The sequence below is a fragment of the Chiloscyllium plagiosum genome, unplaced genomic scaffold, assembly GCF_037043375.1.
Source record: "Chiloscyllium plagiosum isolate Xiang-an unplaced genomic scaffold, Cpla_swu_hap1 HiC_scaffold_46, whole genome shotgun sequence".
NCBI classification, from domain to species: domain Eukaryota; kingdom Metazoa; phylum Chordata; class Chondrichthyes; order Orectolobiformes; family Hemiscylliidae; genus Chiloscyllium; species Chiloscyllium plagiosum.
The window spans coordinates 19,168,719-19,240,807 of record NW_028270184.1 but is presented as its reverse complement, the minus strand read 5'-3'; the positions used below and the strand labels follow the sequence as shown (position 1 = coordinate 19,240,807).

The following is a 72,089-nucleotide window of genomic DNA, read 5'->3' as shown; positions in this document are numbered from 1 at the left end:
AAATGGGATTGAAATAGGAACAGAATCGTGTCTTTCAGCTCGTTGAGACCTTTCCAAAATTTAATGACCGTCATGGTTGGCCAACTGGGTCAACACCATTCTCTGCAACAGCTCGAAGCCATTTCATATTGTTAAGGTGTAGAAATTTGACAATCCTAGTGTCAACTAATTGAGGGCTGAAATTAACAACAGGAGTCAGACGTGCCAGAGACAAGTCAGAAATACTAACCTTCCGGTGGCCAAATGTAAAGTGGGGATAAGGCGAGTCATTACACCTGCTGCAGCATAGGAGGTGAAAAAGGATCGGCAGTCACTCCTCCACTTTCACTGACTCGACTTTAAGTCTCCTCAGATGTGCTCAGAGTGGTGGGGTGAGTGGGATAGGGACATAGTTTCGCATAAACAAATCTTCTTGTGTTAGCTTTCATATGAATTCTACCGCCATTCACATTGACAAACGCGTTTCTGACCCTGAATTAACTCCATTCTTGCTGTTGTACGATTGTTAGTTCTTTTCTTCTACTCGAATTCTGCTTCGTCAGGCTCATCTCTGAAAACTTTATTTATTCGATTTCTTCCTCGAGAATCGACTTATCCAATACATTGCCTCACACATCGCTAACATTCATAAACTAGAGTTAACAAACTCGCTGCTACCTGTTTACCCAACTCACAATAGGGCCCAATCAATGACTCTCAACCTGTGCTCATTGATCACTCTCCTGATCCCTATCTCTCCTCATATTATATTCAGTATTCAAACCTTCATATATTCAACATGTCGTTAGATATTGGGATACTGAAACCATACTTTCATTTTCAGCTAAACATTTCTTTCTAAGCAATCAATATTGCCCGTCAATGTTGTTTACAGTGTTAGTTTGAAACAGTGTATTCAACAACTTTTTCAGTTTCCCAGTGTTAGCCAGTGATCAATAGTGAACCGTACAGATGACTGTTTGGTGCCCAACTATTCCCAGTAGACATTAATGACTTAGATGAGTGAAAAAAAAATAATGTCGTCAAGTTTGCAGACCACACAAAGCAGACATAATTGTAAGCAGGACACAGATATGATTCAGTGGGACTGGGACAATTTGTAGAAGTGGGCAAATATACACCAGATGCAGTATCATGTGCATCAGCGTGAGATTATCCAGTTTGGCAACAAACGAAGAAAGATATGTTACCTAAACGATGCAACGAGAGTTATCCTTTGGCTATTTTCAGAACGGCATAACAAGAATTCGATTGAAAAATCCTGATAAGCAAATGAGCTAAAGTGAAAGGTCCAATATACATGGTAAAAAAGACTTGATATAGAGTTTATGAGGAGAGAAGAGAGGTGCTGGGCAGTGAGTTAGGGGAAAGCTGGGATCGATTCGAAACGTGTGGTGCAGGAAAACCACAGCTCGTCAGGAAGCAGCCGAGGAGCATGACAGTCGACATTTCGAATATAAGTTCTTCATCAGGAATGAAAAGCTTACGCTAGAAACGTCAACTCGCATGCGCCTCGGATGCAGCCTGATCGGTTGTGCTTTTCTAACACCACTTCTTTCGAATCTGATCTCCAGAATTTTTAGTCCTCACTTTCTCTGGAAAGGCGGGATGGAGCCAGCTTATAAGAAAGTAACACAAAAAACAAATACAGAGAGAATGACAAAGCTTAAAGTCGGTATCCAACACTACCATATTAAAAGTGTCAAATTGATATAGTAACCTGATCCTGTAACAAATATGGATTAGTCCATGGATCCTAATTTGTCACCTGATGATTTCCGTTTCCCTTAGTAAAGGCTGCTTTTAATGTGAAGTCCCACGGTATCAGGCTGGGGCGTACAGTTGGGATTAACCACAAGTGTTTTTGTTTGATTAATTTGTTTAATTTGGACGTCGCTCACTGACCATAATTTATTGCCCTTTCCAATTGTCCTTGAGAATGTCGTGGTGATGTGCCTTCTTGAACTGCTGAAGTCCACCTGTAGGTTGACTCATGATGGTATTCCGAGTGAATTTCAGGATGTTGACCAAGTGACAGTGAAGGAGCAGGAATATATTTCCAAGTCAGGACGATGGGTGAATTGGCTCGAAACTTGAAGTTGATGGTGGTCCCATGTATTTAATGACCTTGTCCTTCTAGATAGAAGTGGTAATGAGTTTGGAAGGTACTGTGTCAAAACCCTTTCTGAATGTCTGTAGTGCATCTTGTCTGTAGTACGCTCTGCTCTTACTGAGCGTCAGTGGTAGATGGTTGTGAATGTTGAACCAAACAAGTGGGCAGATATTTCGTCGATTGTGTAAAGCTTCTTGGCAAGTTGGAAGTACTCCATCACACTACTGACTTGTGTCTTGTAGATGATGGGCAGGCTTTTGGAAATCAGGAGGTGAGATACTCGCTGCAGCCTTCTTAGCCTCTGAGTTGGTCTTGTAGCCAACTGCATTTACGTGGTGAATCCAGTCCAGTTTCTGATGAATGATAACTTCCAGGATGTTTTTGTTGGGAAATTCAGTAATGGCAACATCATTGAATGTCAAGGGGCGGTGGTTAGATTGTCTCTTATAAGTGACGTTCACAGCCTGGCATTTGTGTGGCGCGAATGTTACTTGCTAATTGTCAGCATAAACCAGATCTTATTGCATTTGCTCAACAACTGCTTCCGTGTCTGAGGAATTGCGAATGATGCTGAAAATAGCGCAATCATCAGCAAACATCCACAGTTCTGATCTTATGGTGGAGGGAAAATCATTGAGAAGAAGCTGATGTTGGGCCGAGGTTATTACCCTGAAGCACTCCTGCAGTGATGTCCTATATCTGAGATGGATCGCTCTCCAACATGCACCACCAAATTGATATGTGTCAGATATATCTGTACCCACCTGTTACCCATTAATTTTGCTTCGGCTCCTTGATACCAGTCTGTCGCATGCACCATTGATGCCAAGCCTGTCAGTCTTGCGTTTTCTCTAGAATTCAGATCTTTTGTCCATGTTTGAACCAAGGCTGGAATGATTTCAGGAGATGAGTGCACCTGGCGGAATCCAAACTGGGCATCAATGAGCAGATTATTGCTGAGGACGTACTGCTTGAAAACATGCTTGATGGCACTTCTCATGACTTAATTGATGACCCACAGTCGACTGACTGGAGGTGATTGGTCCTGTTTTTTATGTGCATGTCATAATTAGGCAATTTCACACGCCATCGGTTAAAGCCAGTACCGGAAGAGCTTGGCGAGGGGTTCTGGAGTACAATTCTGCAGCACAATTGCCGGATTGTTGTCAGGGTCCATAGCGGTTCCAGCATTCAGTGCCTCCAACATTGTCTTAATATCACGTGGAGCTATTCGATTTGCTTGAATAATGTTATATGTTATGCTGGGACTACTGGAGGAGGCCGAAATGGATCATCCACTCGGCACCTCTAGCTGAAGATTGCTGCGAATGATTCGGCCTTACCGTTTGTACTGATGTTCTGGGCTCCCAAATCGTTGAAGATGGGGACACTTGTGATCTCTCTGCCTCCAATGAGTTGGTTAATTGTCCCCTACAATTCACGACTAGACATGACAGGAATGCAAGGCTTACATCTGATCTGTTAATTGTGGGATTGCTCAGCTCTGTCTACCACATTCTGTTTATGTAGTTCAGCATGGAAGTAGTCCTGTCTGGTGGCTTCACCAGCTTGAACCTCATTTTCAAGTCTACCTGGTGCTGCTTTTGGCAGTAATCATTGCATGAGAATGATTTCCTGGCTGATAGCAATAGGTGATATGCCAAGCCAAGAGGTTACAGATTGTGCTGGACAACAATTCTGCTGCTGTTGGTGGTTCAGAGTACTATCTGGAAGACTGTGACCTCACCCGCGGCTGGCATAATTCAAAAATATCAGCCAAAACCTCCGTAATTTCTTCAATAGACTCCTTCAGTGTTCTTGATTATATCTGGTCTGAACGAGGAGATTAATCCACTTTCATACATTGCAATATGCCCAATAACTCCTTTACAGTGATGTGGACTATCCCCAATATATCCCCATTATCTTTCTTAAGTTCCCAAGTCTTAATGTCTTTCACCTTGGTAAACACAGAGGAGAAATATTCATTGAGGGCATTGACAATCTCCAGTTTTCCCTCACATTGATTTCCACTTTGATCCTTGAGCGGTCCTATTCTTTCTCTAGTTATTATTTTTCCTTTAAAATTCTTAATTAATTTATTTGGATCTAATCTTCTCAGCCAAGCTATCTTATGACTTCTTTTTATTCCTCCCAGTTTCCTTCACCAGTAAATTCCTGTCATCCCTAAATACCACGAGGGATTTCCTTGATCCAAGCTGCCTGTCCCTGAACTATTTTCCTGGTCAACGGCTCAATATTTCTTGTCCTTCAGGTTTTCCTATTACTGCCATTCTTTTCCTTCACGCTCACTGGAGCATGCAGATCTTGAACTCTAGCTTTTGAATATGGCTGCCACATTTTTCACTCCAAAAGGCATGAAGTTAAATTGCTCCAAGCCAATCGGCGTCACAAAAACCAAAATTTATTTCTCTCGTTTAGATAAACGTTTTGCAAGAGCCGATTTTGTCAGTAATGTCTAGGAAGCATTTCTAACTCAATGTGAAGAACTCTGAATAGAGCAGAGGCTATTAGATTTGGTGATTGGCAATGAAACAGATCAAGTGTCAGATCTCTCGGTGTGACACCGTTTCGGTGATAGTGCTCCCAGCTCCCAGACCTTTCCTATAGTCATAGATAGGAGTAGACAGTATAGGAAGTGTTTACTTGGGAGAGAAGGAATTCCAATGTTTTTAACTAGGAACTATGCAGCAAAAATTTGGAACACATTCTGAGGGGAATTCAAGACAAATGTGTGGAGGTTGTTGAGAGAGCACTTGCTGCGAGCGCTGGATAAGTTTGTACCACTGAGGTAAGGAAGGGATGGGAGGGTGAAAGAAATTTGGATGAGAAAAGATGTGTAACATTTAGTGAAGTGGAATAAGGATGATTACTTGAGGTTGAGGAAGCAAGGACTAGACAGGGCTCTAGAGGGTTACAAGGTAGATGGGAAGGAAATGAAGAATAAACTTTGGACAGGGAGAAGGGGGCATGAGAAAATCTTGTTGGATAGGATTAAGGAAAACACTAAGGAGTTCTACATATATGTAAGGATCAAGGGGATAAGCAGAATGATAGTCGGATGATCTGGTAGAGTGGAGTGAACTTCTGGATGGAGTTGAAGAAGGTCCTTAATGAATAAATTGTTTCAGGATTCACTAGTAATATTGTCGTCTGTGGGGACCGCGTGAAACAGTCTGATATACTCGAACAGGTTGATGTCAAGAAATAAATTTTGAAAAATATGAAGATAGGTAAGGATTTTAGGCCCGACGGGATATAGCCAAGTTTACTACAGAAAACAAAGGACAATATTGTTCCACCTTTGGCGTTGATCTTTGTAATATGACTGTCCATTGGAGTACTGCCAGATAATTGGAGGTGGGAAATGTTATTTAACAGTTGAAATTGCAAGATGAGCTAAGAAGAAACAAGAAGTCTACAGAAGGTCACGGCGACTGAAAACAGACGAAGCTTTGGAAGAATACATAGAACACAGAACATAGAAAAATACAGCGCAGTACAGGCCCTTTGGCCCTCGATGTTGCGCCGATCCAAGCACACAGACACTAGCCCACTGACCTCCATATGCCTATCCAATGCCCGTTTAAATGCCCATAAAGAGGGAGAATCCACCACTGCTACTGGCAGGGCATTCCATGAACTCACGACTCGCTGAGTAAAGAATCTACCCATAACATCTGTCCTATACCTACCACCCCTTAATTTAAAGCTATGTCCCCTCGTAATAGCTGACTCCATACGTGGAAAAAAGGCTCTCATGGTCAACCCTATCTAAACCCATAATCATCTTGTACACCTCTATCAAGTCACCCTTAAACTTTCTTTTCTCCAATGAAAACAACCCCAAGTGCCTCAGCCTTTCCTCATACGATTTTCCTACCATACCAGGCAACATCCTGATGAACCTCCTCTGCACCCGTTCCAGTGCCTCCACATCCTTCCTATAGCGACCAAAACTGCACACAATATTGGGAAAGTAGGTCCAATCTTAAATGAACGATTAAGAGTGCTTAAAGAATGCATGGAATATTATTAACAAACAGAATTAAGGAAATCCCAAAGACTTTTATTCATATATACGTAGCAACTGGGAAAGTAGAAAAAGGGCTAGCCCAATCATGGAAAAAGGAGGAAAAGTTTGCATGCAGTCAGAGAAAATGGGTGACGTGCTGAATGGAGGCACAAGTTACAACGTTTAGAAGACATATTGGATAAGTGCATGAAAAGGAAAGGTTTACAGGGATATGGGCCAAGTACTCTCAGGTGGAGCTACTTTAGGTTCAGAACACGCTCAGCAGGAACTGGTTGGAACAAGCGGTCTGTTTCTGTATTGTCTGACTCAATGACTCTGAGTGATTGAAATTTACAGAATACTGAGTGGCTTGGATAGAATCATAATAGTGAAGATGTTTCAACTAGTATGAGATAGAAGAATCCGAGGGCATGGTCTCAGACTGAAGCGATGACCCTCCAAGAATGAATTGAGAAGGAATCTCTTCAGCCAGAGGGTGGTGATTCTGTGGAATGCATTTCTGAGAGGGTTGTTGCCACAAAGTCAGTGAATATATTTCAGACAGAGACATAGAGGTTTTTGTCTGGGGAGGGCATCAATGGTTATGGGAGAAGGTAGAAGGCAGAAGAGAGGGGATGAGAAACATATTAGTCACGATGAAATGGTGGAGCAGACTCAATGGGTCAAATAGGAGAAAGTGAGGCCGGAGATGCTGGAGATCAGAGTGGATGGATTGGTGTTAGAAAAGCACAACATGTAAGGCAGCATCCAAGGGGCAGGACAATCGACGTTTCGGTCATAAACCCTTAATCAGGTATGAGGCTTGTGGGCCAGCGAGCTGAGAGATAAATGGGATGGGGGTTGGGGCTGGGGGAGAAGGTATCTAGAAATGTGATAGGTAGATAAAAGTTGGATGGAAGGGATAGGTCGGAGAGGAGGGTGGAAAGGATAGGTGGGAAGAAAGATGGAAAGGTAGGATCAGCCAAGCAGGTGATGCTGAGTTCGAAAATTGGATCAAGGATAAGGTTAGGGGGAGAGGAAATGAGGAAACTGGTAAAATCCACATTGATCCAATGTGATTGAAGAATCCGAAGTGGAAGATGAGGCGTTCGATGCTTGGGGGTTGGCGATGGAGGAGGCCAAGGACCTGCACGTACTTGGTGGAGTGGGGGGGGGGGGGGGGGGGGGGGGGGGGGGTTAGTTAAAGTGTTCAGCCACGTGGTGGTGGGGTTGTTTTATTCAGGTGTCCCAGAGATGTTCTCTGCAGCATTCTACAAGATTGTGTCATGTCTCCCCGACGTAGAGGAAAACACATCAGGTGCAATGGATACAGTAGATGATATGTGTGGAAGTACATGTAACTTTCTGTCGGATGTGGAAAGATCCTTTGGGGCCTTGGATGGCGGTATGTGGAGAGGTGTGATGCAGGTATTGCTTTTCTTGCGGTGGCAGGGGAATGGGTCAAAAGTGGAATTTTGGCTCGTGGAGGAGGGGTAGGGGGCGTGGATCTGACAAAGGAGTCACAGAGAGAATGTTGATAGGTGTGGGGTGGGATATATATCCCGAGTGGTTGGGTCTGTTTGCAGGTGGCGGATGTGGCGGAGGGTTAAACAATGCATGCAAAGATTGGTGAGTGGGAAGGTGAGGATCAGCCCCTCTCAGACCCCCTGACCGTCCAGCCTCATATCTGACGAAGGGTTAATGCTTAAAATGTTGATTCACCTGTTCGTTAGATGCTGCCTGACTTACTGTGCTTTTTCAGCACCACGCTCTCGATTTGATAGGCCAAATACCCTAATTCTGCTCCTATATCTTTTAGTCGTGCAGTTATTATGGGTGATGTTAATCTGCTCATACAGTAGCTCTCACCCGTACCTGTGGGAGTTACGATCCAGAACCTACTGCTGAAGCCTGAAACCGCAGATAGGTGCAAACCCATTCATTTACATGGGAAACATACTTTTTGGCAGCCTCCTGGTCCTTGGTTCTGGTACGTTCCTTTTCATATGTTCGGGCCACGTTACACTGCAAGTAAGTCAAACTGTAATAACCGGAACGAGGGATATAGGGGTCATCATGTAGATTGATCAGTACCAATACCAGAGAGGAGAGATTCCTGGAGTGTTGATGAGGTGGTGTTTGGATCGATACATTAAGGATCCAGACAGAGGACAAGCAATTCTCGCCTGCATACATTGTAACGGCTGGGACTGGGTTAGCTCAGTTGGGTGGACGGCTGGTTCGTCATGCAGAGTGTCATCAATAGCACGTGCTCAATCTCTATACTGGCTGAGGTCACCATCAAGGCCCCACATTCTTAACCTTGCCCCTTGCCTGAGGCACGGTGACCCTCAGTTTACAACACCATCAGCCGTCTCTCTGTCACTTTCCAACTATAGTTCTCGTGAGGGAGCAGTTCTATGATCTCTTGGGACTACGACGACTTTAATTTCAAACTTTAAATGTGTAATAAAAAGGGAATAACTGGCAATCTGATTGTTTGTGGCCCCTTGTGGGAAAGTGAACAAATATGAATTATGGAAAGTGACAGAGTTGATTCTGACACGTGTGGGAGTTACGTTCCAGAACCTACTGCTGAAGCCTGAAACCGCACATAGGTGCGAACCCATTCATTTACATGGGAAACGTACTTATTGGCAGCCTCCTGGTCCTTGGTTCTGGTACGTTCCCTTTCGTATGTTCGGGCCACGTTACACTGCAAGTAAGTGAAACTGTAGTGACTAGACCGAAGGATATGGGGTCATCATGTAGATTGATCAGTACCAATACCAGATAGAAAACAACCCCAAAGTTATGAGATCACAAGAAGGCGACAATAATTTGTGAAATGTTACTTACAGGGATGGCAAATATTTAAAGAGCGCTTGAAGGAACTGCAGCTGTTGTCCATTCCCGTCTAGCAATAAATAAAACATAAAAGGTGGCCCTTTCATTGTAATAAGGGATATGAGGGATAGTACTGGATCCAATAAAAAGGCGTACAGATTGGTAAAAAGAGCTGCAGACTTGAAGACGAGGAGCCGTTCCAATTTCAGCAAAACTGGACTAAGGCATTATTTATGAGAGAAAAGTAAAGTCTAAGACTAAACTTAGGGGACCAGACAAAGTAATTGCAAAAGCTCCAAAAGGTATGAGAAGGGAAAAGAAAATGGAAACAATTCCCTTACAATTAACAGGTGAAGTTAGAGTGCAGAGTAAAAATCTGGCATACCAATTGAATGATAGATTTTGCTTCGATCATCACAAAGGATGACAAGTAATATCCGTGAAATGCAGTGAAGCAGATTGAAGGGAGGAACTGTAGGAAATCAGATCAGCAGTGAAATGGTGCTGATATTAAAGGCCACTAAATCCCACCACCTGTTAATCTACACCCCAGAGTATTAAAGACCCCTGACATATTGTGGATGCATTCTGAAACTAGAGTCTTGAATTCAAGCAGTGTAAATTGATTGTCATCTTTCAAGATTCTATGAACTCAGGAAAAATTTCTGTGGATTGAAAGTTAGTGTGACCACACCATTTAAAAAAAGCAGAGAAGACATGGAATGATAGACCAATTATCCTAATACTGGAAAACAGTGACAGAATTGAACGGAATCAGTCAGCATGGATTTGAAAAAGGAAAATGAGAAAGCAGACCTGGTGTCCTTGTACACAAATTGCTGAAAGTATGCATGCAGGTGCTGCAGGAGGTGAGGAAGGCAAATGATATGTTGGTCTTTGTGGAGAGTGGATCTGAGTAAAGGAGCGTGAATGTCTTCCTAAAATTGTACAGGATATTGGTGAGACCACATCTGGAGTATTGTATGCAGTTTTGGAATCCTTATCTGATACAGGTTAGTCTGCCCATAGAGACTGCGCAACAAAAGGTTTATCCGACTGATTCCTGGGCTGTCAGGATTGGCATATGAGGACAGAGTTGATTGTTTAGGACGAAATCCAGTGGAGTTTAGAAGGATATTTAGGATGTCACAGAACCTAATAAAAACCTTAACAGACTAACAAGGTAAATCCAGGAATGCGCTCAATTACTGGCAGTCCAGAACCACAGGAGTGTGCGATGGGCGGGTATGGGGGTAGTCACCGTTTCAGGATAGGCTCTAGGCAATTGAGAACTGAGATGATTTTTGTTTAAACTTGAGACCGGTGATCTTGCAGAATTTAATGCTATCGAAAGCAACTGAGACCAAAAATGTGGAAAGTTTCCAAGATGAAGATAGATGTAGTTCTGCGGGCTAAAGGGATTAATGGATATGGGTCTAAAGTGGTAGCAGGCCACTGAGCAAAATAACCAGCCATAATCATGTTAAATAATGGAGCATGATCGAACACCAAAACAACCTACTCTTGTTCCTATTTTCTATGTTTCGACTCTGGTTATGGTGGGATACAAAAACGAAGTGATTGTAACGAATAGATGAAAATCTTGTAACTCCTTACCGAACAGGAATTGGGAAGTAGCTTCAACACACGAATTGCAGCGGTTCAAGAAGGTTAAGAAGGTGCAGAGTGATTTTGCAAGTTTCTATCCTCGCTGCTCTGTCTCTCACTTTTCGTTGAGTTCTCAAATTGTTGTATGTTCTGAGAAAAGGAACAAAGTACATAGGAAATAAGAAAAGAAGCTTGGAGATGTGTTGATATTAGAAGGAGGTAGGGTGCAACAGTTTGCGGAAGATGGTATGGGTGGGGAAGGGGATCAATGAGGGAAACAGTGGGCCACGTTCGTATGGAGTGATGGGCAACGAACGGCCCCAATTTCGAAACAGCCCCATTCTGATAATTTCCATCCCTACACTCTCTGCTCCATTCTCTGCGCCTCTTTCACAATGACAGATAGCTCAGTGACAAATACTTTCACGGGGATTCTTTTCCATTAAACTTCTTCAGCCTCATTCCTATGAAGGGTTTATGCCAGAAGGAATAATTTTCCTGCTCCTCGGATGCTGCCTGACCAGCTGTGCTTTTCCAGCACCTCACTCTCCCATCCTCAACATCTGTGGGTGAGTGAGGGGCGAGGCTAGTGGGAGTGTTGCTGGAGTCAGAGCGTTGTGTTAGATGGAGGGTTTATTGTCATGTTTTCTCAGGTGCAGGCAACAAGAGACAGGTAGAAGTGGCTAACTCCCCACACGCTGTGACATCTTAGGGACAAAGTACCCAGGTACAAAATCGTAATTACATAACGTGAAAAATAAGAAAATACGTTTTAAAACATTAGCACCGTCGTTTCTTCAGTATAAAAGTGAATAAATTTAAAAATAATGTTAAAACGTCAAACATTATTGTCCTTTCTTAAAACATGAGCCTGCAGACACTCAAAGCTGGGTATTCCCCAACAAAGACACAGTTTCCTTCACACTCAACAATATTAACTATCACTAATCAATCCTTTCCTCTCAAACTGCATATAAATCCTTTCAGCATGCTTTCCAACAAATTATCCACCATCAAAGCCAAACTCACAAGTCTCTAGTTTCCTCGTTCCTTCTTCTATCCTTTCTTAAACATCCACCACTTCCTCAGCAAATTCATTCCACACAAGAGCTACTCTCTGTGTAAAAATGTCGACCCTCATGACTTCTTTAAGACTTACTCTTCTCACCTTAAAAAATATCTCATTGCCTCGAAATCAATTACCCAAGCGAAAAGCACCTGCCATTCACCATATGTGTACTCTTCATGATTTTATAAATCGCTCTAAAATCACCTCTCATCGATGCTCCAATGAAAAGATCCCAGCCTATCCTGCCTCTCCTTCTCACTCAAAACTTCCATTCCCCAACAACATCCCGACAAATCTTTTCTGAGTCATCGCCAGCTTAATAATATCCTTCCGACGACAGGACTAGACACAGTACTCCAGAAGATGCCTCACCAACATTACGCAGAACTTCAATGTAATGTCCCAACTCCTGTGCTCAAAGGTCTGAGCACTGAATGCAAGCATGCTAAATACCTTCTTAGCCACCCTATCTATATGTGACGCGAACTTCAATGAATTGTGTACCTGAACTCATCGGTCACTCTGTTCTCCAACATGACCAAAAGGCCTACTTTGGATTGTGTAAGTAGTCATTCTCGCATTTATCTCAATTAAATACATCTACTACTCCTCAGCCTACTGACACATGGATCAAAATTTCTTTGTAATCAAAGATACACTCTTCACTCCCAGCATGCCACCAATTTTGGTCTCATCCACATATGTACTTACCAGGCATTCCATATTTTCATCCACATTATTTATATTAAATGCGTGGCTACAGGGATGGTGCAGGAGGGAGGGATTCCGGTTTTTGGATAACTGGGGTTCTTTCTGGGGACGGTGGGACCTCTATAAACAGGATGGTCTACACCTGAACCTGAGGGGCACCAGTATCCTTGGGGGGAGGTTTGCTAGTGCTCTTGGGGGGGGGGGGGGGGGGGGGGGGTTTAAACTAACTCTGCAGGGGCATGGGAACCCAGATTGTAGCTTCAGGGTGCAGGGCCTGGAGTGTAGGGAGGTTAGGAACATGGCATTAATTTCAAAGGAGGGTGCCTGTAAACAGGAAAGTGGCTTGAAGTGTGTATTCTTCAATGCAAGAAGTATACGAAATAAGGTAGGTGAACTTGCAGCGTGGGTTGGTACCTGGGACTTCGATGTTGTGGCTATTACGGAGACATGGCTAGAACAGGAACAGGGCAGGTTCCAGTATTTAAATGTTTTAGTAGGGTCAGAGGTGGGGGTAAAAGAGGGGGAGGTGTGGCATTGCTTGTCAAAGATAGTATTACAGTGGTGGAAAGGACGATGGATGAGGACTTGCCATCTGAGGTAGTTTGGGCTGAGGTTAGGAATAGGAAAGGTGAGGTCACCCTGTTAGGAGTCTTTTACAGGCCTCCTAATAGTCCTAGAAGCATTGAAGAAAGGATAGGGAAGGTGATTCAGGAGATGAGTGACAGTAATTAGGGACGGCACGGTGGCATCTGGGACGGCACGGTGGCACAGTGGTTAGCACTGCTGCCTCACAGCGCCAGAGACCCGGGTTCAATTCCCGCCTCAGGCGACTGACTGTGTGGAGTTTGCACATTCTCCCCGTGTCTGCGTGGGTTTCCTCCGGGTGCTCCGGTTTCCTCCCACCATCCAAAGATGTGCAGGGTCAGGTGAATTGGCCATACTAAATTGCCTATAGTGTTAGGTAAGGGGTATGGGTGGGTTTCGCTTCGGCGGGTCGGTGTGGACTTGTTGGGCCGAAGGGCCTGTTTCCACACTGTAATCTAATCTGAATCTGAATCTAATAGGGTGGTTGTTATGGGGGACTTTAACTTTCCTGATATTGATTGGGAAAGCTATAGCTCAAGTTCGTTAGATGGGTCAGTGTTTGTTCAATGTGTGCAGGAGAGTTTCCTGACACAATATGTAGACAGGCCAACAAGAGGTGAGGCCATACTGGATTTGGTTCTGGGTAACGAACCAGGCCAGGTGTTAGAATTAGAGGTAGGTGAGCACTTTGGGGATAGTGACCATAATTCGGTGATTTTTACTCTCGTGATGGAGAGGGATAAGTGTGTACTACAGGGCAAGAGTTATAGCTGGGGTCAGGGAAATTATGATGCGGTGAGGCATGACTTAGGATGTGTGGCTTGGAAAAGTAGACTCCAAGGCAAGAGTGTAAATGATATGTGGAGCTTGTTCAAGGAGCAACTATTGAGTGTCCTTGATAATTATGTACCTGTCAGGCAGGGAGGAAAGGGTCGTGCGAGGGAGCCGTGGTTTAATAAGGAATTGGAATCCCTTGTTAAATGGAAGAGGGCGGCCTATCTCAAGATGAGACGTGAAGGTTCAATTGGGGCGATTGAGAGTTATAGGGTAGCCAGGAAGGACCTGAAGAGAGAGCTAAGAGCAGCAAGGAGGGGACATGAAAGGCCCTTAGTCGGTAGGATTAGGGAAAACCCTAAGGTTTTCTATAGGTATGTTAGGAATAAAAGAATGACGAGGGTAGGAATAGGTCCAGTCAAGGATAGTAGTGGGAAGTTGCGTGTGGAGGCGGAAGAGATTGGGGAGACACTGAATGAATACTTTTCTTCAGTATTTACTCAGGAACAGGGCATTGTCGTCGATGTGAATACTGAGTCACTATTAAGTAGAATGGATGGCTTTGAGGTATGTAGAGAAGAGGTGTTGGAAATCCTGGTAAAGGTGAAAATAGATAAGTCCCCTGGGCCTGATGGCATTTATCCTAGGATTGTCTGGGAAGCAAGGGAGGAGATTGCAGAGCCATTGGCCTTGATTTTTATGTCCTCTTTGTCTACAGGAGTAGTGCCAGAAGACTGGAGGATAGCAAATGTGGTTCCCTTGTTCAAAAAGGGGAGTAGGGATAACCCTAGCAACTATAGGCCGGTGAGTCTCACTTCTGTTGTGGGCAAAGTCTTAGAGAGAATTGTAAGGGATAGGATTTATGCACATCTGGATAGGAATAATGTGATCAAGGATAGTCAGCATGGTTTTGTGAAGGGCAGGTCGTGCCTCACAAACCTTATTGAATTCTTTGAAAATGTGACGAAGGAGGTTGATGAGGGGAAAGCGGTAGATGTGGTATATATGGATTTTAGTAAGGCGTTTGATAAGGTTCCCCATGGTAGGCTACTGCAGAAAATACGGAGATATGGCATTGAGGGTGAGTTGGAGGTTTGGATTAGGAATTGGCTGAATGGAAGAAGACAGAGGGTAGTAGTTGATGGCAAAGTTTCTTCATGGAGTGCCGTCACTAGCGGTGTTCCGCAAGGATCAGTTTTGGGACCATTGCTGTTTGTCATTTTTATAAATGACCTGGAAGAGGGGTTAGAAGGTTGGGTGAGCAAGTTTGCGGATGATACGAAAGTCGGAGGAGTTGTTGACAGTGAGGAAGGATGTGGCAGGTTACAGCAGGATGTAGAGAAGCTGCAGAGCTGGGCAGAAAGGTGGCAAATGGAATTCAATGTAGCTAAGTGTGAGGTGATTCACTTTGGGAAGAATAACAAAAAGATGGGGTACTGGGCTAATGGTCGGATACTTGGTAGTGTGGATGAGCAGAGGGATCTTGGTGTCCATGTACACAGATCTCTGAAAGTTGCCACCCAGGTAAATAGTGCGGTGAGGAAGGCATATGGCGTACTGGCTTTTATTGGTAGAGGAATTGAGTTCCGGAGTCCTGAGGTCATGATGCAGTTGTATAAGACTCTGGTGCGGCCGCATCTGGAATATTGTGTGCAGTTTTGGTCGCCAGACTATAGGAAGGATGTGGAGGCACTGGAACGGGTGCAGAGGAGGTTTACCAGGATGTTGCCTGGTATGGAAGGAAGATCGTATGAGGAAAGACTGAGACACTTGGGGCTGTTTTCATTAGAGAAAAGAAGGTTTAGGGGTGACTTGATTGAGGTGTACAAGATGATTAGGGGGTTAGATAGGGTTGACAGTGTGAACCTTTTCCCGCGTATGGAGTCGGGTATTACAAGGGGGCATAGCTTTAAATTAAGGGGGGGTAGATATAGGACTGAAGTTAGGGGTAGGTTCTTCACTCAGCGAGTCGTAAGTTCATGGAATGCCCTGCCAGTAACAGTGGTGGACTCTCCCTCTTTATGGCCATTTAAGCGGGCATTGGATAGGTATATGGAGGATAGTGGGTTAGTATAGGTTAGGTGGGCTTGGATCGGCGCAACATCGAGGGCCAAAGGGCCTGTACTGCGCTGTATTCTTCTATGTTCTATCTATGTTCTATATTAATGACAAACAGAAGTGGACCAAGCACAGATCCCTTTGGAACACTGCTGGTAACAGTCCTCCAGTCTGAAAAATGATTTTGCATAACCAGTCTCTGCCTCTTCCCAATAAACCAATTTTATATCCAACTGGAAAGTTCACCATGAATCTTATGCGATCGAACTTTAACGATTAGTCGACCATGTGGAACCTTGTCGAAGGTTTTACTGAAGTCCAAGTAAACAATGTCTACTTCTCAGCCCTGATCAATCTCCTTGGTCTGTTTCTCAAAGAAAAACTCAGGCATGTCTGTGAGACCCAATTGCCATCGCACAGAGCCATGGATACTAACTCTAAGCATTCGTTGCCTCTTAAAATGATTATAAATACTAATTTTCAGAATCGTTTCCAACAACCTACCCACCACCCAAGCCAAATTTAAACGGCTATAATGAGGGGCACTGACGGGGCGGGAGGGGGGGGGGGAGGTAGTCATCCTGCATGAGCTTTCTTAATCACATGGTTGATGTTGGCCCTCTTGAAACAGGCAGGGACAGTGACCTGCTACAGGGGGAGGTTGAAGATGTCCAAGAAGACATCTGCCAGTTGAGCTGCGCATGCTTTGAGTGCATGCTGGTACTCTGTCTGGCCCCATTGCTTTCCTTGGACTCTCACGAAGGAAAACTAATCTGACCTCTGATGTGGTGACTGTTGGGATAGGTTCGTCAGGACTTGTCGGAATAGGTGTTAATTCTCCTCCGAAATTCCGCTCAAAGTGAGCATAGAAGGCGTTGAGGCGATCTGGGAGGGACGTGCAATCGTCTGCTATCTTGCACTGTCTATTTTAAAAACCTGTGATGTCATTCTGCCCTTGCCATAGTCGCCGGCTGTCTGTCCGGGTGTCTAGTTTGGATTGGTAATGGTTCTTGGCTGTCTTAATAGCTCTGCGGAGGTCATACTTAGATTCATTATATTTGAGTGGGTCTCCTGAGCTAATGGCCTCAAACCTGTTTTTATTTGTTGGTTCTGTATGTCGTAATTCATGCAGGGTTTCCTGTTGAGGAACACCCTTATTGACTTCATCGGTATGCTGTCCTCCACACACTTGCTGATAAAGTCTGTGGCGGTGGTGGCATACTCTTCCAAGGTACCTGCGGACTGTTTGAACACGGCCCAAGCAGCCGAATCCAGACAGCACCGGAGTTGATCATCTGCCTCCTCCAACCAGCACTGGACCCGTATTAGGGGTTCTCCTGCTTGAGCTTTTGCTTGTAAGCCAGGAGACGAAACATAGTATTGTGATCGGACTTCCAGAAATGAGGGCGGGGGATGGAGCGGGAGGCATCTTTCACAGTGTGTAGCAGTGGTCTAAAATGCTCGGGCCCCGCGTGGGGCAGGTAATGTTCTGGTGGTACTTAGGCAATGCCTTCCTTTGATTGGCTTGATTGAAATTGCCAGTTACAATAAACAGGGCCTAGGGATGTTCTATCTCCAAGGTGTCAGTGGTGGAGTACAGCAGGCCCAGAGCTTCCTCAACCCTTGCTTGTGGTGGTATGTACACAGCAGTTACTATAGCAGTGGTAAATTCCCGTGGTAGATATAAGGGGCGGCATTTGATGGTGAGGAATTCAAGGTTTAGGAAGCAATGGCTGCCAGGGTTTCAATGCCCGTGCACCACAAGTTATTGATTAAAAAGCAAACCCATCCACCCTTTGTCTTACCTGAGGATGCTGTACTGTCCACACGATGCATAGAAAAACCATTAGCCTGAAGTGTGCAGCCGGGAATGGATGGGTTAAGGCAGGTTTCTGTGAAGCAGAGTGCGCAGCAGTCCCACGGTTCGCTCTGGAAGTTGAGCTATGATATAAGTTCGTCCATCTTGTTCTTTAGAGATTGTACGTTTGCTAGGAGTAAGCTATGAAAGGCGGGGGCGGGGGGTCTTGAAATCACGTAGTCACAGTCTTACGAGCAGGCCAACACCCTAAACCCGATTCCTCACATTTTTCTTATATTTGAATGCTTTGGTGGTCTTGTGGAGTGGGTTGTGCTTCCAGTTAAGTTATCCTTCCTCGGACCCTGTATGGTTTGCAGGTTCGTGTGGTTATTTTTTGCAGAGGGTCTGCTTAGGACCCAGTGTACCAGGTAAGTTGATGCTTGGTATTTTACCAGAGGGAGTTTGCTTCGGACCCAGTGGAGACGTTCCTGGTTTCAGTCACTGCCAATTTGCTGCTCCAGGTCCAGCCACGTTTTTTGCAGAAGTGTTTGGGCTGTCTCCAGGTACGTTTTGATAGATGTCATGTCAGGCAGGGCGTCTTATGGGACAAGAACCGTTTTGTGTCCATTCTCCTTCCTGCGGCAGTTCTCTCGGGCCCCTCCATTTTTGGGCAGGCCGCAAGCCTGGCGCTCGTGTAGACAGCTATAGCTCACCTGGTTATCTTCTGAGGCAGACAGATGGGTCGTGGGCATGACGTGTTCTGCTGCCTGCATCCAATGAGCTGGCTTTGAGAGTCTGTGAGTTTCAATAAAACACAGTTATTTGTATTTTTTGAAAGTATGGTATTCAGTTCAAAGATTGTAGAACGATTATAGGAAATAGGGAATTGAGATCTGCACGCAGGGAGTCGACCATATCAAGCGCTATCTTGCATCCCTTGTGTTAGGGGACTCTAATCAGATGCTCAGACAGGCGTTTCTGCGGCCAGTAGCGAAAAAAGTAGAATGGTGTGTTGGCTCCCTGCTGCCAGGATCAAGGATGTCTCAGAGAGGGTGCAGAATATTCTCAAAAGGGAGAGGGAGCAGCAGGAGGTGTTTGTACAGATGGAAACGAACGACATAGGAAGGCAAAAGGATGAGATTCTGAAGGGAGAATATAGATAGTTAGGCAGGAATTTTAAAAGGACGTCTCGAGGGTAGTTGGATTACTCTCAGTGCTACTAGCTAGTGAGGGTAGGAATAGGAGGATAGTGCAGATGAATATGTGGCTAAGGAGCTGATGTGTGGGAGAAGGATTCACAGTTTTGGATCGTTGGAATCTCTTCTGGGGTAGAAGCGACCTGTTCAAGAAAGATGGATTACACCAGAATTGCAAGGGGACGAGTATACTGGCAGGGAGATTTACACGATCTGCTCGGGATGATTGAAACTGGTAAGGTGGGACCCAGGGAACTAGTGGGGAAAGAGATTAATCTGAAACTGGTACAGTTGAGAAAAGAATGGAGTCAAACAGTTAAGGGCAGGCACGGACAAAGCAGAGTACAACGTAGGACTGAAAAAATTAACTGCATTTATTTCAATGTAAGAGGCCTAACAGGAAAGGCAGATGATCTCAGGGCATGGTTAAGAACATGGGATTCGGGTGTCAAAGCAATTACAGAAACATGGATCAGGGATGGACAGGACTGGCAGCTTAATGTTCCGGGATGAAAATGCTACAGGAAAGACAGAAAGGGAGGCAAGAGAGGTGGGAGAGTGGCGTTTTTGATAAAGGATAGCGTGACAGTTGTGCTGAGAGAGGATATTCACAGAAATACACGCAGGGAACATATTTGGGTGGAACTGAGAAATTAGAAAAGAATGATGAGGGTAGAGTAGTTGATGTAATGTACATGGATTTTAGCAAGGCATTTGATAAGGTTCCCCATGGTAGGCTTATGTGGAAAGTCAGGAGGCATTGGATAGTGGGAAATTTGGCCAGTTGGATAGAGAACTGGCTAACCGGTCAAAGTCAGAGAGTGATGGTAGATGGTAAATATTCAGCCTGGAGACCAGTTACAAGTGAAGTTCCGCAGGAATCAGTTCTGGGTCCTCTGCTGTTTGTAATATTTATTAATGACTTGGAAGAGGGAATCGAAGGGTGGGTCAGTAAATTTGCAGACGATATGAAGATTGGTGGAATTGTGGATAGTGAGGAGGGCTGTTGTCGGCTGCAAAGAGACTCAGATATGATGCAGAGCTGGGCTGAGGAGTGGCGGATGGAGTTCAACCCCGTCAAGTGTGAGGTTGTCCATTTTGGAAGGACAAATAAGAATGCGGAATACAGGGTTAACACTAGGGTTCTTAGTAAGGTGGAGGAGCAGAGGGATCTTGGGGTATATGTTCATAGCTCTTTGAATGTTGTCACTCAGGTGAACAGAGCTTGTAAGAAGGCCTATGGTGTATTAGCGTTCATTAGCAGAGGAATTGAATTCAAGAGTCGTGAGGTGATGTTGCAGCTGTACAGGACCATGGTAAGGCCACATTTGGTGTACTGTGTGCAGTTTTGGTCGCCTCACTTTAGGAAAGATGTGAAAGTTTTGGAGAGGGTGCAGAGGAGATTTACCAGGATGTTGCCTGGAATGGAGAATAGGTCGTATGAGGATAGGTTGAAAGTGCTCGGCCTTTTCTCATTGGAACGGCGAAGGATGAGGGGTGACTTGATAGAGGTTTATAAGATGATCAGAGGAATAGATAGAGTAGACAGTCAGAGACTTTTCCCCCGGGTACAACAGAGTGTTACAAGGGGACATAAATTTAAGGTGAAGGGTGGAAGGTATAGGGGAGATGTCAGGGGTAGGGTCTTTACCCAGAGAGTGGTGGGGGCATGGAATGCGCTGCCTGTGGGAGTGGCAGAGTCAGAATCATTGGTGACCTTTAAGCGGCAATTGGATAGGTACATGGATAGGTGCTTAAGCTAGGACAAATGCTCGGCACAACATCGTGGGCCGAATGGCCTGTTCTGTGCTGTATTGTTCTATGTTCTATGTAATGATCATATTATTGGGATTGTATCGTTGACCCCCTAATAGTCAGCGGGAAATTGAGAAACGAGTTTGTAAGCAGATTTCAGTCACCTGTAAGAATAATAGGGTTTTAACAGTAGGTGATTTTATCTTTCCAAGCATAGACTGGGACTGCCTTAGTGTTAACGGTTTAGATGGAGAGCAATTTGTTAAGTATGTACAGGAAAATTTTCTGATTCAGTACGTAGATGAACCTACGAGAGAAGGAGCAAAACTTGACCTACTCTTCGGAAATAAGAAGGAGGTGACAGGGGAGCACATTGGGGCAAGCGTCCATAATTCTATTAGTTTTAAAATAGTGATGTGAAAGTTTGAATTTCTACATTTGATGGTGTTTGGCAAGAACTCTCAAAAGCTGATTGGGGCAGAAGCTCACAGGTGAAGGGACGACTGGAAAATGGGATGCCTTCAGAAGTGAGATAACGAGAGTCCAGAGAAAGTATATTCATGTTTGGGTGAAAGAAAAGGCTGGTACGTGTAGTGAATGCTGGCTGATCAGAGAAATTGAGGGCTTAGTTAAAAAATAGAAGAAAGCATATGTCAGGTATAGACAGGGTAGATCAAATGAATTCTTACAAGAGACAGTAGGAGTATACTTAAGAGGGAAATGAGGAGGACAAAAAGGGGATATGAGATAGCTTTGGCAAACAGGGTTAAGGAGAAACCAAAGTGGTTTTACAAATACATTAAGGACAAAACGGTAACTAGGAAGAGTTGAGTATCTTTCAAACATCAGCAAGACGGCCGAGGTGTGGATCAGCAGGAGGTAGGGGATATACTAAACGAATATTTTCCATCAGTATTTACTGTGGAGAAGGACATGGATGATATAGTGAAATAGATGCTGACATCTTGCAAAATGTTCATATTATGGAGGAGGAAATGCTGGAGGTCTTGAAATGCATAAATGTGGATGTCCTCAGGACCTGATCAGGTGTAAGTTTAAACGCTGTGAGAAGCTAGAGAAGTGATTGCTGGGCGTCTTGCTGAGATATTTGTATCATTGATAGTCACAGGTGAGGTGCTGGAAGAGAGGAGGTCAGCCGACGTGGTGCTACTACGTAGGAAAGCGAGTAAGGACCAACCAGGGATCTATTCCAGTGAGCTTCATGTCAGTAGTAGGCAAGTTGTTGGAGGGAATCCAGAGGGACATGTTTACGACATCCAGATGACGTATTTGGAATGAGCTGAAAATGTATTGCTGGAAAAGCTCAGCAGGACAGGCAGCATCCAAGGAGCAGGAGAATCGACGTTTCGGGCATGAGCCCTTCTTCAGAAAGATTCCTGAAGAAGGGCTCATGCCTGAAACGTCGATTCTCCTGCTCCTTGGATGCTGCCTAAACTGCTGCGCATTTCCAGCAACACATTTTCAGCTCTGATCACCAGCATCTGCAGTCCTCACGTTCTCCTAGACGTATTTGGAATGACAAGGACTCATTAGAGATTGCCAACATGGCTTTGTGCGAGGGATATCATGTCTCACGAACTTGATTGAGTTTTTTTGATGAATTAACCAAAATGATTGATGAGAGCAGAGCGGTCGACGTGATCTATATTGTCTTTGGTAAGGCGTTCGACAGTGTTTCCCAAGGTAAGCAAGGTTAGTTCTCATGGAATACAGGGAGAACTAGCCATTTGGATACAGAACTGGCTCGAAGGTAGAAGACAGAGACTTGGTAGTGGAGGGCTGTTTTTCAGATTGGAGGCCTGTGACCAGTGGAATGTCACAAGGATGGGTGCTGGGTCCACTACTTTTCGTCATTTATATAAAGTGAACATTGGAGGTATGGTTAGTAAATTTGCAAATGACACCAAAATTGGAAGTGTCGTGGACAGCAAACAAGGTTACCTCAGATTACAACGGGTTCTTGATCAGATGGGCCGGTGGGCTGAGTAGTGGCAGATGGAGTTTAATTTAGATAAATACGAGGTGTTGTATTATGGGAAAGCAATTTTTTGCAGGATATATACACTTCATGGTAAGGCCCTAAGCAGTGAATCTGAACAAAAAAGACCTTGGAATCCAGGTTCATAGCTGCTTCAAAATAGAGTCGTGGGTAGATCGGAGAGTTAAGAAGGCGATTTGTATGCTTTCTTTTATTGGTCAGAGTATTGAATATATGGGTTGGATTGTCATGGTGCGGTTGTGCACAGCATTGGTTAGACCTCACTTGGAATATTGCGTGCAATTCGGGTCTCCTGTCCATTGGAAGGATTTTGTGAAACTTGAAAGGCTTCATAAATGAATTATAAGGATGGGTTGGAAGGTTTGAGTTATAGGGGGAAGTTGAATAGGACAGCACGATGGCACAGTGGTTAGCACTGCTGCCTCACAGCGCTAGAGACCCGGGTTCAATTCCCCCCTCAGGCGACTGACTGTGTAGAGTTTGTACGTTCTCCCCGTCTCTGCGTGGGTTTCCTCCGAGTGCTCCGGTTTCCTCCCACAGTCCAAAGATGTGCAGGTCAGGTGAATTGACCATGCTAAATTGCCCGTAGTGTTAGGTAAGGGGTAAATGTAGGGGTATGGGTGGGTTGCACTTCGGCGGGGCGGTGTGGACTTGTTGGGCTGAAGGGCCTGTTTCCACACTGTAAGCAATCTAATCTAATCTAAATGAATGTCGGAGGCTGAGGGGTGACCTTATGAGGTTTATCAAATCATTAAGGGCATGGATAGAGTAAATAGACATTTTCTTTTGCTTAGGGTGGAGTGTCCAGAACTAGAGGGAATATGTTTAGAATGAGAGTGGAGAGATGTAAAAGAGAACTAAAGGGCAACTTTTTCGCACAGATGGTGGTGCGTGTGTGGAATGAGCTGCGTGAGGAAGTGGTGGAGGCTGATACAATTGCAGCACTTAAAAGCAACCTACGTGGGTATATGAATAGGAAGGGTTTGGAGGGATATGAGTCGAGTGCCGGCAGGTGGGACTAAATTACGTTGGGATATCTGGTCGGCATGGACGAGTTGGACCCAATGATCTCTGTGCTGGACATCTCTGTGACACTTTTACTCTATGAGTGACGGCCAGGTGGGGAATTCTTACTGAGGTTTTGACTATTACGATGGCATGTGCATTGGTTGAATGTTTTTCACTGTTCCTTCAAATGTTTTCCAATATTCCCTTACTGAAACATATTTAAATCTGTTTCCCCAGTTTACCTCGGTCAGTTCTCCTGTGAAACTCATGTAATTGCCTTTGTGCCCGTCCGCAAATGTAGCTTGCCCTTTCTCTAGTCGCTTTAAAACATTATAATTCCTATGAATTTCACCTTATCACAATTTTTCGGAGCATCGCACAGTGTGACATCACTTATTCATTCAGCTTCATCATCCAACGGTCGATCTGAAACAGTTAAATCCATAGGCAGTTGCACAATGTGCTATTCAAAGAAACACTGACAAAAACATTCTCTGAACTCCTGTTCGTGCATGATTCTTGCCAGCACGTTTGTCCCGGACTATATGAAGAATGAATTCTTCCAAATTTGCCACAATGATTTTGATACAAATTCCAATGAATTCCTATTTAATGCAGTGATGAATAATGAAATGTTGTTATGCGACGTAAAAGAAAAATCTCCTGCTGGTTTTGATGACATGTATTATCAGAATTTGCTTTCAGATTGAATCAGCTGCATACTCGGAGGTCTAGTGTTTTCTCTTTAATCCATTGCTGTCAAATTTACCCATTAAGATTTCCATTCTGCATAAGTCCCCAGAAGGTTGTGCACCGTTGAATATTTATGGTCCATCATTTGGTTCATCCTGTAACCATGCCTCTCTGGTGAGCAAATGTCTTTTATCTCTGCCTCACAGGCCCATCTATCTTATTGCAAATACTTTGTCTATTCCAAAAAGAACATGAAAATTTACTTTTTGGCCAGAAGTTTCTGTCACAAACCTATTCGTTGATGTACAGATTTACTTCAACGTTGTCCCTTAATCTTCCTTTCTTCTTATCTTCAGCCACATCGCCATACTGTTCCAATGCTTCACATTTTGTCTTTAGATTTGGAAAGCTCCTTCCCCCTGAACCCTGCCTGTGCATCTTCTCTCACTTTAAAACTCTATCTATAAACCTACTGACATGATTTGTCAGGGCATTGCTCTAAGTAAGGTTCCAAAGGGACCAAGTGCAATAGGATACCTTTAAATTCGCTCTTGAGATATGGGTTTTTCTGGCCGGTCAGCATCTCTTACCCACCCTAGCTAACCTTGAACTGAGTTGCTTGCTAAGTTTTTTTTTTCCATTTGGCAGTTGAGAAGCAACCACATTAGTGTGGGCATGGAGTCCCACTACAATGTCTACACCAGGTGTGTATGGCTGATTTCCTCCATAAAGGACGTGAGTGCATCAAATGGATTTTTCTTGACATCAACAACCCCCATCTGTTGCAGCCTCTCTACCACCGTAATCTCCTTCTGCGAAAAACTACTCCATATATGTTGTATTTATTCATTGTATTCAGTTACAGTGCATCCACAATTCTTGGGGGATCGTGAATACTAAACAAACTGACACCATTTGAATGAAGTGTTTTCTCATCATCTTAGTCTCAAGGAAGTTGTCCTTTTGCTGAGATTCCTTCACCGTACCTTGGACCCTCAAATCCACAGACATAATTTCTCTGCATCTACCCGATCAAGTCCCTGTCATTCAGAATCGTTTACAGTTCATTTCTATTGCACAAAATACAGAGTCTCGGGATTGAAGGTGATTGAGCGGTTTGGATCAGAAATTTGCTCGCAGAAAGAAGACAGAGGGTGATCGTTGATGGGAATTGTTCATCCTGGAGCTCAGTTACCAGTGGTGTGCAGCATACATCTGTTTTGTGGCCACTGCTGTTTGTCGTTTTTATAAATGATCTGGATCTGGGAGTATAAGGATGGATTGGTAAATTTGCGGATGACACGAAGGTAGGCAGAGTTGTGGATAGTGCCGAAGGATATTGTGGGTTACAGAGAGACATAGATAACATGCAGAGCTAGGCTGAGAAGTGGCAAATGTTATATAATGCTTTAAAGTGTTAGGTAGTGCTCTTCGGAAGAAGTAACAGGAATGCAGAGTACTGGGCGAATGGCAAAACTCTTGGCAGCATAGATGAACAGAGACAGCTCGGTGTCCAGGTGCTCAAATCCCGGAAAGTTGCCACCCTTTGGATCGATTTATTAGGTGGATTGAGTTTCGGAGCCACGAGGTCATGCTTCAGCAGTACATGACATTGGTAAGGCAGCACCTGACGTATTGGGTGCAGTTCTGGTCACCACATTATAGGAAAGATGAAGAAGCTTTAGAAAGACTTCAGAGGAGATTTATTAGGATGTTTCCTGGGATGGAAGGAAGGTCTTACGAGGAAAGGCCTCATTGGAGAGAAGAAGGTTGAGAGTTGAGTTAATCGAGACATATAAGATATTTAGAGGGTTAGATAGGGTGGAAAGTGAGAGCCTTTTTCCTCGAATGGTGAAGGCTAACACGAGAAGACGCCGCTTTAAATTGAGGGGTGATATATTTAGGACAGATATCGGAGTTGCGTCTTTATGCTGAGAGTATTGGGGACGTGGAATTGCCTGCCTGCAAAGGTAGTAGACTATCCGACCTTAAGGGCATTTAAATGGACATTGGACATACATATGGATGATAATGGAATGGTGTAGGTCAGATGGGCATCAGATTAATTTCACAGGTTGGCGCAACACTAAGGGCCATCTACTGTGCTGTAACATTCTCTATTCTACGCTTTATGTTCTTCGAAATCCCTTCTCCACTTCCTGAAACTCATGATGATACACAAATTTATTCAGAAACTCAGGAAATTGAAACACGCGAACCAAATAGTGCAACCTCAGTTTATTATTAATTCATAGCTATTAGATAAAGCTGGCTTGGCCATCATTTATTGCCCTTACGTTAGGTAGTGCTTTGTCCCTACTTGTTGCAAGCGGTTTCGTGCATGTACACAAACAATAATATAAGGGAATGAAAACCAGGATTTTCACCAAGTAATGCTCGTGAAACAGTGATGCATTTCCAAGTCGTTGGCTTTAAATTTAACTTGCAGGTTGTGGTATTTCCATGGACCTGTTGCCCTTGACACGTCAGAAGTGCATAGCTTGTAAGCTACTGTCAGATACTCTTTTGAAATTTCTACAATGTAATTTTTAGCTGGTGAACACTGCTTCTTTTGAGAGTTGATGGTGGAGGCAGTGAATGTTTGTGGATGTGATGGCAATCAAAGTGAACTGTAAATGTACCCGTTCTTATACATGGAGAGCATAACTGTTACATATCTACTCTTATCTTCTCTTTTGCTTAGTTACAATAAGTGACTTCGTGCCATTGCAAATTGGAACACAAGACAATTGGAACAGAATGTGGTCTCTGAGCCCCTTGAACCTGTTCTAGAACGTAAGGACATCGTGGCTGATTTGTTCCACATCCCTGAACACTATGGGAAATTTAGTACAGCCAGTTCATCGAGTGTGCAGATTCTTGGATTGTGGAGGAAACGGGAGCACCCGGCGGAAACCCATGTAGAAACGAGGAGAATATGCAACCTTCTCACAGACAGTCATCCAAGTGGAATTGAAAATTATCAGATCAGCGGTGATCACATTGAATGGCTGATTAATCATAGGGTGAATGGAGGCTTCATGAGGAAAAATGTGTTTTCTTTACAAAATTTGCTGCTTCACAAACTGGGGACCATTGGAATGAAGCAGTGACGGTGAATGTCTTTGCTGGTTATTTCAACTGTGAACGTTTCTGTTATTAAGAATTGCAGGATCCTCTCAGTCTGTAATGCTGCGGGCTGACGAGATATGCACTCCTGAGGGACTACTGCCACAGAAGGTACTGGCAACAGGAATTCATGATAAGACAAAAAGTGCTTACTTATGTAAAGTGAGGCTCGAGAGTCAGCATGTCCCACTACCAACATCGGGACCTCCAAATTAGTTTATCCATTCAGATGCCGTGGTTGTGATTTCAATCCTCATGTAGCAGCTTTTACTGGCATGGACCAAAGGTTATTGGAAAATCAGGCACACGAAAAGGAATCAGCTCAATGTTGAGCAAAAATTACTTTATTGGAAAAGACCAGTTTCTGTGACATTAAACTTCCTTTAATTCATTTGTTCATTCGGCTCTTGCTCGAGAATTGTGTGCAGTTCTGTAATTCACATTATATTAGGGAAGTGATGGCACTGGGAATGGTGCAGAAGAGATTTACTAAGGTACAGCTTGGGTTGAAGAGTATGAGTTATGAAGAGAGGTTGGACAGACTGGGACTGTTTTTGTTGGAGTAGAAGAGGTTGTGGGAAGACATGATTGAGATGTACAAAATACTGAGGAATATAGACTTTTTTATACATTTGTGGGACTGGAGCGTAGCTAGCTGGCAGCATTGACAGCCCATCCCGAATTGATCCTGAGAAGTAGGTGGTGAGCTCCCTTCTTGAATCGCTGCAGTCCACAGTTCAGCTGCTAACCTTAATGTTTAAACCCTCTGCTCTTCCACACGAGTTCGCATTACTTCAGGCAGTGAATTTTTGAATTCCTCCAAAATAATTACCTCTCTAAGGGCATCATGTTTTGCTCGATTTCTAAAACTCTTATCCATCTATCGAAATTACTCTATTTGATCATTGCAAACTCAATATATGTTTGACCAGAGTGCCTACTTAGATTCCTGTTCCGTTGTCTATAGGATTCTGGTACAAGCTCATACGCACTTGATTTTTTTTCACCTCCTCATACTCCCCAGAAGCCTCTTCTGATAGGGATGCGAATATCTCACTCGGCCTACCTACAAGTTTCGTTTGGATCAATAAATCCCACATTGCGATTGGCCACTGAATTAGTTTAGCCACTTTTTCAAATGAGATGAAAAAGACTTCCACATCATTCTCATCAAATTTAGGCAATGTCTGAACATACTTAAACAGTTTCTCACTAGGCTTCTGACTACCAAGGGTTTGCTCATCTTAACGCTCTTCCTCACTCAGCCTACCATCAGCCTTTATCTCTGGCATTTTACGATGACATATTCAGTATCAGTTTTTGAAGTTCAAAAGCTCTCTCTTTTTCTTTCTATTTTGCTGCTCTCTCTTTTGCCCTCTCTTCTGCTTCTAATCATAACTCAAACTGTTTCATTTCTGCTGCCATTTCCTTATTTCACGCCTCTAACTCAAGCTACTTCATTTGCTGGCCAACTGTATAGATTCTGATGGTTTCTCCAGCAATTTCAAAATGCTGACCTACTGCTGTAATTACCTTTCTTTTCCTCACCGAAACAAACAGTTCCAATTCCAGCTTCTGTGTTAACTCTTGCAACAAGGTCTTATTCACTTTTTGCAAAACCTCCATAAAACTTATGGAGACTGAAAGAGCCATTACTATCCCAAGGTTTGTCCACCTAACCAAACCAATACTCGAAATAAAGACACTAGCACCTATCACTCTCTGTTTAAAATCCCGTAGATCCCCCAGTGTCTTAGGCAGCTCTCGACCTAACTTTGCAATTTGTTTTGGCAAGTGTACAGTGAAAATTACCGGGAGTAAGATAGCTAAGTTTATGACTAGATTTTAAAAAAGACAAAAAGGCTATTCACAATATTACACAGTGTAACACAGAACATTAGAAGAACCCCCTACAGAACTCAACCTATCCAGCTAGACTTAATTATGCTGTTCTGAATACACTCAACAGTCCAAATACGCAAACACCCTTTAGAAACCAGTATAAATGCAACACATGTTTGTAGGTTGAAGTTGAAGGATAAAAAAGAGAGACAGTTTCCACACAGCTCCCTGTTCAACCTCCCTGTTCAAGCCTAAACTAAAACTCCTCAGCTCAGCCAGCTGGAGAGCTGACTATGTCCTTCTTTTGAAACAGGTAACTTCTAAAGCATGACCATTTCTGCCTGAAATCCTATATGTTTACATATAATCAACAGACCGCTCAAGATCCTTTTCATCTCTTACCAACCAGATCGATCAGAATCTGGATCGGTTTATTGCCCATCTGAAAATAAAAATCAAGGACAGACTCTCCTTGTGCCAAGGGTCAGCTTTTCGAGATAATAAGGGACTAGCATTGTGACAATTAGGGCAAAAGTAGTTTTTTTTCGCTGACATCACCGCTTCATAAATTGTTACCATTGGAGTGAAGCATCAATTTTCGGAACATAAGGAGACCATTCAGACTATTAAGTCTGCTCTGCCATTAAACGAGTTCATGTCTGATCTCATAATCCTGAGCTGCTCTTTCTTGCCTGTAATGTCTTACCGATAAAAGATTTGTCGCTCTCAACCTCGGATATAATTCATGACTCAGCCGCAACTGCCCCACTGCTGAAAAAACATTTCCACAGATTCTCAACTCTCTGAGGGAATACATTCTTCCTCATCTTTGTCTTAAATGTGCAACCTCCATTCTGATATGAAGCACTCTCGTCCGAGACTGTCCTAGAAAGGAAGCCACCGTTGTGCATTCGAATAGTTAAGTGGACAAAAAGAAACCCTGTAAGGTTGAATAAGGAGCAAGTTTTTTTTTGTCGTATTGTGACTTTACATTTAAAGGCGGTATCTATCAGTGCTTCTTCTCATTTTCTTCCATTTCCTAAGTGAAACTCTCACTGTCTCTGATAGACGTGTACTGTTTGCTTATTTTAGTGTCAGGACTTCATGTTCATTTTAGCATTTTGTAAGGAATAAACAATCCTCATTCCCTGATTCGAAATCACCCCAGCAAATGGCAGTTGACTGAATTCCAGCTACGAAACATTGAGGAAGCCTCATGCAATACTTGCAACTTTCCTTCTTGACGCTGTTTTTTACTTTATGTTAAGTTGCAAAATGATAGACTCACTGTGGTTTTAACAGCATGAAGAGAGGACCTCCAGCCCATTAGATCAGCATCAGTCATCTAACATCTCACTTCTGAGACCAATTTCTAATGCTTTGCCTGGTGTGCTCTGAAACTTCAAGTGCTTATCTAATGAGCTATTTAATGTCTTGAAGGTTTCAAGGGAATGAAACTAACTCTTTCAAACAATGACGGGAAACAACAGTGTTTGCTGGAACAGGAATTCTACATATTCCTCCTTTAAAACAGTTCTGAAAGCCAAACTCTTTCTTGGAGCCATTTACCAGTTTTGTCATGATACCAAGAGTTTGTGTTTAAATCTCAGACCATTTGAAGTTACCGCTAATGACTTCCTTATTCAGCTTTCCATCATAAGGGATATGGTGTACCTCATGTTAAACCACCACCAGTTGTCACTTTTTAACTATTTGGAGTTTGCACATTCTCCCAGTGTCTGCACGAATTGTCGGTGGCTGCTCAAGTTTTCTTCCATAGTCCAAACATATACAAGTTGGTTGGATTGGTCATGCTGAACTGCCCATATTTTTCAGGGATGAAATGGGACTCTACAGGGATAGAGTGGGGAATGGGTCTTAGTGTAAGGCTTTACAAGCGTTCCGTGTGGACCGACTCAGCAGAATGGCCTGTTTCCACACTGCAGGGATTTTATGAAGAAAGCTATATGGTTCAGAACGAGTATGACCTGTGTCTTTAGCCTTTAAAGGGTCGTTCAGTGTCAGACTTTATTTTAACGCTGGGTCACACAAGGAAATGTTCATTCTCTATTCTATGTATTGTACATGTTAGTTGTCCTTGGGGACATAAATAGAGAGATTGTTTGTACTCACAAAAACAAGAAAAAAATCAAAATCTACAAAGTGGCCAGATTAACCCAGAATTCTGGGCGCTGCTCAGTGTCCCCGACTGTGCAAAATTTCTTATCACTGCGCATGCGCATTATCCGCTCATGCCCACAACTTTGTGCCTGCACAGCCGAAGCGTTCCTGAGCAGCTGTCCCTCGTTTCCTCAGCTCCACAAAAGACAAAATTGCAGTGGAGAGAAGAGACAATAGATTGGGTGGCTATGTGGATGCGATAGATCCAGTATAAAGGAATTACCACTCCCCCCTTCACAAACGTGGTCACTCGAGGCTCCCTCTCAATAACAGGTCTTGCGTAACGGTCGCTATCTTTGTTGGTGCAAAGGGCAGCAGGGCGCATGTGCAGTAATCCTGTTCTCGGGCCGAGAACGTTGTGAATGTCTCTCCTGGACTGATAGGGTTGAGGCTTGTAAACTCCTTTTACAGGGAGGGAGGACGGGTCGAATTACACACAGAAACTCCAAATGACAGAAGTATTTTGATTATTCTCAATTTCTATCCCAAACTGACAGACGACGTTTGTAAACTTGGTATACAGCATGTACGAAGACGATTTACAGATGGGAAAATCAAACCAATAAACAGAAAAAGATTGCTTAGAGTCAATTTATTCAATATTCATTCAGCACTGGATTTCATTGGCCTTTGAATGTCAGTATTGAGTAAAATAATAGGAACATAAAATGAATTCTGCATTCTTGCATTAACTCTTGCCCAATTCCTAAAAATCTGAGTCTCTAGTACTTTTATTGTCCGTTAATTGGACTAGGTGCTCTTTATCGACCTTGCCTGAACTATCATAAACCTAAGTGCCTTTGTAAAATTGGCTTCACCTACTCTAATTCTGAAATTGAGTAATGACCCTGAACTGGGGAGGTGAGCATTTGGCTCCTAAATTGCTGCCGGAACTTGGCCCGAGGAGGTAGTCTGGTAAGCAACTAAATTAATTTTCAAATTTAACTAACTGGCAGCCGGCTGCTGCTACAATTTGGAATATGAGTAATGACTCTGGCCTGTGGAGTTGAGCATGTGGCTCCTAAATTGTTAACTGACTTTTAAGCTGCTACGTCTGGGCCTGAGGAGGTCGTCTGGTGGGAAAGTAAGTTAACTGGCAGTCGGTAATTCGGTACTAAACAACGTTGTCTCGGCTTGTGGAAGTCGTCACCTGTGCTAAATTAATTACCTGAAATTTTACAACAAACCTTAATTTGTCCCACGCGCGATTCACCTTGAGTCAGAACTACTGCCAAGAACCTGCTCTCGCCAGGAGAAAGACGGTCGGGCAGAGAAAGCTAGGCACAATACGTTGAGAGACCGCTCATCAAATTCTCGCTTTACTACTGATAGATCCGTAACTGGAACAAATTGACTTGGGCCCAGCTGTGTTGTCCTGTCCTGTGGTTTCTAAGTGTTTGTTTCGATGTGTCTGCTTGTTCTGCGCTTACTGAGTGCTGCTTTGTCAATTTCAGATGCCCCATTTGGCTGTATTTGTTCAGCGTGGAAGTGTTTGTTTACTTTGTGGTCAGCGATTACACGCTTGAGTAACTTTTATTGCCTCGCCTGTCAATCACTCACTGACTGTGTTCTGTTAGCTCTCTATCTCTTTTTTTACCCTTCGAACCCTACTACAGCACTGACAAATCATCCCAAGACGTCCAGGAGGCCATGGGGGCATGGACATCCACTGTCTGCCGGGAGATGCCAGCTGTGGGAGCTGCACAACCCCAACCACGTGTTGAGAACGGCCGAGGGAAAATGAACAAGAGTACCCGGAAACCGCATGGTAAATACGTTGACTGCAAGAACAACGTAGGAGATGCTCTTGTTACACCTGGGTCACCGGCAGACACTGTGCAGAAAGACAGGGGACAGCCGTTACGTTATCCCCTTCACAAGGAACCTTTGCACCTAGTCCCATGGAAACTGGCCATATCGGGGGTCCTTCAAAATTGATGAAATTGATTACTGGACCACGGCCATTACAGGGGGCACGGGGATCCCTCATGGGACACTGTCTACATGTTGCAATGTCTTTCAAAATTTCGGGACATTGCCAAACACCACCAGAAGACCGCAGCAATAAAACCCCAACTGTGGAGACCCCTACTCCTACTCTTCTTGAACCCCTCCTTTCACTGTTATCAACGGCCCCTTCATCCCCCCACTTTATCTTTCCTCTGCTGGGTTATATTCACAGGCCACATTGTCTGTCAGTTCCACTGTCCAGCTTCCGGCCCACAGGAACCAACATCAGCGTATGCTGCACTCGCGGACCCTCATCTCGCCCTCCCCTCCCTGCTAGCATTCACTGGCCTGTACTTTGTGGGACCACAGGGAGTAGCAACAGAGGTACAGCTCGGCAAGCAACAGGCTGCACTGTTCTGCAACTGCCCGATGGCTGTTTCATACATTCCCCTCATTGCTAAGAACCTGGGGTTCCCTAATGATTTCGGCCACATGATGGTGTGACTAAAGAGGCGCCCCCTCCGCTTCGCACCTCTCAGTCAAACCCCCACCCCTCTAGTAGAGATTGCCCAACTTGAGCAGAAGGCGTTCTGTGTGTGCTGTGCTCCTGCAACGCTCGGGCCAATTTCACCAAGCTAACCACCGACACTGCCTCCTCCTACGAGAACACCCTATTGCTAGCAGACCTCCCGACCTCACTGTGGGCGCAACACCTTGACCACGCAGGCCAAGTGAAGTCTGCCCAATCACAAATTGTCACACTGAAACAAGGAGCCGTCCTGCTATCTATACGACAATACCCACTATCCCTGGCAGCAGCAGAAGGCATCAAACTGGTGATTGACAGGAGGGTGTCCTAATTCCACCAGCAGGAGCATTAGTACTACTCACGACCATATCAAGGCCGCGTTACCCACACCCCAATCAGTGCCCATTCATCCGTTCCGACCCAGGGACTATGTCATGATCAAATCACTAGAAAAAGATTCTTTCTCCCGTAGGTGGAAAGGCCCGTACCTGATCCTAAAGACAACCCGGACTGTTGTGAAACTGGAAGGACGGCCCAAATGGACACATGCTACTCGCTGCAAGAGGGCTCCACAACCAATGACCACGGACCACACAGAGGAAGACACCACTCTGACCACCGAGGATGGATACAACTGCTCACGATAGCCATCACCATCAGCACCCTCGGCATGACCTGACTGACTAATACACTGTGGCGTGCTGGTAAAAAGGGACAAGGGTCAGCACATTTCATAACTCGCCGTGACTTACGGGCCAACACCTTTTTTAAAATGCCCAGCGATTTAATCAGACCCGCTGCTGGGTCTGCACTTGGGTCCCTGTCCACTCTCACGGGGGCATTCCCTTAGCCTCATCCCCTTAAGCATCTCTGACATGGCAGAGTGGTGGCTAGACCCAGACCCGTCATCTCCGGACCTACAACGGCACCTATTTTATCTATGGCCACAAAGCCTACCCCTGGTTGCTGGTATCCTGGACTGAGAGCTGTTATGACAGGTACGCTGAAATATTCATTTATCACTCCCAGTCCCCTCCCTTCCCAAAACTCATGACCCGCAGCAGACGAGCCCTTGCTGCCATTGAAAAAGCAGCTCTCTAGTTGATGTCACCCCACTCTGCAACCCTACAATTACAGGCAGAAGCCAACAAACTCGCAGCCACATGAGAGGAGATGGCAAACTCCATAGCAGACGCACTCGCCCAGCTGAATGTGGAGGATGTTGCCATTCGAACAATGGCTCTGCAGAACATGATGGCCCTAGACTACCTGTTCGCTGCGAAAACAGGCACATGTGCCATTATTGGTGCTAACTGCCGCACTTACATTCCTGACCCCAGTGAAAGCAGCAAAGACCTGGCCAAACATATCCGACAGGCAGCTTCTGTCCTGCATGATCAGAACGCCCGTTGGGACCTACGGGACTGGGCAGCCTCTTGGCTGGGGTCATGGGGCACAGCCCTACTGCAGGGACTGATAGCCCTTATTGCTATTATTGCCAGCCTTATAGTGCTAACCATGGCCATCCGATTTGCTGCTCATGCCGATGTGCAATCATGTTACCCTCTGCCCCCCTCACCACTCAGTTAGCACAGATCCACTGGGAGAATAGCCCTGCGCCGGGATAGCCTCTGCTGGGCCTGACTCTGACATTGAGAGCAACCTGTCCGATATGGAGACCCCCCTCCACTCGATAATCCTCCTGGTTCTGGCTACATTGACCTCTTCTCGTCCCTCCCCTAAGCAAAAAAAAGGGGAATTGTTGGAAAAGATGTGCTAACCCACAAAAGCAATTTGGCCAAATTGTACCAGCTCATGAACTGGGTCAGACGATACGCAGACAATAGAATACGCTTTCAAACTCCCATGGACATGACAGAGGCTCAAGGCCCTCAGAGCATATCCACAACCCAGCAGCAGCAATGCCACACAAAGATTAGGACAGATAGATAGGCACCACAGGCCAATGGAAGCACCTCACCACTCCAGAAAAGCAGTTAACCCCTACCTGGGAAGATGAATGGAACCATGATACTGTCAGAATGTTGCATTGTGTGAAGGAACATAACATTCATCTGATAAACTGTTTTCCAATTAGCACACATGTAACTAAATTACTCCATTTTCAGAAACAGTGTATTCTCCCATTTCTTAATCAGTGTCATTATGTAGCATTACTATAAAACTGGTCTCATCCTCAGCTCTGGGAGGAGAAATCAAATTCTCTGTGCAGATTGTCAGTTCTGTGTCAGCTAGTCTGTTTTCTCCTCCAGTGATATCACTTGCAATAAACTGTTTGCCAATTTCACCTCGAGCTGTGTTTTGAGATCTCTAACCTATTGGGCAAATTTCTCCGACACTAACCCTCCAAATTGTATCCCAGCCAGATTCATCCTCATTCCCCTACCCTCTCCCTGTCACCCTGCATTTCCCATGGCTAGCTGACCTATCCCACATGTCTCTGAACACTATGGGGAATTTGCCAGTCCACTTAACTTGCAAATGTTTGGACTGTGAGAGGAAACCTGAACACTCGGAATAAACCCATGCAGACACAGGAGAACATGGAAACTCCACAGAGACAGTCGCCCAAAGCTGGAATCAAACTTGGGCCGCTGGTGCTGTGAGACAGTCGTGCTAATCACTGATATCCATCGTTTCTTCAACCATTGCGATAAATGACCTTTTAAATCTCTCCATAGACAGCCACATTCTTCATGGTGACCACACATTTGCGCACACCCAATTTGTCTATTATCATGTGGGTGATGTTATCATACACAGGCAATTTCTCAGTCAAAGCACCGTGATTCTTGGGAACTCCCTCGACTGAGAGAATGTCCCTTCAGCCCAGTGCTTCTGATATCTTTCGAACTGCATTTTATTTTAAAGTTGAAAATAACGCAATTATTTCAGTATTTCTAACCAGTACCTACATGATTCAACTTCCAGTGCTGTCCTCAGTTATCTGTGAGAGCCTGACATGGCTCTGGGACTGGTGTGATCCCTTTACTTTGGATGTGAATTAATGTCCATCCATTGTAATGTTTAATCTCTGCTCTCCCTGATCAATATCCTGTCATTATCTAATTGCCTGTGTTTCCAATAATGAGTGCAACTGTGTTAGATATTTTATTGTTACTTCCATTGCCTCGCTGAATGAGGATTTTACTGCTGAATATTTCCTGAGCATTTGCTGGTGTCAATTATTGTCTCTTAGTAGATCCCACAATGCTATATAGTCAGGAGTAGTTCAACAAGTAATGATGAGATATGTTTCCAAATCGACGTGCCTTTCACATAATGTACACTTCCAAGCTGTTCCCCGAGAGTGTTGTAAAGCATCTTTTGAGCCCAGTCAAACAGAGAAATACTAGGGAGGTGACAAAATTCTTTAAGATCAAATATGCAATTTTCAAGGAATATTTTCAAATTCAAAACTGACGTCTCGTGAGAGAGTGGATTACTGAAGAAATTTCAAAATTTATGGCCTTGGCAACTGAAAGTTGAGGGAACCAAATATGGAGCAGTTAAAATTCAGAATGCTCAAGAGTTTGGAATTATAGGTAATGCAGATATCTGATTTAATTTGTTTTGTTGTCCTCTCAAGGACCTAAGTATAGTGGAAGTTTTTTTTTGTACGAGCAGTACAGTCAGATCACAGCAAACTCAGTGGTTAGCACTGTGGCCTCACAGCGCCAGGGATCCAGGTTCGATTCCCGCATCGGGCAACTGTTTGTGTGGAGTTTGCACATTCTCACTGTGTCCGTGTCGGTTTTCCCTGGGTGCCCTGGTTTCATCCCACAACCTAAAGATATGCAGGTCGTGTTAATTGGCCATGGAAAAATTGCCCATGCTGTTAGCTGCGTTCGTCAAAGGTAAATATAAAATGGGGGACTGAATCTGAGTGGGTTACACATTGAGGACTTGTTGGTCAGAAAGGTCTGTTTCCTTACTGTAGGGAATCTAATCTAATCAACAAGGACATACAGATCATAGAGTGCTTACAGCAAGTCATGTAAGTTACAACTGCACCAGAGGTGTGCAAAGCAAGATCAACATTATTTGAAATGAGAGAGTCCATCTATGAGTCTAATAACGACAGGGAAGATGTTGTTCTTGCACATGTTGCTACGTGTGTTCAAGCCTCCGCATCTTCTGCTTTTTAGGACTTTTTTTAAAAATCGTCCTTTGGTTGTGGGGGTTACTGGCTGGTCAAGCATGGATTGACCAGCATGAGTTTCCCTTAGAAGAGCTGGAAGACATTATGGAAATAGATAGAGAGCACACGATAAAAAGATTTGAATACACGAGTGAAAGATTAACAATTTAAATGTGCAAGCATGGGGTGGAAGGCTAACAAGACGTGGTGTGAACACTGACACGGGGAACAGGGTGTAGGATGGCCTTAGCAGCACATCACTGGGGTAAAAACCAGTAACTCGTTCCATCCAGTACTTTGAGAGCTCATGTGGGAAGATAAAGCTGCCAAGGCAGCAGCACTCGTTTGGGCTTCTGTGCAGTGGGAAAAGACTTATTCAGATACAAGCAATGGAAGGAACAATAAAACACTAAACAAGCTCAATTAATACAGGCAGAGGAAGTAACATAACAGCAGAGAGGGGAATGTGAGAGAAATTTAGGAAGTGTTTAAGGATAGTAAAGTCCAGCAGTAAAAAATAAATTAATGAGAGTTTCTTCTGCAAATGAGCAGAGACGAGGAGGAGTGGGGTAGTGCTGTTGATCTGGAAGTGGGCAATCTTGGCGACGATGGGAATACATCGTTGAAAACTCATCTCGGTGTGAAATATTTTGCCATGGTAATGATGTGCTTGTTTCAGACTGAGCTGCGAGAGAGAGTGATGGAATCAGTCGCGAGGTAGTGGAGTTCATATTGGGTTCTGGCACAGTTCTGGTCTAATATCCCTCAACGTCAGTCCATATTCACGTAGAAACCAGAGTCTTGTCTCATGTTACAATATGAAGGCCAACCTTTTCTGTTAATTAAATATTTTACCTAGAAAATCTCGCCTCGGCTCGTAAACTATGCAAATATGCGTAAATGAAACTCCCAAATTTTCTATTTAAAGAAAATTACATCATTTTATGTTCTAAACTAAAATTGAAAATTAACTCCCCCAAAAAACCCAAACCTATCCTCTCTTTCTCTTAACTGCTCACTTTCTGACTCCAAATCTATAACAATATGCTGTTCCAATACGATATTTGTTAGAAGTTCATCTACTTAATTGCAAACCACACAGTCTCTGCCTTGTTCTGTGTCTTCTGGCAAAACAATGAATTCAAACTCGATTTGCTTTTCGTGTCTTTGGGCACAATTTGAACTGATTGGTTAAAATCGAATTGTCGACAATCTAACAATCAAAACACAGGCATCCACTTCACTGCCAAATGTTAGTCATTTTTAATTTCCCAGTGCACTCTGGAATGGCCATTTCATCGTATACACAAATGCTAGCAATCAGTTCAGAACAGCATTCTCTTTCTCCTAAATCTACAGTAGGTGCCTTCAACATCATAATAATGAGACGCTCTTTCATGTTCTTGTTTTCTTTTGACAATAATTTAACAGGATATCAAAAGAAGAATATTTACAAACCAAACATAACTCCACGATTTGATGGAGTCGCCCATTTTATTCTAAATGAACTGTATTCAACCTTTGAACACGGAAGGGAAAAAAAAGCCCCGTTCACTGTGAGAGAGAAATCATACACGTGTTGTGTTTGTGGGCAAGGTTTCACCAATCATCAGAGATTACAAATCATAAATGCTGTCAACTCGGGACAAACTCTGGAAATGTAAGGATTATGGAGAAGAATTCATTTGCCCATTTGAGCTGGATGCTCATTGATGCATTGGCACACGTGGCAGTCCATTCACCTGCTCCGTATTTCGGAAGGCATTCACTCAGTCATCTAACCTGTTGCAACACCAGTTTGTTCAGACTGAGGAGAGACCACTTCAATGCTGAGACGATAGGAACTTTTTTAAATCCTCTGGCACTTGACGTTCCATCAACACGCTCATACTAATGAGACACTTTTAAATGCCCGGACTGCAGAAAATACTATAAAAGATCTAGGGAACCGATGTCCATTAAAGTGCTCACACGGAGAAGGCACCTTTTAAATGCCCAACTGTGGAACGTGTTATAAAATTTGCAGGGACCCGTTGTCCTTTCAACTTGCTCTCGCTAATGAGACAACTCTTAAATGCCCAGCCTGCTTGGAATGCTACAAAACGTTAAGGGACCTGATATCCCACCATCTTATTCACTCTGAGGAGAGAGCGTTCAGGTGCTCTCTCTCTCTGTGACTGGGTGTAGGCAATCATCTGACCTCATGACGCACCAGCAGGTTCACACGCAGAAGAGACTATTTAGCTGCTCCGATTGAGGGAGGGAATTCGCTCCGTCGACCAGCTGCTGAGACACCAGCAAGTTCACACTGCAGAGAGCTCTTTCAAATGCCCGGAATGTGTCAAGTACTACACAAGTTCCTGGGGACTCATATGTTTTTAACATGTTCACACTGAGTAGAGACCTTTCATTTATTCAGCTTGTTGATAGTGATTTAGGAATTCTGTGGAACTGAAGTCCCATCAATGTGTTCACACGGTGGAAACACTCTTCAAATGCTCAGACTCTGGGAAGTACTTTAGGAATTCTGTGGAACTGAACTTCCATCAACACATTCAAACTGAGGAGACACCTTTTAAATGAGGAGTATTTTACAATCAGCGTGAGAAGAAATCTTTCAAATGCCTACTCTGTGGGAAGTCACATCGATGTTCTCTGGAACTGATGTATCATCAACATATTCACATGATGGGAGAGCTTTCAGTAACGCTCATTTTGAGACTGGGGTCGAACGATCGTCTCACCTCTCAGTATGCAGAGGGGAGACAACATTCACCTTCTCCATGTGAGAAAAATCGTTAGCCCACTCATTGACCCTGCTGTGAGAACACGAAAGTACACATATCAAAAGCGATTGGAATTTTTTGGTAATTACACTCAGGACTGAAAGCAAAGTTTAAGTATTCTAGATTAAAGTCAAATAAATCGGCTTTGTGTTAAGCACAGTCTGGCAGGTCATTGTAAGGATGTGATCACGGTGTATTTGAAGAGTCAGCGCAGCTTCATCAAGCGGAATTCATGCATTACAAATCTGTTAGAATTCTTTGAGGAGGTAGTGTGCAAGTTAGACAAAGGAGAAATGGTGGATGTGATCGGTTTGGATTTCCAGAAGACATTCGATAAGGTACTGTACGGGAAGGTGCTAAACGAAAGTTCATGGTGTTTCGGGCAGGGTACTGGCCTGTATTGAAGATTGGCTGACTGGCAGATGGCTGAGAGTCGGAATAAAGTGTTCTTCTTATGGATGGCAGCCGGTGACTATTGGAGTTCAGCCACAGTCAGTGTTGGGATCACAACTATTCATGCCATGCTTGAATGATCTGGTCGAAGGAATTGAGGGCATTGTTACTACGTCTGCAGACCTCACAATTATAGGTGCAGGGAAAGGTCGTACTGAGAAAATGGGAGAGCCGCAGAAAGACTTGGACCAGCTGGTAAATTGATTTAAAAAGTGTTAGGTGAAATACTGTGCGGGAAAGAAGTGGCCATACATTTTGGTCAGAAGAGTAGAGGGATAGACTATTCCCCAAAGACACTTGGGGTCTCTCGTTCAAGATTGTCTTATGGTTAAGGTGCAGGTTCAGATGGTGGCCAGGATTTTAAATGCAATGTAGGCATTCATGTCAACAGAGCTAGAAAACAAGAGCAGAGATGTACTACTGAGGGTTTCAATTGCTCTGGACAGAACGCATTTGGAATATTTAGAGCAGTTTCAGGTGCTCATTCCTAATGAAGGACTTTTGCCTGAAACGTCGATTTTTCTGCTCCTCGGGTGCTGCCTGACCTGCTGTGCCTTTCCAGCACTAGTCCAATCTTGACTCTAATATGCAGCATCTGCAGTAACCACGTTCGCCGCATTTGTTGGATTGTGAGGAGTTTCAGGCGCCGGACCTAAGGAAGATATGCTAGTTTTGGAGTGGTCCAAAGGAGGGTTACAATGGATGGCATGATGGTCTGTGGTGAGCATTCTTATGGCGCAGTCACCATAATCAATTCCAGCCTCGGGTGACTATCTTTTTGGAGTTCGTACATTCTCCCTGTGTCTGCCTGGGTCAGAGGAATTTTAGAATCTGCATTTCTCTGCAGAAAGTTGGCTGGTCTCTTCGGCAGCATCACAGCTTCATCAATGTCTGTAGCTGGATTCTGCTGCCAGATGGCTGGCAAGGCAATGGAGCAAAACCACAAAATGGGCCCAGCGTGGGCCTGGAGGGTAATGTCACAGTGAAGAATGATTATAGTGGTGACGTATGTGTGCCCGATGAAGGTCAGCAGCAGCCGTCAGCACTGAGGACAGATTGTGGAAAACGGGTGGGTCTTAGATCAGTTTGGGCAAGCATGCTTAGGGCAGGGAAGAGCAAGCCCTCTTGAGGAAAGCCCAGCTTAGAGTGTCTGCAGGTCCATGGCTTATGAAGGGACTGAAATGTTTAACTTTTTAACATTTTTACTCAGAAAACTGCAGTGATGGCCTTTTCAACTTTTATTTTATTTTTTAACCTCTGTAACTGAGATTATTTATTATGGTGCATTGTGCTGAAGATGCCGCTGTGTGTGGGGACCTTGCCCACATCTCCCTTTCACTTGTAGCCTGTATTTAAATCCTCCATCTAAAAAATGTTCTGTCTCCAGTGAGCCTGCCACGAGCTGTGCCCGTCACTCACTGTCATAGAGGGTAGGGCTGTAGCCCCTCCCACCCCCATTTCTTCATTGATCAGGGCCCTTGCCCACTCCTCATTCTTTCTCATTGGAGGACCAGCAGCTTCAGCTCGGTCCAACAGCCCCACCCATTTCTTGCTCACTGCTGTATAACTTCACCAATCTGGCAGGCAGCATTGGAGCATGCATGTAGCTAATGTGGGTTGTGAGCATGTGTGCCATGAATGATGGCCAGAATGAAGTGTTGGTCACTCCCATCCACAGGTAGTGAATGAAAGTTAAAAGGGAAGACAGCGGGCGGAGCTATATTCTGGTTAGAAGGTTTCATTGTTGATCAGTGTCGGGCTCTAGCCTCAAACATGAGGTTTCCACATCAGCAACTTAAACTGCAAGACTCTAAAATGTCTTCCTAGAAACAGGCCCCGGTCAATGGCCACGATTCTTCCTTCAGTTTTGTTTTGGTTCGGTTTGGTTTGCTGTGTTTTAATTTATCACTTCACTATTCGTTTACCTGACTTTGGTGTGAATGGGGCTGAAAACAAACATTATTCGGTTAAATCATTGCTGTGTTCCCTGAGGAGTATGTGCAGTGTGCTGGTGGGAGACCCTTGTGTGTGTGTGTTAGTCACTGTGATTTTTGGAAATGTGTCACTGTATACATCTTTGTCATTGAGTTGGCTGTCAATGTGATAGAGGCTGAGAGAATGAAGCAGGAAATGGAGGGAGTGATTGATCTCCCACTTCTGCAGAGTGGGTGGCAGATAAATCAATCAGATAAAGGAGGCTGACAGTGTTGACAGTAATAGTAGAATCTTCTCTTTATTTATTGGCTTTAAATAATAGATTGTTAATTATTTCCTTCAAAGAGTGGGACTTTCTAGATCTTTGACACTCATACTTTTACTGATTTCAAGGCGAGGTGAGCTTTTCTGTGTGTCTATTTTAAATTAGCAGAGGGATTTACCCCGTGTGGTGGCAGTTTTCACGCATAGATACGTGCTTTGGACAGGTTTAAACAGATCCGTTCTGAAATATGGCCAGATTTGAATAGAGTTAGAACATAGAACATAGAACAGTACAGCACAGAACAGGCCCTTCAGCCCACGATGCTGTGCTGACCACTGATCCTCATGTATGCACCCTCAAATTTCTGTGACCATATGTATGTCGAGGAGTCTTATAAATATCCCCAATGACCCTGCCTCCACAACTGCTGCTGGCAACGCATTCCATGCTCTCATAACTCTCTGTGTAAAGTACCCGCCTCTGACATCCCCTCTCTACTCTCCTCCAACCAGCTTAAAACTATGACCCCTCGTGTTAGTCATTTCTGCCCTGGGAAATAGTCTCTGGCTATCGACTCTATCTATGCCTCTCATTATCTTGTATACCTCCATAAGGTCCCCTCTTCTCCTCCTTTTCTCCAATGAAAAAAGTCCGAGCTCAGTCAACCTCTCCTTATAAGATAAGCCCTCCAGTCTAGGCAGCATCCTGGTAAATCTTCTCTGAACCCGCTCCAAAGCAACCACATCTTTCTTATAATAGGGCGACCAGAACTGGACGCAGTATTCCAAGTGCGGTCTAACCAAAGTTTTATAGGGCTGCAACAAGATCTCATGACTCTTAAACTCAATACCTCTGTTAATGAAAGGCAAAACATCATATGCTTTCTTAACAACCCTGTCCACTTGGGTGGCCATTTTAAGGGATCTATGTACCTGCACACCAAGATCCTTCTGCTCCTCCACACTACCAAGAATCCTACCCTTAATCCTGGAGTCAGCTTTCAAATTCGATCTTCCAAAATGCATCACCTCGCATTTATCCAGGTTGAACTCCATCTGCCACCTCTCAGCCCATCTCTGCATCCTGTCAATGTCCCGCTGCAGCCTACAACAGCCCTCTATACTGTCAACGACACCTCCAGCCAATATGTCATCTGCAAACTTGCTGACCCATCCTTCAATCCCCTCATCCAAGTCATTAATAAAAATTATAAACAATAGAGGTCCAAGGACAGAGCCCTGAGGAACACCACTCACCACAGACTTCCAGGCAGAATATTTTCCTTCTACTACCACTCGCTGTCTTCTGTTGGCCAGCCAATTCTGTATCCAGACAGCTATGTTCCCCTGAATCCCATTCCTCCTGGCCTTCTGAATGAGCCTACCATGGGGAACCATATTAAGTGCCTTGCTAAAGTCCATATACACCACATCCATAGCTCGACCCTCATCAACCTTTCTAGTCACATCCTCAAAGAACTCGATAAGGTTTGTGAGGCATGACCTGGCCCTCACAACGCCGTGGTGACTGCATTTAATCAAGCCATGCTCTTCCAGATGGTCATAAATCCTATCCCTCAGAATCCTTTCTAACACCTTGCAGACGACAGACGTGAGACTTACTGGTCTGTAATTGCCGGGGATTTCCCTATTTCCTTTCTTGAAGAGAGGAATTACATTTGCCTCTCTCCAGTCCTCAGGTACGACTCCTGTGGAGAGCGAGGATGCAAAGATCTTCGCAAGTGGCGAAGCAATTGCATTTCTCGTTTCCCAAAGCAGCCGAGGACAAATCTGCGCCTGACTGGCGACTTGTCAATCTTAATGTTTGACAACATTTTCAGCACATCAGCTTCCTCTATCTCTATCCATTTCAGCATGCAGACCTGCTCTTCAAATGTTTCATTCACTACAACGTTCGTTTCTTTCGTAAAGACAGAAGCAAATAACTCATTTAGGGATTCCCCTACCTCCTCAGATTCCACATATAAATTCCCTATGCTATCCCTGATCGGGCCTACTCTTTCTTTGACCATTCTCTTATTCCTCGCATAAGTGTAAAAGCCTTTGTGTTCTCCCTAATTCGCTCTGCCAAGCCTTTCTCGTGCCCGATCCTGGCTCTCCTCAGACCATTTTAAAATTCCTTCCTTGCCTGCCTGTACTCCTGCAGAGCTGAGCTTGACCCTAGCTTCCTCCACCTTATGTAAGCTAACATTTTTCCTTTTGACGAGAAACTCCACCGCTCTCAACATCCAAGGTTCATTTATCTTACCACTTCTTCTCTATCTCAGTGGGACGTATTTATTCATCACTTCCAACAATTGTTCCTTAAACAGTCTCCACATGTCTATAGTGCCTTTACCATGGAAAAATGGTATCAATCCATGCTTCCTAACTCATGTCTAATCGCACCATAATTTCCTCTTCTCCAATTAAATATCCTCCCATTTGCATAATCCTCTCCTTCTCCATGTAGAATGTGAGGCAGTTATGGTCACTATCACCAAAATGCTCTCCCACCACAAGATCTGATACCTGCCCCGGCTCATTGCAGAGCATCAAGTCTAGAATGACCTCTCCCCTCGTCGGCCTGTCAACGTACTGAGTTTGGAAACCCTCCTGAACACACCTTACAAAAACAGCTCCATTCAAATCTTCTGCTCGAAGGAGGTTCCAATCAATATTGGGAAAGTTAAAGTCACCCATTACAACAACCCCACTAAGTCCACACTTTTCCAAAATCTGCTGAGCTATGTTTGCTGTTCCTAATTTCCACCCATACTGACTCGGTAGGCAGATCTTCCTCGACAATGGAAGCTTCTGTAGCTGTGATACTCTCTCTGATTAGTAATGTTACACCCCCTCCTCTTTCCCCCTCCCTATTCTTTATAAATGCTCTAAACCCTGGAACATCCAGCAACAATTCCTGCCCCTGAGAAACCCATGTCTCTGTTATGGCTACAAAATCATAGCACCAGGTACTGATCCGTGTTCTAAGTTTGTCACTTTTATTCCTGATACTCCTTGCGTTAAAGCAAACACACTTTAACTGATACCTTGGTTCCTTGCAGGAAAGTCCTTCCCACTAGCTGGTCTACCTCTTGCTACTGCCTCATCTGCATCAACTCTCATCTCCGGTATACATCTCAGGTTCCCAACCCCCTGCCATATTAGTTTAAACCCTTTCGAACTACTCATGCAAAACTTCCACCCAGGACATTGGTCCCCTTCCAGTTCAGATGAAACCCGTCCTTCTTGTACAGGTCCCACCTTCCACAGAAGGCATCCCAATTATCTACATATCTGAAGCCCTCCCTCCTACATCAGCTGCACAGCCACGTATTAAGCTGCGCCCTCTCCCTGTTCCTCGCCTCGCTATCTCGTGGCACCGGTAGTAAACTAGAGAACACTACTCTGTTCGTCCTGCTTTGCAGCTTCCATCCTAACTCCCTGAAATCACTTTTTGTATCTTCGATCCTTTTCCTGGCTATATCATTAGTGCCAATATGTAACAATATTTCTGTCTGTTCTCCCTCCCCTTTTAGACCCTCATACACCCAGTTGGAGACGTCCCGGACCCTAGCACCAGGGAGGCAGCATACCTTCCGGGAATCCCGATCCTGACCACAAAATCTCCCGTCGATTCCCCTAACTATCGAGTCCCCTAGCACGTGTCCTTTTCTATTCTGCCCCCTTCCCTTCTTAGCCACAGTGTCAGGCTCAGTGCCAGAGAACTGACTGCTATGGCTTTCCTCTAGTAGGTCATCCCCCTCAGCAGTATCCAAAACGGTATGCTTATTCCTGAGGGGAATGTCCACAGGGGATCTCTGCACTGTCTGACTGTCTCCTTTCCTCCCCCTAACTGTCACCCATTTATCCTTGTCCTGAGCCTTAGGAGTGATCAACTCCCGGTAACTCCTCTCAATTACCCCCTCAGCCTCCCGAATGATCCGTAGTTCATTCAGCTCCAGCTCCAATTCCCTAACACGGTTTTCAAGGAGCTGGAGTTGGGTGCACTTCCCACAGATGTAGCCAGCGGAGACGTGTTCCATGTCTTCCCCTGCCACATTCTGCAGGATGAGCAAGTAACTGCCCTAGCATCCATACCCAACTTATCTGAACACCCACTCAGTACTAAAGTAGAAAGCTTAGTTCAAGTTGCTATAAAATTAAGAACAGATTTATATTCAATAGAGGAAGTTTAGAATGAACGTTACCTTATTAACTAGGTTAGAGGAGGAGGGCGGGTGGGAGACTCTACTGTGGTCGAGTCTCGGGTTTAGCCGCCTTGCGGATATATATGGTCACTGCTTTCCTTCCCGGCTGCCCCTCTGGTCCTCGTCAATTCCCCCGCTGCTCCCGCTCCTTCTGTGAAAGGGAAAACACCGCAGTCCGCTACCGGTAAGTAATTTAAAAAAAAACTGCCTTACCTTAGCTGCCGTCTTCCGGGGTTCGTCTTATCTCTGCTGCTGCTCGCACTCAAAATGCGGGTTCAAAGGTCGGGTACAAAAAAGAATGCCCAGTAGATTAAAACACTTGCAAGGTAGTAACCTAGGTCTTTAAATAAAACGTAGCTAAGACAGTTTATTTCATTTCGATTACTTGCAGTTGGTTAAATTAAAAGTGAGAGAAATCGCTCTTAAAATTGCTAAAGCGGTTCTGGAGTTTGAAGATCATTCCCAAATTTTCCAGGAAACTTTAGAAAGAAAACAAAACACCATATCATTTTAATTAGCAAAGGTGTTAAATTTGGATTTAACAAAGGACGAAAGTAAAGCTGAAATAGTAAGGGAATTATTAAAACACTTCGGTGTGTCAGAGAAACCGACAAATGTAGTCGAGTTAGAGAAATGTAAATTACAATTGAGAAAAAATGGAAGTCGAACAAAGAGAGAGAGAGAGAGAGGAAAGAGAGAGGGAGATAAAGAGAAAGAGTGAAAGAAGAAAGAGAAAGAGAGTAGGAGAGAGAGGAAAAAGAAACAATTTGAACTTGAGAAGTTGCGACTTCGTAAGCAAAGTCAAATCAACAGAGTGGGAATTAAAAGAGCAGATCGTGATATATAAAAATATGTCAAAAACTCTGCCACATCTTGACGAGAAAGATATTGAAGTCGTCTTTATTTAATTTGAAAAAATGTCTCGGCAGATGGAGTGCACCTAGGACTTGTGGATAATGCTAATTCAAACTAAACTGACAGTCAGAGGTAGTGAGGTATTTGCAGCGCTGCCAGATAGCAGTCAAGAGATTTGTAGATTAGATTAGACTAGATTCCCTACAGTGTGGAAGCAGGTCCTTTGGCCCAGCAAGTCCACACCGACCTTCCGAAGAATAAGCCACCCAGACCTATTTCTCTCTGACTAATGCGCCTAACGCTATGGACAATTTAGCATGGTCCATTCACTTGCCCTGCACGTCTTTGGATTGTGGGAGGAAATCCACGTAGACACGGGAGAACGTACAAACTCCACACAGACAGCCGCCAGAGGTAAGAATCGAACCTGGGTCCTTGACACTGTGAGGCAGCAGGGCTAACCGTTGCGCAACCATGCCACCCATATCACTGAGTCCATGGTCAACCAGGCTATCTTAAATGCTTACGATTTGGTCCCAGAAGAATATAGACAGCGGTTCAGAAACATAAAGAAGGCACCAGGTCAGACTTCTGTTGAGTTCGAAAGAAGTAAACATGGTCATTTTGACAAATGAGTCTTAAAATAAGTAAGACCTATGAGACTCTAAGGGAGAGTATTCTGCTGGAGGAGTTTAAAAACTCACCAGAGAAGATAAAGATTCACGTTGATGAACAGAAAGTTAATAAAGTGAGAAGAGCAGCAGAGTTAGCAGATGAAGACACGTTGGTGCACATGACAAGCTTCCAGCAAGAAATTCATCCGATGAGGGATTGAAGTTTGGAGAAGGTGAGATCCCAAACTATTCAACAAAAATGTAGAGGAACTATTAAGTGTTTGCCATAGGTTGAAAGCGAACCCCACGAGGGTGGAAAGAAGATGAAAGGCTTCAGGTATTTCCACTTGGTAAATTGGGACGCCTGAAGTCACAGTGCTGCTCGTTAAAGAAAGGCACTATTGGAAACAAAATGTGATAAAAGAAGCTAAGCAAGTGGCATGAGTGAAAGTAGTAAAGGAAATCCCAAGAAATGTCGATGAGCTGCAGGAGAGTGCGCAGTTTAGGCAGGAGGGTGTAATGGAGTTAGTGCCTGATCTCTATAAACAATTCGACTCTGTGGCTAAATTTTACTCAGAAAGAACAGGAGGAAAAATATAAAAAAAATGATTTTGTGAGATAGATTATCTGACCAGTTCTGGCAGTAAAAGATAGACGAAATTACAATCTTTCTGACCTGTTACCAGACAGAGTGTTAATTTGTGAGAAGGACAGAAATTTAGCGTCCCCTGTGTAACATCAAGTTGGAGTGCCAACGCAGGACTGGGGTAATAACAGCGGGAGTGATTGACAGAGTGTAAGTTTCAGGAATCTAGTTTATTCTTGGGAACGATTTATCAGGGTCCAAAGTAGAGGGACACGCGTTGATGTGGAAAATCACAAGAACAGGAAACTGAGGAGATAAAAGAAAATAAAAACTCCCTGTATTTTCCCAGACGGTGTCGTCATCAGATCCCACTATCATAAGTCACAGAATGAAGCAAAACATAACGAGAAAAATGAAGGAGTTGAGGGTCAGTTAGCGGACACCCTCTTTGCCATAATGGTGCAGGAAAAGCCTGAACAGGCAGACGGTCAGACACATGTGTTTCGTCTTCAAAGGCTAAGAGACTTGCAAAAGCAAAACAAGACGATGAAAGATATAGATGTGGATGCCTACTCTGGAAAGGAGGCAGGGAATATTTCTGAGGGTTATTACCTGAAAGATAGAAAAAGACGAAAACGGAGACCACAGCAGGTTAGTGCAGAGGAAAAATGGGTCGAAGTGCACCAGATTGTGTTGCTAGTAGCATACAGAGAGGAAGTGCTAATGGTAGCACATGAATTACATGTAGGAAGTCACCTAGGTTTATGGCAGACTCGGGTTAAGGTAAAAATAACGTTTCTGTGACCTGAAATGCACAAGGATGTGGTTAACTTTCGCCATATGTTTAATACCTGTCAATTGATAGGTAAACCACATGCGATAATAAAACCAGCACCTTTGTTGCTAATTCCTGTATTCGAAGAACTTTTCACGTGAGTTATATTTAATTGTGTAGGCCCGCTTCAGAGAATTAAAAGTGGGAACTAATATAAATACATGCTAACCATAATGGATGTGTCTACTAGATTTACAGAGTCAATTGCATTTCGGTGCATTAAGGCAACAGGTGTGGTGGAGGAGTTTGTTGCTTCTTTCACACATTATGGGCTATCCAGATAGATTCAGTCGGATGAAGGCTCTTATTTTACTGCTAGGCTGTTTAGGAAGTCATGGATAGCTTATGTATACAACACTTTAAATCAAGTGTGCACCATCCTGAATTCCAGGCAACCTCAGAAAGGTGGCATCAGACCCTGAAGACTATACTGTCAGGTTACCTGAATGCTTGGGATAAAGGTATCCCATTCATATTGTTTGCCATTGCAATTGTCCCAGGCGAATGCACTCAGTTTACTCCCTTTGAGTTGATATTCGGACATGAAGTGAGAGGCCATTTAAAATTAATTAAAGAGAACTTGACAGGACCAAAGTCGGAGATCTCACACGTGGATTATGTATCAGAGGTGACGGAGCGTTGAAATCGGGGAGTTGGCGCGAGCTAAACAGCACATAACGAGGGCCGAGCAGAGGCTGAAGTGAGTGGCAGACAAAAATTCTGAGATTCAGCCGTTTTTCCGTGGAGATGACGTATTATTATTGTTGTCAGTGATAGGCGATTCTTTCAAAGCCAGGTTTAGTGGTCCGTGCCAAATTGTGAAAAAGGAGAACTATCTGCTAAATATGTTTGCTAGGAAAAAAAAAACGTTATCGGGTATTACTTCTGAGCATGTTAAAATCGTATTATAACAGGGAGAAGGAAGTGGAAAAACAAGTGTTAGTTACTGCCACATAGAGTGAGGAATCAAATCCAGATGTTGTGGAATTTGACTTGCCTCAAAGTACGTTAATCAATGAGAAAGTCCTTGAGGAGTGGTTAATAAACTATCTGTCTCAAGAGCAAAGAACGCAGTTAAAAGTTTTGTTGCAGTGGTATGAGGATTTGTGTAGGAATAAGATGCGGAGGACATTGTGCATGAGGTAGGCATGGGGAATGCTGTTTTGATAAAACAACACACCATTAGCTTAATCCTTCCGAAACTCTACTGGCCCACAAGTAAGCCATGCTCAAAGAAGATATGATTGAACCGAATCTGAGCAAGTAGAGTTTGACAAGCATCTGCGCTCCAAAGTCTGAAGGGGCTCAACGATACTGCATTGATTATATGAAGGTCAATGCTGTAACGAAATCAAATTCATACAAAATACCAAAGTGAAGGATTGTATGGAGAAAGTTGGACAAATCAGTAACATCATGAAGTTGGACTTATTGTGTAGTTATTAGCAGATAACTTTATCAGAAAAGACAAAGGAAATGTCTGCGTTTGCAAACCCAAATGGCATCAATTCAAAGTGATGCCCTTCAGAATGAAAACGCGCCTGTCACATTCCAAGGACTCATGAACAGAGTTGTGGCTGAGTTACCAAACTGTGCAGTCTGTTTGGACGATGTTGTGATCGTTAGTGTGCCCTTGGAAGATCACATGGTACAAGTTCACAGAGCGTTTTGACCAATTCAGAGAAGTAAAAGTGTAAATAATCTGAAACAACGCTTAATTTGTTAAAACAGTGATAACTTTCTTGGGACAGAACATCCATTGTGGAATGTTGACCCCAAGGAATGCAAAGGTGAACGCCATCGAGGAATTTGCACGACCACCCACAAAGAAAGATGTGTTTCGATTTTTGGGACTGAGCAGATTCTATCGGCAGATTGTTCCAAACATCGGCAGCGTCGTGGCACCGTTAACAGATTTGCTGAAGAAGTCCAAACAATTTCGGTGGCAAACGATGCCAGAAGACATTTGACAATTTAAAAGCAAATTAACGAGAACACCAGTTTTAGCTACACCAAAATTTCTGAAACCCTTCAAAGTTGCTATCGATGCTCACCGACCCGCCGAAGCACAACCCACCCATACCCCTACATTTACCTAACAACTCGGGCAATTTAGCATAGCCAATTCACCTGACCTGCACATCTTTGGACTGTGGGAGGAAACCGGAGCACCCGGAGAAAACCCACGCAGACACAGGGAGAATGTGCAAACTCCACACAGTCAGTCGCCTGAGTCGGGGATTGAACCCGGATCTCTGGTGCTGTGAGGCAGCAATGCTAACCACTGGTTAGCACTGGTTTGGTCGGGCTTAAGAACAATTTAATGTTTCTGTCACGAAGAACGTGTCACAGATAATTATGTCACAGTCACATTCTTGGAACGCTTTAAAGACAAGAATATGAGAATATTTCGTTGGAGCCTAATGTTACAAACGTTTAATTTACAAATTGGACGTGTTTCATTCGTAAGAATTTAAGAGCAGATGCGTTGTCACAGTCTCAATTCATAGACAACAGATTAGATTGGTTTCTATCCAATATTGCAACTATGTGGGAAGAATTTCATGTGAACTTTATTGAAGTTGTAGATATGTCATGGTAACGTGATTATGGGATATAAAAAAGTCTCATTTTCTTTATGATGGTTCATTTTTTTCTTAAGGGCGAAGATATTATGAAGGTGTTGGCATGTACTGTACCTTTAAGAGAGCGTGAAAATTGGCAAGGATGTAATAAACACAGTGCTGGAAAGTTTAAGAATGTCACATTTGTCTATGAACCGAATAGCGAGCTGAGTTGCTATTGTGCACAAAAAAAATCGAATTTGGCCAATCTGTTTAAATCATGCGCCACAATACCAAATCCAATCGAAATTGCAGTTTGCTGTTCTTGGGTATAAAAATCAGCCATCTTGAACAGTCAGCCAGAGTGGTAAAGAACACCAAAAACTGACTGCCAGCAGGGATGCCATGTGAAAGGTACTTGTTCATATGAAACTTGTGTAGCAGAAGACTGAAGAAAAGACACTTGAAAATCTACAGAGGAAGATACAAAGGGAAGGCTGACAGCTGGCTGATTTTGAAATTTGTCTTTTTTTTCAATTTTAATCGTGGGGCTTTATCGGGTCAGTTGTACAGTGGGAGTTCGATAAATCAATCAGACCAAGGTTGTTTACCGTCTTGACAGTTGTTGTTTAATGTTCTCTTTTTTTCTTGGAATTAAAGAACAAATTGTTTTTTTTTCTGTAATTAATGAGATTTCGTATTTCTTTGTCACTCATGCTTTTACAGATTGCGAGGTGATGTGAGCTTTTCTGTGCGTCTCGTTTAAAATAGCAGAGTGGTCTACCCCATACCATAAACTTAAACTGTAAACTCCCTCCTCCCACCGGCCACCCTAGTCATTGAGAGCATCCTTTCTACAATTATATTGTTACTCCTTTTTTGAATCTCATTCGTTTTTGTGACATCCTACTTCATCATTCCAAACTCAAGTGCATCTCTTCATCATTCTGTCCTCTTATGTCAGTCCCGCCATCCCAGGAATCGGATTGTTAAACCTTTGGTGTGCAACCCCCATAGGCAGAGCAACTTTCACCAAACAAACATTCCAAAATTGCACACAACACTCCAGGTGTGGTCTCACCAACACCCTGCACAGTTTCAGCAAGACATCCCTGCTCCTGTTTTCAAATTGTCTGGATACAAAGGCCAACATACCATTCGTCATCCTCATCTCCTGCTGCGCTTGCATCCTAACTTTCAGAGATTTGTTTACCAGCTGATCTGGTTTTGTTTGTCCTTTCAGTTTCATAAATCTCTGCTGACTGACTTTGTTTGTCCTTTCAGTTTCATAAATCTCTGCTGACTGACTTTGTTCAATCCTCGAACACTTCCACTGTTCGGCTAACTGGTCTACTAGATTAGATTACTTACAGTGTGGAAACAGGCCCTTCGGCCCAACAAGTCCACATCGACCCACCGAAGCGCAACCCACCCATACCCCTACATTTACCCCTTCACCTAACACTACGGGCAATTTAGCATGGCCAATTCACTTGGTCTGCACATCTTTGGACTGTGGGAGGAAACCGGAGCACCCGGAGGGGGGCCCACGCAGACACGGGGAGAATGTGCAAACTCCACATAGTCAGTTGCCTGAGGCGGGAATTGAACCCGGGGCTCTGGCGCTGTAAGGCAGTAGTGCTAACCACCGTGCCGCCGTGCCGCCCACATTCCATCTTGCCCCCAACCTTCTCTTTTTTAAGTAGTGGGGTCACATGAACTGACCTCCAATTCATACAAATTGTTGCAGAGTCTACATAACCTTAAAATATGACAATCAATTTAATCTACTTAGATTCAAGTCTTCAGTTTCGTAATGCATCCAGCGTATCGAGGGTGACTTTAAGTACACTGGATACAGATTATCAAGTGCTAAGATTTGTGGCTTTTAATCCCACCAATTTCCCCAACACCATTTCTCTGCTAAAATTGAATTCCTTCAGTTTCTCCCCCTCATTTTAGAGATTTTCCTTGTGTCATCCTTGTGATGATAGAACAAAAATATATTCTGTCGTGTATTGGTATGCCATGAAATGATCCCAAATTTTCACATCCCCGATTTCTCATTGTAAAGGTTATTGAAATCTTCTTTTTATCTTCATAGACCCCCAGGAGCTTTAATACTTACCTTGCATGTTTTCCTCAAGATTACGCTTAAATTTTATTTTTCTGTCTTTCTTAATCCATTCGTACTCTTTTACTGAAATATGAACTGCTACCAGTTCAGGTCTGCTGCGCTTTTTAGGCAATTTGTATACATCTTCCTTGAATCCAGTATTATCCCAAATATCCCTTGTTCGCCATGGCAGGACCAGATTTCCCATTTTATTTTGTGCAGACAGGAATAAACAACAGTGGTCGTTCCTCCATGTGTTCTTTAAAAGCTTGTTACCTGTTTAAGTTCTGTTTCCCAAATCGTTGTAACGTGTTTGTATTTCATACCATCATAATTTTGTCTATTTTGATTGGAAGCCTCGTTTCAGAATCAACTCCATCACTATCCGTGTTAATGAAGGGTTTCATCATTTACAGTTCTTTGCTTTCCCACAAGGAGTATCACACAACTAGATTTTCAGTTGTGCCTTCTCGTGGCACAATTGAAATTTTGAAATTGAAGTTGGCACTGCCCCAGAAGATCATAGGATAGCGCTCTCACTATCCTATGAGAGATAGTGAGAGAGGGAGAGAGATGAATAATGGTGCTTTAACCTGGAGGTCACCGTTCCTCATACAAGGGGCCTTCATTGTGACCTCAGCTGGGACAGGGATGGAGCACTTGCTGTCACTCTGCGTCACAAACGAGCAATTGAGTAAATGAACCACAAGCCATTCCACAGTGTGCAGTTGAGGATAGTCTGTCCTCCATTTGGTTCCTTCATGAACCAATCCAATCAATCATTGACACTCCAGGAACATCTCCCTATGGTATTGACAGTGAATTTCTATGCATAATGAAATCAATCATAATATTCGTAAGACCAAAAGATATAGGAGCAGAATTTACCTATTTGGCCTATCAAATGTGCTTCTCCATTTAATAGTGACTGACATGTTTTCAACTCCATTCTTCTGCCTTGTGCATTCTCACATAAACATTGATCACCTCTGTATCTCCATCATAAATGCACTCAAGGAAACAGCGTTCATAGCCCTCGGCAGCATTTAATTCCTCAGAATCACCACCCTGTGGCAAAAGTAATTAGAACATAGAACATAGAAAAGTACAACACAGAACAGGCCCTTTGGCCCACGGTGTTGTGCCGAGGTTTGATCCTAACGTAAAACATGATAACTTAACTTATGCACCCCTCAACTCACTGCTATTTATGTGCATGTCCAGCAGTCGCTTAAATGTCCCTAATGACTCTGCTTCCACCATCACCACTGGCAATGCATTCCATGAAATCATAACTCTGAGTAAAGAACCTATCTCTGACGTCTCCGCTATAGCTTTCCCCTAATATTTTAAAACTATAACCCCTTGTGCCAGTAAATCCTGCCCTGTGGAAAAGTTACTGGCTATTTACTCTATCTATTCCTCTCATTATCCTGTATACCTTAATCAGGTCACCTCTCTTCCTTCTTCTCTCCAGAGAGAAAAGTCCAAGCTTATTCAATCTTTCTTCATAATGCAAGCCCTCCAGTCCAGGCAGCATCCTGGTAAACCTTTCTTTCACCCTTTCCAAAGCCTCTGTACCTTTCCTATAGTAGGGCGACCAGAACTGGACACAATATTCCAAGTGTGGTTTCACCAGGGATTTGTAGATCTGTAGCAAAACCTCGCGGCTCTTAAACTCGATTCCCCTGTTCACGAAAGCCAAAACACCATATGCTTTCTTAACAACCCTATACATTTGGGTGGCAAATTTAAGGGATCTATGTACTTGCACATCCAGATCACTCTGTTCCTCCACACTGCCAAGAATCCTGCATTTAATCCTTTATTCAGTATTCGAGTTCGACCTTCCAAAATACATCACTTCGTATTTATCCAGGTTGAACTCCATCTGCCATTTCTCAGCCCAGCTCTGCATCCTGCTTATGTCACGCTGCAGCCTGCAATAGCCCTCAATACTATCAACGGCGCCTCCAACCTTTTTGTCATCTGCAAATTTACTAACCCACCCCTGAGCCTGCTTATCCAAATCATTTATAAGAACTACAAAGAGCAGAGGCCAAAGAACAGAGATCCGCGGGACCCCACTCAATACTGACCTCCAGGCAGAATACTTTCCATCTACAACCACTCTCTGCCTTCTGTAAAGCAACCAATTCTGAATCCAGATAGCCAAATCTCGTTATACCATGAGGATCCTTATCAAATGCCTTGCTGAAGCCCATGTACACTACATCTACTGCTCGATCTTTGTCGACCTGTCCATTCACCTCCTCAAAGAACTGAATTAGATTTGTGAGTCATGACCTGCCCCTCATAAAGCCATGCTGACTGCCTTCAATCACGCTATGCGTTGCCAAATAGTCATAAATCCTATCCCTCAGAATTCTTTACAAAACTTTGGTGACCACAGACCTAAGACTGACTGGTCTGTAATTGCCAGGGATTTCCCTATTACACTTCTTGAAAAGAGGAACAACATTCCAATCCTTCCAATCCTCCAGTATGACTCCCGTGGAGACTGAGGAGTCAAAGGTCTTCGCCAGCGGCTTAACAACCTCCTCGCCTCATTTCAACCTTCTCGCCTCGCCTCATTTCTTCACTGTGCGGCTGTGCCCTTGGCTTCTAATATCTCAAAGTTTGTGAATAATCTTCACCAAAGTCACTCTATCCAGGCTTCTCAGTATCCTGCAAATTTCAATCACATTGCGTCATCGAGTCCGACAGCATGGAAACTGACCGATCAGTGCAACTAGTTCATGCTTAACATATTCTGAAAGTAATGTACTTCCACCTGCCTGCAATTGCCCTGTATCCTTCTAAACATTTTCCCTTCATGTACTTATCCAAATGTTTTTCAAACGTTGTAACTGTACCCACATTCAGAACATTTTCTTTAAAAAGTTGCACCCATGCCTTTTTTAAACCTTTCTCCTCTCAATTTAACATTTGCCTCCTTGTCTTGAAAACCCCCACCTTAAGGAGAGGACACTTGCAATTGACCTTATCAGCTCCTCAGGATTTTTAAACTCTGTACGTTCACACTCCACCTTCTATTCTCTTGTGAAACGAGTCCCAGTCTATCCATACCCTTCTTATAACTTAGTCCTCCCATTCCAAGCAAACTCCTTGTATTTTCTTCTGCACTCTATACAACTTAATAGTATACACCTCTAACAGTGTGATCAGGAGTGGACACAGTCTCCAGAAAAGGCCTCACCAACAACCTGTACAACCTCAACATACTGTCCCAATTCTAACAGTAACAGTCTGAGCAACGAAGATAAACATTCAAAAGGCCATCTCAACTATCCTGTCCACATATGTCATCAACTTCAAATAATTAGTTCAGTGATTACCCGAAGTATTTCTGTTCTACGACACTATCCAAGGCTGGACTTCTAATTATAATTCGTTCCTCCCTGTTTTATTTTACGAAAATGTAGTACCTTGCATGTATCCAAATTCCGTTCCATCTGCCAGTCCTCGGCCCATGGACCTAATTGACCAAGATATCTTTGAAATCTTAGATAACACTCTTCACTGTTCATTATGCCACGAATTTTGTTGGCATCCGCAAACTAGCTTTTATACTCTCACCTAAATCGTTTGTATAAACGACAAACAAAAATGGACCAGCATCGTTCCCTGTGGAACTCTGCCTTTCACAGGCGTCCAGCCCAAAAAATAACCCTCTACCGTCAAACCCTGCCTCCTGTCATTAAGTGAAGTTTGAATCCAGTTGGAAAGCTCATCCTGAATCCCTTGTGATCTAATATTACTCATTAGTCCACCACGTGGAACCTTGACAGAAGCTTTTCTAAAGTCCAAGTAAACAAAATCCACTGCTCTGGCCACATCAACCTTTTTGGCTACATCTTCAGTAAAACTCAAATTTGTGAGACACGATTTCCTGTGCACAAACTATGCTGCTGATGATCTCGAGTCATTCATGACCTTTCCAAATTCTATATTTCAGAATCACCTCCAGCAGCTTGCCCACCATGTCAGCCAAACCTTCAGGTCTATAGTTTCCAAGTTTCTCCCCACATCCCTTCTTCAACAAATACACAACATTAGTCATTATCCAGTCATTCAGCACCTTACCCATAATTATAGATGAGAAAAATATTTCTGCAAGGACCCACGCAATTTTTTCCCTTACTTACCTCAATGCCCTGTCCTGCACAAGGTTAGAGATATATAAAACTGCATGTGCTGGAATCAACGGTAGACTAGCAGGGGGCTGAAAGAACACAGCACACCAGTTAGCACCCAAAAGACTTCGACACTCCTGATGATGCCTGTCTTGATGTGTTCTTTCACCCTTCTGCTTGTCAATCTGATATAAGCTAGGACAGGTTCTGGAGAGTTATCCACCTTATATATTTTCTAAGAACTCTAGCACTTTCTCCCCTGTAATGGGGGACTGTTTTCAAACATTAGTATTTATTTCCTTGAGTTGCATTCTTTAGCCATCTTCAAGTCTAGCTTGTACTTGGCAACCAAGTTTGCCAAACCAAACTCGTCCCACTTGCTTATATTTGTGCCACATCCTTCTAAACCTTCCCTATTCATGTATATGCCCAAATTTATTTTAAATATTGTAAGAGCACCTGCGCCCACCATTTGCTCTGGCAGTTCATTCCACATACAAATGACCCAATGTGTGAAAAGTTTGCCCCCTTGGTTACCTTTCAAATCTTTTTTTTTTCTCTCACCTTAAACAGTATACCCGCGAGTTTTGGACTTTCTTATCCAAGGGAAACGTCCTTTGATATTCACCTCGTGAATTTGTTATAAGCCTCTTGAGTTTATAAACCTCCATAAATTTCCCATCACCTCCAGTGAATGTTCCAACCCATCCAGTCTTTCTTCAAAACACAAACCCTCTAAGCCTAGGAACAGAAAGACTGTAAGTGTAGCATTAAACCACACGGAATAGAAAATTAATCCATCCACTAGCAACATCACCTAGTTTCCATTTCTTTGGCCTCTGGTCAAATAGTTTGGCAACAGGAGCTGTTCGAGTTCATACCAGGAAAGCGAACATTTGGGCTAAGTTTCGCCACAATAAAAAAGTGATATTAATTTAATATATCTTCCAGAGAGTTAAGTTTCAACGTAAAGACAGCCACTTGATTCTTAAGGTGTCCAACTCTCTCTTTCTAATTTCTCTCTTGCCCTGTATGTATGTAGACTCGCTTTGGCTTATCCTTAGTCTTGGCAGATTAGATTATCAAAAATCCCCTCTCTGTATTCCTGATCTCCTTCTTACGAAAGCCCCTACAATAGATTGATGGGAACCCATTTGCCTTTAGCTAATATATAATTCTTTTCATTCTTCTTCAGCGCCTTAATGTTCGTCCTTTGTTCCCTAATAATACTAGACTTACCTTTCAATCTAACTGGTCATGCGCTTGGGTAGGAAGAATGAAGGCATGGGCTATTTTCTGAATTTTCGCCCTATTTAAAAATCTGTATCACCAAGGGACTTGGGAATCCTAGTCCAAGTTTCTCTTAAAGTAAACTTGCAGATTGAGTCTGTGGTTTGGAAAGCAGATACAATGTTTTCATTCATCGAGAGAGGACGGGAATATTAAAGCTCCGGTTAGACCACTTTGAGAATATTGTGGACAATATTGTTCCCCATACTTCAGTAGAAATGTCCTGACCCTGGAGCATGTCTCCTGGAGTTTCACAAGAATGATCCCAGGAATGAAAGACTTAACACATGAGGAAGGTTTGTGGACTCTGGGATAATGCTCGTGGAAGAATGAGGGGGCAATCGAATTAAAACAAATAAAATGCTGAAAATCCTGGACAGAGTGGATCTTGGGAAATGTTTCCAATGACAGAACATTCGGACACAGGGTACAGTGTTATGAAGCTGAAGGCGTGTGATGACCATTTAAGGAAGAATGAATGTTGTTCTGAACTGATAAGCATCGGTATATATGACTAGTTAGCCATCCCAGAGTGTACTGGAAAATTGAAAATATGTAACATTTGGCTGTAAAATGGATAACTGAGTTGGTTGCTTTTCTGACAACAAATCGAATTTAAACATCAGTTTAATCTATTTCCCAGGATAATAAAACCCAAATGAATTTGAATTTATTGTTTTGCCAACATCGAACCAATGAGACGATCTGATGTTGGGAGTATAAAAGATACGAACGTTTTGAAAATTGAGAGTGCTGTGAAGACCGGATAATTGAGTATATTTTAAACAGAGGTAGAAAGGTTTTTGATTGGATTTGGAGAAAGTTATCAGACATGACTGAATAGCAGACCGGAAGTGACGGTCAGAATCACCTAATTTATCCTCCTATGTCTCAGGGTCTTATATTGGCTCTGAATCCTTGTTCTCATGCATTTGAAAGCCGCCCACTTATCAGAGACCTGTGTACCTGTCAACAGTCTACTCCAGTCAACGTTTGAAAGTGCTTTACACGCACAATTAAAATTTGTTTATTCCAATTAAAACTTTTATGGAAGGCTTATCTTTTTTCCATAACTGTTTTAAAACTGAAAGAATAATGACCAGAATAACCATATTGTTCCCTTAGTGTTACTTCAGTCACTTGCCCTGGCTTATTACCCAAGAGAAGGCCAAGTTTTGCTCTTTTTCTTGAAGGAACACTTAAATGTTAATTAAGACATTTACTTGAAGTTATTTAACAAACCCTTCTCTATCCAAGCCTTTAACACAATGGTAGTCCCAGTCCACGTTTGGAAAATTAAAATCACCTACTGTTACAAACTTATTATTTTTAAATATATCAGAAATTTGATCCTGAGTTTCCATCTGATTATTTTGGGACTTACAATACACTCCAGTCAAGGTGATAATTACTTTCTTATTTCAAACCACATGCTTTCACTGAATGTTTTTATTTCTCCAAAATATTTCTTCAAATTTCAGGAGCAATGTGTTCCTTAATCAAAAATAGCACTCCACCTTCTGTTTTTCCTCCCTTTCTATCCTTCCTTCAACCCACATAGTTCTAAACTCTATTGCATACAGAATAAGAGTTTTAAACTGCTATTCTTATGAAAAGCGCTTCAATGTACGAACATTCTTGCAAACCCACTTTGGGCTCCCAACCAACCTCAGCACACTCTTCTTAGAAGGGCCCAAAACTGTTCACACTATTCCAAAAGCAATCTAATCAGAGGTGATATCGTCTCAGCAGTACATCTTTGCTCTTGTATTATAGCATTCTTGAAATAAATGTTAAAATGACATTTGCCTTCTGATCTGCCGACTGAACATGCCTGTTAACCTTAAGGGAATTTCTGAACTAGGACTCGCAAAGTCCCTGGCCCTTCAGAATTCTGAAGCCTTCTCCTGTTTAGGAAACGAAGAGCACTTTAATCTTTCCAACAAAGGACATAATCTCATAGATTCCCACATTATATTCCAACTTCCACTTCTTTGTGCATTCTCACATCCTATCCAAATCCTTCTGCATCCTCCCATTTTCTTATCACTACCTGCGCCTCCACTTTTTCCCTCATCTGCAAACGTGGCAACAATGCCCTTACTTCCATTGTGCCGATTTTTAATGCATAGCATGAATAGTTTTGGTGCCAGCACTGACTCCCGTCGAAGTCCACGAGACTACTTTACCCTAACTCTCTTCCTTCTGCCAAACAGATAATCCTCTACCTTGATACTCACACGATCTTATTTAGAAGCCTCTGTGCAGTACCTTACCACAGTCTTTCAGAAATTCAAATAGATCACGTCCTCTGACTCTTTTTGCTGAAAGGTTTTGTTACCCCCTCTAGAAAATGTAACAGATGCAACAGGCATAACATCCCCTTGATGATGCCACGCCGACTCTGCCCTATTTACTTAGTTTCGTATGCTGCGTGCAATTAGGTACAGCACCCTCAGTCCTATGTTAACTGCTCCTTTTCCCAAAGTTGTCCCTTTATATGCTGTATCTGATGTTAGATTACGGATCGCTTCCATACTTTCAATCCTATCACTAATTGTGGAATATTTAACTTGTGCTGAGCGCTCTTATTTTTTTTCCCCAATCTTCCATGCAGCTGAAACCAACCACAATGGTTTAGTTTATAGGTCTTTCTTTAGACCCCAGTTATGACATTCTCCAGGACACTTATCCCAGAATCATTCAGGTGGGCCCTGTTCTATCAGATCATTTCCGTCCTTCTCCAGTACTGACACTAATATCCAATAGATTGAAACCTGTTTTTCCACCTCAATCTTTCAGCCCCGTAATTTACTTATTTCACCTTGCAGACCCTTTTCAAATTTGTTTATGGTTCAGGTAGTAATCCAGAGATGATTGTCTTCTTGGTTTTGTTTTTCTTTTATTTCGCCCAGAGATGCTCAGATTCCTTCAGCAGACACTTTATCATTCATTCTGTCTACATAAACATCTGGGTCATTGCTCTGCAGCCCAGATGGGCTTCCTAAGTATAGGCATCAGGAAAGGCAGCATAGACTTCGGGGCTCTCTACTCTAGCAACAGAGAAGTGTCTCTATTTCCCTGACTACGTTATCAACGATTAAAACTGCATTTTCCTTTTCTCCCTGCTCTTGAATGGCTGCCTCTAAAACAGTGCTGTGGTCAGTTTACTCATTCTCCCCACAGCCTCTACACTCGTCCACACAGGTCGCAAGAATCTCAACCCAGTTAGACAAGCTGGAAGGCTGCGGGTCCTTCAGCACTAACCTTTTATTCCCTCTATCTGCTGCACTCTTGGTCACACCGTTCTTTTCCTGACCTCCGACCGAATTTGACATAATTATCTAAGGCGTGTGACTGCCTCCTGAAACAGAGCATCCAGGTAACTTTTCTCTTTCCCTGGGATGGAACAGTGCTCGGAGCTCAGGCTCCAGCTCATCAATCTGAGCAGGATATCCTCAAGCAACTTGCTACCGATGATATCACTATGCACCACAATGTGGTATATCAGTTCCCACATAATGCAGTTATGACACTCGCCTGGTCCGGCTTCTCTATTTTAGTAAGTTACTACATAATTTGATTTTAATTATTTCATACTGAAAAAGACATCCTCCATGCTCAAGAGGCAAATGACTGGTTGATATTCTCAGCACATGGGAGCTGAGACTTTGCTGGAGATGGGCCATGACATTAAAATATCCCGGTGAGTATGTGGCTCTACGTTTGAGAGCTGAACTCCAGGTCTATCAATGCAACAACACAGTGAAGAGTCTGGTTCAGGCAGTTACTAGAGCGAGCGATACATTTAAATATAGGCATTTGTAACTGGGAAGTCATATGATTTGGAGGGAGACACAGGGTGCTAATGCTCACATACACCTGTTCCCCGAGTCCAACATGAAAATGAAATTGACAGGTTTGGGAGGCTATGCTCAAGGTATGATTGAGCTATCAGTACATTAAAAAAAACCGTCTCATACATCTTGTCCTTCCTCCAGGCCTCTGTCTTCTCTGCACCTCCTCCAAACTCTATCATCCCATGGAGACCAGAATCTCTACGACCAGGCCGGCTGGCAAGTTGATTTTTTTCATAATAATTGTTATCTTTCATCACAACGTTTTCTGAGTGCTGAGCACCACACACTACCAGATTAATTCATCGCTCTTCTCGAATTCCGCTGTCAGTGGGAAAATTTAAGAGTTTATTATAGAAACTGGAACAACAGTACATTTAGAAAGATGACATAGAATTGAGCATCGTCAGAACGTTCTTGTTAAGGGACAATCATACCTGAAACTTTTAATCAAATACTTGGAGAAAGTAGAAACAGGATTGATAATGTGGAGACATACAGATGATTTATGTTTCGATTTCCAACATACATTCAGTAAAGTGCTGCATATGAGATTAATTTATGTTTTAAAATCCCATGATTCCACACAGTTGCGAGTATATATTAGTTAAGGATATTGATCAAGGATTGGGAATTTTGAAAACAGTAGAGACAAGTACAGCATCATTATGATGGCTTGCAGAAGTCAATACTGGAGCTACACTTATTGACAATATTTATTAATCACTTCTGTCATCCAGATGAATGTGTTATTGTCAACTTTGCAGATGACACACAATCGATGGAGGCAAGTAGTTAGGATGCATAACAAAACTACAGAAAGATAGAAAAGAGTGTAAGTAAGTGGACATAAACTTAGCAGAATACATTGTGGGAAAAAATGAGGTTTGTTCATTTTGACAGGGATTCTGGGAGAGGTAAATGTTATTTAACAGGGGAAAACCACTGCAAAAAGCTGCAGCAGAGAGAGAATTGTGGGATATGTGCTTGAAAGTTGAAAATCTCGCATTCAGACTCAGCGGGTAATCAGGAAGGTAGAGTCAGTTGCCTTTTCGTAAAGTGAATGGGCGACAAAAACTGGAAGTTTTGCTCAAAGTATACATTATATGAATCGGATCAGACTTGGAATATTATGAACAGCTTTTACAGATTACATTACAGTATGGAAACAGGCCCTTCGGCCCAACAAGTCCACAACGCCCCGCCGAAGCGCAACCCACCCATACCCCTACATTTACCCCTTACCTAACACTACGGGCAATTTAGCATGGCCAATTCACCTGACTTGCACATCATTGGACTGTGCGAGGAAACCGGAGCACCCGGAGGAAACCCACGCAGACACGGGGAGAACGTGCAAACTCCACACAGTCAGTCACCTGAGGCGGAAATTGAACCCGGGTCTCTGGCGCTTTGAGGCAGCAGTGCTAACCACTTGCCCCCTTGATTTAGAAAAGACAGTTTACTGAACGTTCTGGAGATTGATCACATACGTGGGAGGACTTTCTTGGGAGATGAGATTGAGCAGGCTAGGCCTGTAAAAATTAGAATTCAGAAGAATGAGATAAGACCTTACAGAAAAATGTAAGATTCTGAGGGGATTGACAGAGTTATGAAGTTGAAGGTATTTACTGCACCTTAAAGAGAGAATGAAAGCTGGCAAGCACCTGTCATGTCACGGAGTGTGCTGGGACGTTAAAAGATGTAAATTTTGGGCAGTGACATAGATACGTTGTTGTTTTTACAGCATTTCGAATTTAACCAATCAGTTGAAATTATGCGCCAACATCCGAAAATCGAATTAAACATAAATTTTAATGCTTTGACAACATCAAACCAATCAGACGATCCGATGTCTGGGGGTATTTAAAAAAGTCATTTTGGACTGTTATTCAGAGAAAGATCACTTTCTGCCATTGTCAGACAGACTGCCCGAAAAATCTGTACAAGGTACCTTCTTTCATATGAAAAATCTGTGCAGCAGAAGACCGAAGACAGTCCAGGGAGATCTACATGGAACATTTATTTCATTCTTTTTGGGGTTGGACAATTGATTTGCTGTAATTTTAAATGGGGGCTTTATCGGATCAGTATATTGTTATAGAGTGTGAAGTAGATAACGAATCTTTGAAACTGTGGAGGCTTAGGATTGTCAGTAGTTGTTGTTTGTTGATCTATTTTGGAGTTAAGTATTTTTCTTTAAATAGTAGAATTTGGCATAGTTCTCTGTCACACACACTTTCACAGTTTATGAGGCGAGGTGAGGTTTTCTGTGTGTTTGGTTTGATTAACAGAGGAGCTTAAACTTTGTTGTAACAGTTTGGGGGTCGTCCGGAATTTGGACAGGTTTGGACACTTCCAGTCTGAGATTTGAACAGATTTGAATAATTTATGGTTATGAAAGATCCCTGCAGATGTGAACACTTTCCACGTCGTGTCCTAGATCTTTACAAAAGATGTAGGTGAGATCAATTTCGGTTACTTGTAGTTGCTTAAATGAAAAGTGAGAGAAATGGCTCTGAAAATTGCTGAAGAGGGTCTGGGGTTTGAAGATTATTCCCAAATTTGCCAAGTAAGTTCAACAAGAAAAGAAAAGTCATCCTTTTAGAATTAGGAAAGAGGTTAGAGTTGTATTTAACCAAGGACACAAGCAAAGTTGATATTGTAAAGGAGTTACTGAAGCAGGGAAACAGACAAGTGCATTAGAGTTAGAGAAGCGTATTTTACAGTTGAGGAAAATGGAACATAGAACATAGAACATAGAACAGTACAGCACAGAACAGGCCCTTCAGCCAACGATGTTGTGCCGACCACTGATCCTCATGTATGCACCCTCAAATTTCTGTGACCATATACATGTCCAGTAGTCTTTAAATGTCCCCAATGACCTTGCTTCCACAACTGCTGCTGACAATGCATTCCATGCTCTCACAACTCTGTAAGAAGAAAAATAAAGGGAGGGGGAAAGAAAAAGAGAGAGAGAAGAACGAGAAGGGATAAAGAAAAAGAGATAATATACCGAGTTGAATAAAGAAAGAGAGACGATAGGGAAAGAGAAAAGAGAGAGCAAAAAAGAACGGACAGAGATTTTGAATTTCAGAAGATGTGACCTAGTCAGCAAATTCAAGATAAAAGGATAGAGATGGAGAGAGAAATTAGTGATATATACACATATGTTAAAGCACAGCCACATTTTGATGAGAAAGACACTGAAGCCTCCTATATTTCATATGAAAAATTGGCTAGGCAGTTGGAGCTGTCAGAGGACATGTGGGTAACGCTAGTTCTGAATGAACTGATAGGCAGAGGTGTTGAAGAATTTGCAGCGCTGTCAGAGAAGGGGGCAATAGATTATGCAGATATCAAACAGCCTATTTTTGAGTGCTTATGACTTTATGCCAGAAGTGTACAGACAGCGCTTCAGAAATATAAAAGAGGAAACAGGTCAGTATTGAGTTTGAAAGAATTGGAAATAGTAATTTTAGCTGGGTGCAGGCCTTAAAAATAGATCAGACCGATGAGGCTCTAAGAGAGATTATTCTACTGGAGGTGTTTAAGAACTCACTTACATAGATGATGAACAGAAATTTCAAAAAGTAAGAAAAACAGCAGAAATAGCCGATTAATATACTTTAGTACGTAAGACAAATTTTAGATTCTGGCAAGAATTTCATGCTGTGAATCTGGGAGAAGCGGAGATCATACGCTACAAAACAAAGAGTAGAGAATACGTGTAAAAAAAAAGCCCAAGAGAGTGAAAAGAATGTGAAAGACCCCATGTGTTTCTACTGTAGTAAAGTGGGTTACGTAATGTTCCAGTGCTGGTCGTTTAAGAAAGGCATGGTAGGAAAAGATGTGTTAAAAGTTGCTAAGCCAGTTGTATTAATGAAAATATTAAGGAATACATCAAGAAAAGTCGAGGAGCTTCAGGAGAGTGCACAGTCTAGGCAGGGATGGGCATGGCGTTAGTGCCTGATCTCTATAAAAAAATTCCCCTCTGTAGGCAAAATTTACTTGAAAACAACAGGGGGAGAAGGACAAGAAGTTATAATTTTGAGAGATATAGGCTATAACCTGTACGCAGTGAACGTATTTGCACTCTTTATGAACCTGCTATGCGAGAAATTGGTAATTTGTGGGATAGATGGGCAGGTATATAGATTTCTCTTATGTAAAATCAAGTTGGAGTGCCAACTCAAGACTGTGAAAGTAACAGTAGGGGTGTTTGACAGAGTGTCAGTTTCAGAAAATCAGTTTGTTCTTCAGAACGATTTAACAGGATCAAATATGGGGTTGTGGAGATGTCCAAGGAAGATTAGAGAACTGAAGAGATTAAAAACAAGTATCCTGGTATTTTTCCAGACAATGTCGTAAAAAGATCTCAATACCATAAATCACAGCACGAAGCAAAAACTAAAGAGAAAGATGGAAGAGTGAAGGTTGAGTTAGTGGACACCCTGTTTAAGGTAACAGTGCAGGAAGAAGACCTGGTCAGGCAGAGGGTCAGGCAGACGTGTTTCATTATGAAATGCTCCTGGACTTATGAAAGATATACTCGAAAATTAAAGATAAATATGTTGATGCGTACTCAGTAAAGGTAACGTGGAATATTCCTCAGGTTTATTATTTCGTAGATAGAAACCTAAGACGAAAATGGAGACCATGGCATGTTAGTGCAGAGAAGAAAGTTTGCTGGTAGCATACAGTCAGGAAATGTTACGGGTAGGACATGAACTACTAGTACGATGTCACCCAGTGTTTGGAAGACTCAGGCTAAGGTACGAAAGCATGTCTATTAGCTTAGAATGTACCAGGACGTGGTTAGGTTTTGCTGTAGATGTCATACGTGTGAAATGGTAGGTAAGCCACAGGCAGTAATGACAACTGCAACTTTGCTGCCAACTACCACATTTCATTTCTTTTCACGCTGATTATGGTTGATTGTGTAAGTCCCCTCCCGAGAACTGAACGTGGGAACCCAGTATTTGCGAACAATGATGGATCAGTGTACTAGATTTCTGGCGGCAATTCCATTACAGAACATTAAGGCAAAAAGAGGTTAGTGGTCAGAGGAGTTGGTAGCTTTCTTCACGTGCTTTGGGCTACACAGAGACATTCAGCCAGATCAAGGTTCTAACTTTACTGTTATGCCGGATGCTCAAGTCATGGTTAGCTTCGGTATACAGTACTTTAAATCAAGTGTTTAATATGTTTATTCCCAAGGAGCTTTGGAAAGGTGGCATCAGACCCTGAAGACCATGCAGAGATCTTATTGTCAGAATTATCCGCATGATTGGGATAAAAATAACCCATTTATGTTGTTTGCCAGTAGAGTTTACTCCCTTAATGTTAATATTTGGACATGAAGTGAAAGGGCCTTTGAAATTAGTTAAGGAGAAATTGACAGGACTGAACTCAGAGATATCACACTGGCAACACCTATTGGAGTTGAGGGAAAGATTAAATCTGGTAAATGAGTTAGCTAAACAGCACTTGAAGAGGGAACAGCATAGAATGAAACAGGTGGCAGACATAAACTCGGAAATTCGGACATTTTCCTGAGAAGATGACATATTAATATTGTTAACAATGGTGGGAGATCCCTCCAAATGAAGGTTTAGTCGTCTTAACAAATTGAGAAAAAAGTTGAGTCACGTAAACTGTCTGGTAAAATGCCAGATAGAAAATAAAAATATCGGTTATGTCACATGAATATGTTGAAACCATATTTTATTAGAGAGATGGTATTGGAGAAACAGGTGTTAGATATTACCCCACAGTGTGAAATGAAATTCAGATGTTGTGGAGTTTAAAGTGCCTCAAAATACATTACACAATGAAGAAGTCCTTGCAGAGTGGGATAGGATAGTGAATAATCAGTATCAGCAGGAAAGAACACAGTTGAAAGATTTGTTGCAGCAGTATGAGGACATATTCAGAAATAAGATGGGGAACTAAAGCTATTGTGCATAAGGGAGAAGCAGGGAAAGGTGTTCCGATAATACAACACCCCTATATCTTAGTTCTTTTATAGCCACAAAGGTCCAGCAGGTTGTGGAGGCGATGCTCAATGAAGATATCTTCGAACCGAGTCAGAGCGAGTGGACTGTTCTGATCATGCTAGTTCCAAATTCTGACGGTCAACGCCGTAACTAAATTGGACTCATAACCAATACCAGGATTGGAGGACTCTGTAGAGGAAGTTTGACAGGCCAGTTGCATCACAAATTTGGACCTACTGCGTGGTTATTGGCAGGTATCGTATGACAGAAGGCAAAATAAGTTTCCGTATTTGTAACCCCAGATGGGCTCTATCTATTCAAAGTAATGCCGTGAGAATGAAGAATGCAGCTGCTACATTCCAAAGACTCAGGAACCGAGTTGTGGCTGGGCTGACAATCCGTGCTGTCTATCTGGATGATGCAGTGAACTGTAGCGAGTTCTGGAAAGATAACGTGAACGATTAAGATAAGCAAAACTGGTAATGAAATTAAAGAAAATAGAATTCACGAAAACAGTGGTGACGTTCTTGGGACCTAATATCAGAAGGTTGACCTCAAGGAAAACAAAGATGAAGGGTACCGAGGAATTTCCAGGACCTACCTCGGAAAAAGAGGTACACGGTTTTTTGGGACTAGGTGGATTCTACCCAAAGTTTGTTCCAAACTTCAGCAGCGTTAACAGATTTGGTGAAGAATAACAGAAAATTTCAGTGGTGAGAACAATGCCAGAAGGTATTTGACAATTCAAAAGTAGTATTAACCAAAGCACCAGTTTTAGCCACACCAAACTTCTTGAAACTTTTCAAAGTTACAATCGATCGTAAAGACATAGGAGTTGGAGATAGTTAACAAATCTTTAAAAGAAAGGAGGCTAAGAGTAGTAAACAGTTGTTGTTTAATATTCACTTTTAGAGTTAAAGAATAAAGTTGAGGTTGTTTTTTATATAACTGGTGGAATGTGTGGAGTTATCTGCCACTCATTCTTTAACAGATTAAGAGGAGAGGTAGATGGGGGTTTGGGATATCTGGTCGGCATGGACGGGTTGGACCGAAGGGTCTGTTTCCATGCTGTACATCTCTCTGACTCTAATTAGCTGTAAGCTTTACTGCCGTGTCATGACACACTTTTGACTCTATTTATTTTGGTGCCGTTTTAATGAATTTGAGAGCTTGTATTAATTTCGGACTCAGGACTTCTTAAGGAGCTTGTTTTGTTTCATTGACAATAAATGTTTCAGTAGTTATATTATCTGGAGAGCTAATTTTCGTTTGAATCTCATGTGTTGGAGTTCTTTTTTGTCCATTCTAAAAGATGTTTGAAACCACTTGCAGTACTCCAGGCCATGTGCACAATTCATATAATCTCAGTTAAATTTATTTTGAAACTAAATTTAGGCAAAACAAATGTAAACTATTAATGTCCTACCTTGAATGGCTCAGTGTGAGTCTATTTGATAAGCTGCCTAATTCTTTGAAATTTCAATATATCTTAAACAT

The 72,089-nt window shown here is 43.1% G+C and overlaps 1 pseudogene; it reads right to left on the bottom strand.

Annotated features, from left to right (window-relative positions):
* Positions 1–46,669: 46,669 nt before the first annotated feature.
* Positions 46,670–47,551, bottom strand: LOC148136285 (uncharacterized; annotated as a pseudogene).
* Between the last annotated feature and the right edge of the window lie 24,538 nt (positions 47,552–72,089).